General features: G+C 43.8%; 2 protein-coding genes across 5 annotated transcripts in view; both read right to left on the bottom strand.

The window, feature by feature from the left end:
• Positions 1-18,388: 18,388 nt before the first annotated feature.
• vax2 (ventral anterior homeobox 2) lies at positions 18,389-46,025 on the bottom strand. The gene is made up of 3 exons (XM_012832459.3): positions 44,852-46,025; positions 41,350-41,537; positions 18,389-20,656 (listed from the first exon to the last, which is right to left on the bottom strand). Exons 1-3 carry the CDS (start codon positions 45,102-45,104, stop codon positions 20,165-20,167), a joined length of 933 nt encoding a protein of 310 aa, XP_012687913.1. The 5' UTR covers positions 45,105-46,025; the 3' UTR covers positions 18,389-20,164.
• A 12,092-nt stretch (positions 46,026-58,117) lies between these two features.
• c18h20orf27 (chromosome 18 C20orf27 homolog) overlaps positions 58,118-67,500 on the bottom strand; it is a 27,100-nt gene continuing 17,717 nt past the window's right edge. For all 4 annotated transcript variants that reach the window (XM_042710413.1, XM_012832454.3, XM_031584846.2 and 1 more), the window contains 2 exons: positions 63,658-63,783; positions 58,118-60,737 (listed from right to left, as the gene is read on the bottom strand). In XM_042710413.1, the coding sequence (XP_042566347.1) occupies positions 60,637-60,737; positions 63,658-63,783 (227 nt within the window). In that variant the 3' untranslated portion in view covers positions 58,118-60,636. The remainder of the gene's footprint in view (positions 60,738-63,657; positions 63,784-67,500) is intronic.

The raw sequence follows: 67,500 nt of genomic DNA, 5'->3' as shown, positions 1-67,500 counted from the left end.
TAAACGCCATTCATCTGCTCTCTCTTCTGTTTCTCCCCCTTTACTTCCTCTTTCTCTTCACTCACTTTTGTTTCTGGAGAGTCTTTGAAAACAGTGTCCACTGTCCACAAGCCCTAATCCCACACACACACACACACACACACACACACACACTGTAGCCTCCCATCCTCTTCTTTCTCTCCACTTCACACTTCAGCCACCTGTGTTCTCTACATCGCTGCCAAGACTTTGGGTCACATGACCCGCATGCCCGGCGAGCACCAATCAGAGCAGGGCATGAGAGCAGGCAGCGTGTGATTGGATGACGGGGTCAGTGGACTGAGCTCTGATGCGCAGTAAGAGGAGATGAAACAACTTTGCAATAACCCAAAACAAATACCCCAACATCCCAAATAATCCCACACATTCATTAGATTAGGATTATTAGACATTAGATTATGTTGTTTACAGTACATCAGATGACAGTATAATAGATGACAGGAAAGTTATTGTCACACGATCTGAATAAATAGAGGGGAGAAGAGGGGAAATTCTAAAAAAAAATCCTGCTCTCCTTAGACCACCAAGATAATCAGGGTCAAAGATGATCACAGGACAAGATGGTCACCATATTATATTTTCATAGTAATTCCTAAACCCTACATAGTGAATGGTCATAACAGTGGAGTTTATCTGCTGTGGTGCTTGCCACTTCAAGGACTATCTGAGGCACGAGCACAGATGAAAAAACGTCTCTCACATGTCTCCATCTCTTCCAGGATAAAAAAATAAGTCTCAGTACATTGTGTAGAGAAAAAAAACAAGACATTGGACAAGAATACTTTGCTGTGGATCTCCTTGAGGCAAAAAAGAAAAAATCAAATTCAATGAAGTCTACCAGAAAACACAATGTTATTTTCATTGTCAAGTCTAAGGCCATTCAACCATCACAGAATGTTGACTGATGGCTAGATACAGTGTGGCTACACTTGAGCAAGGCCATAAACTGTCATTCTTCAAAACAGGAAGTCAAATCTCACAGTGTTCCAAGTCTAAAGTTGGCAGAACCCCTTGAGGGGGACAAGTAGCTTATTTGTCTTCCTAGCATGGAATTACATTTGATTATTAACTGAACTAGCAATGGAAACCCGTTACCACCCCCACCCCCCACCCCTCAACAAGAATGCCCCAACATGAAAATCCAATTCACCCTCATTCAACAACCACCACCACCCCCCCAACCCTGTCACCCCCAACCACCACCCCCCCTCCCCATGCTTTGCCTCAGTGTGGCAGCTCTACCGGCTGTAACTGCCAGGCCTGCCTGCCTCCCTTTGTGGCCGGGACAAAGGGGGCCGCTGGCCTCTGGCAGGCTATGTTACAGCCGCTCGCATGAGGCAGACACTCTGGACTAGGCTCTCTTTATCTGCTGTGACACTTCAGATTACTTCCACAGCCCCTGTCTGATCAGCACATCCAATTCAATTACGCCCAATTAGTCCTGCTCTCCCCTCCCCCAACCATCCCAAAACCCCCGCCTCTCTCACATTCTCTCTCCGTCATCTTTCTTTCTCTTCCTCTCTCGCTCATTCTCTCCTCTTTGACTCCTCTTGGCCCACTTTTAGCTCTCTCTCTCTCTCTCTCTCGTTCTGGTCCTGTTTGTTTGTCACCCTCCCTTCATTCTCGATACAGTTCTGTCTCTCAGAACCTCATATCTCTCTCTCTCTCTATCTCTCTCTCTCTAACTCTCTCTCTCTCTCTCTCTCTGTCTCTCTCTCTCGCTCTTCAAGTGGGGACTGGCCATGGACCAGGACGCTCCAGTGCTCCAGGATCTGGACCTCACTGTGTGAGCCCCCCCCTCCCCTCCCCTCCCCTTCCCTCCCCTCCTCTCCCAATCTCCATCCCCGATCCCAGGCCCCAGCACACCTGGCCTTCACAAATGAGAGCCCCCAACCAGCAAGCGGAAAGGGGGGGGGGGGGGGGGGGGGGGCATGTGTGTGTGTGTGTGTGTGTGTGGAAAGGGGTGGTCTTGAAGCATTCCGATGGAGCAAAAAGTTAATGATGCCCTCATTTGTGTCAAAGGAGAGGGAGAGAGAGGGAGGGAGAAAGAGAGAGAGAGAGAGAGGGAGACAGAGAGGGAGAAAGAGAGAGAGAGAAGAAGAAAAAGAGAAAAAAGGAAAGAGCGAGAATGTGCTCCAGAATAAAAAACGTCAGTTCTGATGCCAAAGACCTTGGCCACACTGAAAGATGACCTTCAACCACCTCTTCCCCCAGGAATGTTCACATCTGACTGTCTCTTCAGCCAGTGAACCAAACCTTCGTTACAGACTTCAGTCTCTATCGCTTTCTCATAGTGTCATAAACATCTGACTGTGTAGTGGAGTGCCAATCAATGAGTTAATCCTTCTCAGTCCTATTGAGTTTCCTGAGGCCTCTACATTGAAGACTTGCTGAGAGCAGGGCTACTTCCTATTGGATTTCATTTCCAGCAGTTTCACCAATTAGAATTCAAGGGACTGCTTCAGAAAGTGGATTTGGCCAAATATGTTTAGCGAAGGCAACAAGTAACTGCATCTGTCAAAGCAGCCCTCTGAAAAACAATCTTCTGCTGTGTCTTCTTCCTCTTCTTCCTCTTCTTCTTCTTTTCCCCCTTCTCTCTCTCTCTCTCTCTCGCTCTCTCTCTCTCTCTCGTGTTAGACAGTCAGGTGCTCTTTGACTGAAAATTCTGGTGAGAGAAACACACAATTAACCCCCATACCCCCCCCCCCCCCCTGCCAGCCCCCCCACCCCATCCCCCCTCGTTTCTCTCCCTTTCAGCTCCCTCAAAGGACCCTCACACCCTCCCATTCAACACCACCACCATCCCGTCCACCCCCCCTGTTGGACGGTCTCTAATCTGGGCTGACAGCTCCCCTCCGTAATTGGTCATAACACCCAACTGGACGAGGCCTTAATTTGCTGTTCCCAATATGGCCGAGGCCGCGGCGGGGAACGGGGGTGGGGGCGCTGGTTGGGGGAGCCTTGATTTGTTGGTTATGGATACAGAGGCGGTAAACACCCTGCTCTTTGGAGTGCACAGTTTCAACAGGCTTTTGTTCACACGTCCGCTCAAAAGGGAGCGGGGGCCTCCCCTCGCCTCTCCTCACTTCGGGGTCTCTCGCTCCCGCTTTCTCTCTCTCTCTCTCTCTCCTTCTCTCTCTCTCTCTCTCTCTCTCCTTCTCTCTCTCTCTCTCTCTCCTTCTCTCTCTCTCTTTCCTTCTTTCTCTCTCTCCTTCTCTCTCTCTCCCTCCTTCTTTCTCTCTCTCTCCTTCTTTCTCTCCTTTTTTCTCTCTCTCTCCTCTCTCTCTCTCTCTCCTTCTTTCTCTCTCTCTCGCCATCACTCTCTCTCGCCATCTCTCTCTCTCACTCTCGGTCTGTCCTCTTTTCTTTTTCATTCTCTGTCTGTCACTAGTTTCCTCTCTCTCTCCATCCTCTCCTCTTTTTTTCATTCTCTTTATTCAATCTTTCTCTCCTTCTTCCCTCGGTTACATCTCTCTCTCTCTCTCTCTCTCTTTATCGCTCTGTTACTCTGTCTTCTTCTCTACCTATTTATATTCTATCCATTGCTATGTTCATATCCCATTTTAGTTGGTCAATTCCTAATACCCAAAAATAACATTCTTAACTTTGTTTTTTTAAACGTGTTCTGTTTTTTCATTTGGCCACCTCTGTTTCCTGGTATATACAGGCACATGTGTGTTTGTGTGTGTGTGTGTGCGTGTGTGTGGGTACATGTGTGTAGGTGTATGTCTAAGCCTTGTGAAAATTTCTTCTTTGCTGTGTTTGATAAAAACGGCTGTTAATCAGTTATATTTCAATTAACAAATATTACACCAAAATAAACGACATGTTCTGTAACCCGCACAGCGTGTGCCCCCATGTTAGTGCATGAATTAATTCATTTTTATGCCATTAATTCATGCATTTTCATGCAAGCTCCGTTCAAAGCCCCCTTCCATACATTTGCAGCTATTTTGAGAGAAGCACTGTTTTACAGCACTGGACTGAACTGTTCTCTGCATTTCGGTTCATAATAGGTTTTTTTCCTTTTTAACCAAATTATTTCACCTCCAGTAACAACAGTAGTAGAGAGAAGACAATTAAAACCCCAGTGGCATTATCAAGAGCAGAGAAGCAAAGGCGTACGGAAACACACAGGGTGGGTAACAGAAGAAGCTGGACAGACAGCTGTGTCTCATGTGTGGTCAAAGCCTCAGGACTCATCCTAGTGTCTGGTGGGACAGACACAAAGAGGCACGGAAAGGCCCTAAACACTGCCAGCGCTAATGAGGTCGTCAGGTTGCGACCCCAGAAGAAAAGGCTGAAAAGGCGGTGGAGATGGCCCAGGATGGGTGGGCCCCAAGCCTCCATCTTCAGTCAAGAGTGTCATGGGTAAACACTTGGGTTCAGTGATGTCATAATGGGAAGATTCTAGATGCACGACATGCCTTCCAGAATGCCGATGTCTAGATAGACAGGATTATTTGGTAATCCAAAAACCTATTTTACAGGGAATGTTTAATGGAAACAGAGGGCACATTCAATGTCAAATCTATGAAAGATTTCTGGACAGTTTTTTTTGTGATAGATGTGATAGAAATCTAATTTAAATATGTTTAAATAATATCAATCCATACATTCATACATCCATACATTCAATGCAGTCATAATAGAAGACTGATTATAAGATTGATTGTTAATGATTATTAGAAGTCACAAAGGAATCTGCAGGAATCAAAGGTCTTTGACAGATTGAATGATTTACTGAAGAGAAAATAACCCATAACTAACTCAAAGCCTTACTGATAGGTGAAAATTCACCCTAGTTACCTCAGGACTCCGGAGCTGCATATAAGTATATTTATTAGACAAACAACAATTGCAATCGGGCTCACTCCCAGCACAAGGCTGAAAGTGAAGCAATGATAAACACATCGCACAAAGTTTATATAGACAGAAGTTGAGCATTCAGCAGGGAAAACCACGTGGTGGATTTCTCACGTCCGAGGCAAGGATGGAAGTTTTGCAAGGTTGGAAGAAGCACAGTTCGACCCTTCTTATCTCTTCTGGTCTAAACATGCTCTTGTACATATGCAGACTAAGTGGCACCTAATATTCTAAGTTACACACGCACACAGAAACACAGAAAAGCCATGTTTCTGTTTTCATAAGCACATGATTCATACAAGGAATTAATAATACAAGGCACTTGATTATTATATTCTTAAGTCATTAACAGTGTTTGGAAATTATCTCCATCAGTCCCTCCTTTTATCCGTTTCAATGGATAATTCAAAATCACAATCAAAATCACAATTAAAATTAAAATCAAAATCACCTTTCGTCAATTATCAATTTCAATGGATAACTTCAAAATCATCACTCTGAGCTTTATCACATGGATTTTCGGAACAGAGATCATTACTGAGCATCACTCCATATCATTATGAGTTAATCATTTAAAATGTCATCATATTTCTCATCACACATTTGTATACTTTGCATTTGTAGGCCAACATAGTGAATGTCGACTGTGTGTGTGTCATTAGCTCGCCTAGGCTTCAGATAACATTCGAACAAGGCCTCTTTGCTGTGTCCTTGAAGGCCCTGTTTCCCATCAGGCATCCTGCAGAACACATCGGCTGTTGAATATTACTGGGCAGGAAAATGTAAACAGTCTTTTTGTAGAAAGTGTGTGGGCAGTCTGGTTCACCCATTTCCACCACGGATGATCTTATAGGCCCCATCGCGGACATTTGACCAAGACCGTTGCCTGTTGTGATCAATATGTTAAAAGTCCCAAAATGTAGAGCAGTACAGTTATGATCAAAAGTTCCACACATTGTTTCATTTTCCCCTTGTAACTCCCCATGACTTCACAGAGATAGGACCGCCCCGCCCTCCCAGTATCCACTAGGCTCTTTTACCCCACTGGACAGTGTTGTTTTCTTCACCAGGTTTGAGACGAAAAATTGCCTAACGCAAAGAATCCCCTTTGTAGCTGGACTTCTGTCACAGTGGCCCGGCCTTGGAAAACTGTAGAGGAAGACAGCTCCTATCCTCTGTCTCTTTCTAAGGAAGGCTAACATTTTCAAATCAGTGTTACAATTTTCTTCTTGTTGTAGACATTTTAAACCACCTCTTATTGCTATTATCATGTGCGTCTTCTGCTTTTGATGCACTTTTTCCCATTTGTAAGTTATTTTATGTATTTCTCTTAATACCTCTAATAATAACTGCTCTTGAAACCTTTTAAATTACCTTTATCTTATTCTTCACAGTAGGGTTAGTTGTTTCTATTTTCAGACTCTCATAGTTTGTTTTTTCAGATCGCAATGCAGAGTCAACCCGAGCCCGACCAGAGGGCCCCCGTCTCACTCGTTTTGTGAGGAGGTTGAGGCCAGGGGATTTCCCTGGGGTGATCAGTCCCCTACTGGTTCCGGGTCAAGGCATCTCAGTAATGCGAAATCAGTCCTTTAATTACATAAATTATGACTATAATTATCTGTGTTTTACCCATTGTAAAAAGTTTGTCTCAATCCCACAGAAAAATAACACAGGAGTATCTCTGACTCTTGCAAATTTTTTCAGGAATATATCTAAAACAGTTAGTATCAACCCCACAGGTAACACAAGGTAAGGGGGAATGGATAGACCTTTAAGAGACTTCTCCGGAGTCGTCTAGAAATAGGTCTAGAGAGTTTGTACAGGCTTCCAGTGGCCAAGGGGATATATCTCTCATTTACCCCGAAGAGTTTGTACAGGCTTCCAGTGGCCAAGGGGATATATCTCTCATTTACCCCGAAGAGTTTGCGGAGGACCCCCTACCACGCAGGTTTATCTCTCATTCACACCCCGAGAGTTTGCGGAGGACCCCCTACCACGCAGGTTTATCTCTCATTTACACCCCTTTTTACACAGCTAGCAAATTCGTTCAACACACGAGGCAAGCAGGAATATCTCTAACAAGTTTGTAACCTTAAAGAATTCCTTCTCTACCCCGCGGAGAACAGGCAACACAGCCCCACTCGAAGACACGTGTACACAAAACCGAAACAAACAATAAACCAACAATATACTACCGTGCACTTACAACAAACAAACAATATACTCACAAACAGCTCGGAGTCCACACCCTACAGTCCAATTCTTTTCCTTCACTCTCGGCTCTCCCCGCTGGCAGGCCCTGGCCTCCTTCCAATTCAAGTTGGAGGTCTTTAGAAAAACAGAGTCTCATACTCCTCCGTATGGTTCAGGTCCTGATGATTAGCCCAGCGTGGAGAGCCGTTGAGGTTGTTGGAATCCCGGTCACGAGCCCCCAAATATGATAGGTGAAAATTCACCCTAGTTACCTCAGGACTCTGGAGCTGCATATAAGTATATTTATTAGACAAACAACAATTGCAATTGGGCTCACTCCCAGCACAAGGCTGAAAGTGAAGCAATGATAAACACATCGCACAAGGTTTATATAGACAGAAGTTGAGCATTCAGCAGGGAAAACCACGTGGTGGATTTCTCACGTCCGAGGCAAGGATGGAAGTTTTGCAAGGTTGGAAGAAGCACAGTTCGACCCTTCTTATCTCTTCTGGTCTAAACATGCTCTTGTACATATGCAGACTAAGTGGCACCTAATATTCTAAGTTACACACGCACACAGAAACACAGAAAAGCCATGTTTCTGTTTTCATAAGCACATGATTCATACAAGGAATTAATAATACAAGGCACTTGATTATTATATTCTTAAGTCATTAACAGTGTTTGGAAATTATCTCCATCACTTACCAACATACTGCCTTTGTTCAGAACCCATTTCCAAGTACAGGGTACAGCACAGTTCTACAGCCACAAATCAACCACCGACCCACTAGTTGCTCATGGAATGCAGGCACTAGCACTTGCTACATGTCAAATACACACACACACACACACACACACACACACACACACACACGCACACACACAAACACACACACAAACACACACACACACACACACACACACATAGGAAGTTTCAGGCTGGGAGTGCAAATGTTGTTGTGGTCAAGTACTGTATGACAATTCCACCTATATCACTCACCAGTTTTAATGCTAGTGCTAATTTTGTGGATGTTGAAAAAATGGGTTGGTTCTAGGAACAGCTAACAAACCTTCTTTGAAGGGAAATATGCAAACCTGAGTAGCTGGCTTTCTAGACCAAATGTTTTTATTTTACACTGTAATATTTTATCTCCAAGTTTTAAACATGACATATCAGTTGAACAAAGCTCTAGCTGCAATTCTGCAAGACCAGAAGTGCCTCTAAGTGTTCCCGCGTATGAATAAGAAACCAAAATGTGCATGTTGGTCCCTGGCATCACACACATCTGAGAGTCCCTGGACTGTAGTCCGTGTCTGTGAGAGAGAAATGATGAGTATGGTGACTGATGTGACCAGGAACCCTTAACCTATTGTGTCGCTTCCTCAGAGCCAAGGTGACAAAAGCAACGTGTTTAATACCCACCCCCACTGGCATCATTTTTTTTTTTGTACGCAACCTTCTGGCAAAGGCCTGAAGGGGTTAATTGTCTGAAAGGCCTGCAAGAATGATATGGAGGCCATTCACATGTGTCGGAGGCTCTGCTTGATTCTCAGAGGGGGGAAAAAAGAAAAGGTAACAGCGTCCTTGAGCAGACTGAGGTCACCAGGTCCAGGAGAAACGTGTATGTGTGTGTGTGTGTGTGTGTGTGTGTGTGTGTGTGTGTGTGTGTGTGTGTGTGTGTGTGTGTGTGTGTATGTGTGTGTGTGTGTGTGTGTGTGTGTGTGTGCCTAGTAGAAGCTGTCTTCGTTTATTCTATTGATGTGATTTCTTAGGGAGGCTAAGGTGGAGGCGTACAATGCACACATTTTTTCTTTCCTTTTTTTTCCATTTTTTTCTTTCTTTGTATTTTGAGTCAGTGCTAACCAATTTTGGTGCAGTGAAAAACAATTTGATTGAAAAGGTTTTTCTAAATGTATTTATTTATTTTGAAAGAAGTATGTTTCATGAAAAGAAAAATTAGTCTGCCCATCAAACTCGAAATAAAATTGAACTGGAGAGCGGCGCAATATATAAGGTTAGACTCTTTGAACTGATGACTAAATGCCAGCCCAAATGAATGATTTTGTAAAACCATCACTGCATAGGAAAGGTACACAACATATCATATGATTAGTGTGCCACTGAAGATTGACAAATAACAGAGGCGCAAGTTCAAAAAGCTATTTTGTTACAATAAAATGCTGAAGAGTAATTAAATGAGTGAACTGGAGAAGAGAAAAATATACAGTTAAGACTAGGCTAATGCATTGTGTTTGATGAATCACAATGGACAAAACCAACCCCCATGTCATGTCTATTAGTTAGAGAGATATTTGGAATCAGTTGTCTTGCCTTCGTCAAAAATTGTTGAACTGGCGAAAAGAAAAATATACAGTTTAGTCTGTGTGAGAAGTGTGGCAAACCAACCTCAAGTCATGTCTATGGCACATGGATGTAACTTTAATCAGTTGTATTGCCTTCATCCAAAATTGGTCAGAGTGCATCTACGATGAATGAATGGCCAATGGAGGCAGTCATAAAAACACAACAGCCAATCTGAGTTAGGTAAGCAAACTTCAGAAATTAGAAAATGTATTGCCCACCACCGCTGTGTGTGTGTGTGTGTTTGTGTTGGATGTGTGTGTGTGTTTGTGTGTTGTGTGTTGTCTGCGAGTGCCTTTAAAACGGGCAAAGAGCACTCTGTATTGTTGCTGAAGCGGGCTATACCCTGTGTGTTAGGTGTGAAAACAACATAATCGCCCCGACTTGAACGCGGCCGAAACACAATAATTTCCTCCGTTTCTCGTCACTGCTGAAAGGCCTGGAGAGGTTGTGTGTGCCGCCTGAAGTAAATGGACAAGAGGAGGGATGGGAGGGGGGGGGTGGTTTGGGGTGAGAAACAAGATGGTGTTAGTGCCCTTAAGAGGTCCATTCCGTGTCTAGTACCGATGGTAGCAATTCAGTGCTTCCTCCCCTTGGAAAAGAAAGAGGTCTTTGTCTCGGGCCGAGCTATCTACCTATTCTTCTGGGCGCGGTGTTGGAAAAACAGCTGCCCATTTGTGCTGAAGTGGCGTTGGCCTTTCTGCTCCCACTTCCTTGTTTTTCCACGCGGTGAAAAGACATGGTGGCTGAGGGAAGGCAGGGCAGAGGGGAGGATTGGAGAGACTTTTCTGCTTGTTAAAGAGTTCCTGGACACAACTCAATAAACGAGGCTGATCAGACTGATGCACACAAATGGTGCTTTTCCACTGTGGGGTAAAACCTTGGTGTCTGGGGGAAAAGCAGCTGACTCTTTTTGTGTCCATCTCTGAGGCTGGACTGGGGCCGTGGCCCAAATGGGCTCGGTTCAGTCCTGGAGTGGGGCTAGGCCAAATCAGAGCTGAACTAGGGACTTTAGGGAATAGAATACAACGCAACAATAAAACTGGAATTTAAAAAACAAATTGGTGGGGGGCACTGTGGTGCAAGCAGTAGCCCCGACCACATACAGGCTTGACGCCCATGGACATAGGTTTGAATTCGGCCGTTGTCGTTTTTCCTGTTCACCCCACCTCTTCTCACTCTCATTTCCTGTCCCACTCTTCATTGCACTATCGATTAAAGGCAAAAAAAAAAAAAAAAAGTCTTTACAAAAAAAAATTGATAACCTTGGTTTAGGTTGCCTAGCAATGGAGATGACTTAGCTTGTACTTGTAAAGAAAAACTATCTATGGATAAATCAAAATGTCCAAGTTTCTGGCGTTGATGTTTTCTGCTCTAACGTCCCCAATATTCCAGCACCCAATGGAAACAGAAGCCCAAGGCTGTTCAGCGGTGCTTACGCCACAGACTAGCCCCAGTCTTAAATGGAAAAAGGCCAAATGTTTACTACTTAAGAAAGCGTAACAAGGCTCAGATTTTCATCGCACACACACCATTATATTGTTAAATGGGATGTGATCCACTTACTTTACTGTTCTTCAAGTTCTCTTCAACTCGCCAAAGTTATGTTATTATGCTGCTGTTTTCCTGCCATTCTCAGCAGAGACTGTTGTGCTGGCAATCATTGTCTTGGCTAGATGTCCCTTGAATAAAAAAATAATAATTTGCTTTCTACATCAAGCACTAGATGATGGTTATTACTATGGATAAGAAGCACACAAAGGCATATAATGCATAACATTTTAGAACATTAAATATTGAACATTATCATGCATGAATGTTTGGAACAGTACATATTGAAAGTTACCATGCATGAATGTTTGGAACAGTACATATTGAACGTTACCATGCATGAATGTTTGGAACAGTACATATTGAACGTTACCATGCATAAATGTTTGGAACAGAACATATTGAACGTTATCATGCATGAATGTTTGGAAAAGTACATATTGAACGTTATCATGCATGAATCTTTGGAACATTAAATATTGAATGTTATCATGCATGAATGTTTGGAACAGCACATATTGAACGTTACTATGCCACTGGCGTACCCATAGGCCCTACTGGTTAATCCTTGTCCAGGTTTCACACAGAACATGGTGTCATTATGAATAGGGATGTCCATTCCACTGTTTCTAACTCTGTAACTGAGACGGAAGGGAGGGAGACAGTAGAGATCTTCAGCAATTATTCCCCCCACCAGTGGCTTTCCCCCCAGGGCTTTACTCACCTCAGCCCAGAGGAGGAGGCCCTCGGCTGGGAAGCGAAACACACGAGGGGTGCTCCTCTCTGGAGGAAGTCAGCGGTTTGTGTGAACCATGTCAAAACAGGCATCCATCACTCTTACTCGCTGTCTGAGGGGACAGCAGGCAGGGTAGACCCCTGGAGGTCACCCTGCAATTAACCCCTTCAGCGCCCAAATTCCCACTCCCACCCCCGCCCCCCAACAGCCCCACACAACAACCCACCCGCTAATCCAGAACCTTCACAGCTGATCTGATCCTTTGAGTGTGCTTCTTCTTCCTCCCCAAAACCTTCCAACATATACACACACACACACACACACACACACTCACACACACACACATACATATATATGTTTATGCACACCCATAAAATATGTATATATATTCACTTAAAAACATCCTCAAAGAAGCACACAAAGAATTATACACCAAGACACACTGACACAGACACATAGACACACACGCACACACACACACACACACACACACACACACCAGCCCCTCCACCCACCCCCTCCTCCTCCCCTCACCCGTGGTGGCCCCCTGACCCTGCACACCTCTTGGCACATCACATGACCAGTGCAGGTGTGGAGGGGACCCTGGCCTGGTCGACCTCCAATTAGCGACCCTAATTAGAGCCCAGGCTCCCCGCTGCGAGGCTTTGGGCAGCCCAGAAGAAGAGGTTGGGGGGGAGGACTGCTGGGGTTAAAGGGACAGTGATGCGTGGCTAAAGGAGCGGGGGGGGGGGGGGATTGGTGGGTTGGTGTGTGAAAGAGGTGGGGGGGTCAAACAAGGAGCCCACCCCACCGCAAACTGGCTGTTTAACACAAAACTGTTTAGGCTAGTACGGAGAGAGGGAGAGAGAGGGAGGGAGAGAGAGGAGGGAAAAGGAAGAAAATTGGAGGAGAAATGGTAGAGAATGCTGGTAGGGCTTTTGAGCAACAACAAACTGCATGTTTTTCCTCTCTCAGAGCATGTTTTTGAGAGTGTTTCAAAGTGTGTTGGGAGGGGGGGGGCAGTGATGATGTGCAGGGGAGGTGGGGTGGTTAAGTTGATAGGGGGGGGGGGGGGGGGTTGGTGTGGGGGCTGCACTCCTCATCTCCAAAATATTTCAAGAAGAGTTGGCCTTTTCAAAGCCACTGAGGTCAGTCAGATGGACTTTCAGACCGAGGAACACTAGCCATGAGTCTGTGTCCTTTCCAGTGACCTGAAACAATGCATATAAATCAAGGTCACTCGCATGGACAGAGAAACAACACACACACACACACACAAACACACACATACGAGTATTGTACATATCATGCTCACAGATGAACGAGACAGGGATGTAGAGGAAATATGAGAAAATGTTCAGTTTCAGTTCACTGTTGTTTGTAGAATGACAAACAAATAGGTCCAATGAAATGAGAGGCTGTTCATAACATAAACCAATCAGATGAGCCGTGAGGTGTTCATTCTCTTACTCTGAAATGTAAGTGCTAAGGTCAGTAATCTCTTTGTGTAATGTGTGTTCAGTGTGTGCTGAGTGTGTGCTAGGGTCAGTAATCTCTTTGTGTAATGTGTGTTCAGTGTGTGCTCAGGTCTGAGTGAGTGCTAAGGTCAGTAATCTCTTTGTGTAATGTGTGTTCACTGTGTGCTGAGGTCTGAGTGTGTGCTAACTGCTAAGGTCAGTAATCTCTTTGTGTAATATGTGTTCAGTGTGTGCTCAGGTCTGAGTGAGTGCTGGGCGATTAGCCTTCAGTCTCAGGCAGTTAGCAGCGCAACAGGTCCCCACCAGCTGACCTCCTCACATGACCCAAACACCTGTGGTTTCAGCCCTCCATTCCTCTCCTCCTCACAACCCCCTCCCTTTCTCTTTTCTTCAATTCTTTTTTTCTCTTCTAATCGCCTCCTTCGGCTCTATGGACAAGTTTCGCTTTGTCATTCTCTCAATTTCTGTGTATTTTTCTCTGTGGTTCAGTAGACTTGAAAACTCTCTTTCTCTCTCTTTCTCTCTCTCCTTCTCTCTCTCTCTCTCTCTCTCTCCATCTCACACACACACACACATTTTCTGACTTTTTCATTATTGCATCTATCTTAACTCGTCTTCGTGCTCCATGCTTGCATTCTCTGCCCCTACTTTGATTTCTTTCTTACTTATTTCTCTCTCTAACTCCATTTCTCTCACTCTCTGTCCCTCTCTCTCTCTCTCTTTCTCTCTCTCTCTTTCTGTATCTTCAGGGAGGGTCCAGTACACATTATCAGGCCACCCATCCGCCCCCCCCCACCCCTCCCCTCACCCCTCCGTCTCGCTCGTATCTCAAAGAAAAGACGCCAATCATTTTAATTGGCGCCCTGGAGTGGCTTGTCCCAGTGTGGTGGAGGAAAGAGAGGGAGCAGGAGAGCGAGAGAGGAGTGAGCATGTGGTTTAACATATTGTGGCCGTTTGTCCCCCTGCACCCTGCTCCCTCCCTGACACCTCCTGTCCACTCAAACCCCCCACCCCCCCACCCGCACTCTGCTCCCTCCCTGACTCCTCCTGTCCACTCCACAACCCACCCCACCTCACCCACCCTTCTTTTCCAGATGCAGATTTGAGGTCTTTTCACTGTTTGGTTGGATAGGGTGTGGTGGAGGTGGGGCTGCATTCTGTTTCTTTTTCTTCAGTGGGGAGGTGGTGGAGGTGTCTTTAGTTCCTAATTTCACAGGATGCCACTCTTGAGTCCTAGACTTATGACCACTTTAACAATGGATTGGGTAAATCCTCTAATATCACCCCATTCGCCCATCTCTCTGTTCAGGCCCTTCATGTAAGCGGGCCCTCCTCCTCCTCTTCCTCCTCTTCTTCTACTTCTTTCTCTCATTCCAAACTGAGATGCCAGCATAGACATGAGAGATCGAGGGCAAGGGCAGGCAATGATAAGGGGCAACATAGGGTCAAAGGGCATTTATGCTCTCTGCTCCTGTCCCTGCACGTGGCTGCATGCACCAAAGATAACGCCATTTCCGCCGGCGCGTGGTGCACTTTTGTGTCGTTTTGGCTGACGCATGTGCAAGATGGACAAGCTGGAGTTATAACCCTTCAGTGCAGGAGCATAAGGATTCCCAGATGGCACAGAACTCACGTTGGCACAGAAACAATCGTACTCGTTTGTGTGGTTTACTAACATTACAGTCTTGCCTGATGAAAACTTGAGGGTCAAAAGTTTGCATTTAGGCTGTGCCAAAACATCTTTTCCTGAAGAAAATCGCTAGAGAAAAGAACTAGCAATAAAACGAACCAGAAACTTTTAAGACCCATCCAGTTTGATCCACAAATGAATAAAAGTGATTCAGTTTATCGGTCATGTCAAATAGCCTAGGTTATTTCAACGTGCCATATTACTTATTATTGTTGCGTCCAGCAGTTAATCCACAAAAGAATACTGGTGAAACAGTTAACTGTCATGAATATTTCACTGTGCTCTAATTCATCATCCAACCCATTACTTTCCTCCTAGACGGTATTTGTCTTGGCAGCGGCATCTATCATTTAGGAGGAGATTGCATTGAGTTGTATAGCCTTTTTTCACTCTGGCAGGGGGACTGCCAATGGAAACTAGCCTTTTGGCTATAATTGGGTGCATTTACATTTTAATGTTCATGAATGTACACTGTCCTTCTTGATCAAATACATAAATTGATTGATTGATTGATTGAGTCACAGTGAGCTTGAGCATAAACGTTTTGGCGCTGTGTTGACGTCACCAACGACACCTAACATTGGGAATCACCCATTAACTGTTAACAGTAAAGCAAGACGTTATTTAACTAAAGCATTGCAATGACAGAAACAAAGCATTTCTGTGCGATTTTAATTTTAAATGGTTAGCTATTACTATGTCATTCGTATCCTATGTTGTCATTCGTATTAGCTCACTAGGTTACTTGCCACATGACGGTTGCTAAGGATTGCTAAGGATGGTTGCTAAAGTCATATTTTTAACCCACAGCACCATAAAAGTTCGCTCATACTACTGAAGACGGTACAAATACGAGCATTTGGAAGACATTTCTATGGACCTACGCTCAAGAAATAGAGCCGTGTTTTAAATGTAGAAGTTGCTGCGTGCCAGGTCTGGCGTAGGCCTTCAGAAGCAATGAATGGTTTAAAACACACACCAATGAAAGACAAAGTTAAACAGGTCAAATTACATAGACATATATTTATATGCATATGAATAAAAATACATATACATATTATACAATATCTTGGCCTCCATGTCCAGGGCCTACAAACATCTTGTTCACTCATAACACAAAGAAACTTGTTTTTTTTAAATAAGTGCAAATTGTTAATGAGACAAAAAAAATGTAAAGCATATATAAAGTTGTTTTTTCTCTTTCTTTCTTTCTTTCATCTTTTCTTTCTTCCTTCTGATTTTTTTTTCTTTTTTCTTCAATTGTTTTGTTCTGTACAGATCACGTAATAGTCACATAAATTGTGCAAAAAGACTTCATCCACGAAAATATTTACACAACCTTACATCTTTCCTTCTGTAGCTGGTGCCGGTTAAACACAGTTAAAATGGTTTACACATGATTCTTTTTTTCTTTATTTTTTTTTGAGCGGCCAAGAGAGGAGTTATGGCTTACGTTGCGTAATCTTGGCTGTGTGTATGAGTGTTTAGAACAGAAAGAAAAGACACATACACACTCGTCCAACACACACAAACACACACACATACACCTACAGTAATGAGTGTCAGAATAGGTTATAACCCATCCCCACAGTGTTTTTTTACTTTACTCATGGACTGTAGATTTTTTGCTTTACGACATGTAAAAAAAACCTGTACATGAACGAAGGACACCCCTTTCAAAAATATTAGTTGATTTTAACATGTGCAGCTATAAGGAAGCAAAACAGATCAGAGATGGGGAGAGAAGGGAATAGCCACTTCAGAACCGATTTTAGGTTAGCTTGTGTGTGTGTGAGTGAGTGAGTGAGTGAGTGAGTGAGTGTGTGTGTGTGTGTGTGTGTGTGTGTGTGTGTGTGTGTGTGTGTGTGTGTGTGTGTGTGTGTGTGTGTGTGTGTGTGTGTGTGTGTGTGTGTGTGTGTGTGTGTGTGTGTGTGTGTGTGTGTGTGTGTGTGAGTGAGTGAGTGAGTGTGTGTGTGTGTGTGTGTGTGTGTGTGTGTGCATGATGTCACCAGTGGTGAATTTGCAGTGTGTGAAGAATGCAATGTGCCAAAGCCATACTGCTGACACAATGAACAAGCAGAGCATCAGACTACACACACACATATACTTAGGGAGATGTGACTAGTGGGTGTGTGTGTGTGTGTGTGTGTGTGTGTGTGTGTGTCTGTGTGTGTGTGTGTGTGTGTGTGTCTGTGTGTGTGTGTGTGTGTGTGTGTGTGTGTGTGCGTGTGTGTGTGTGTCTGTGTGTGTGTGTGTGTATTTGCTCTTTCTACACAACAGATAGGTAAGAAGCGCATAGCAAGAGGCAATTTCAAATAAAAAAAACAGTAACTCATAAATATTTTTTTTTGTGCCATAGACAAACTACGATCTGTATGCGGCAGCAGAGAAATAATAAGAACCTGAAGTAAACACTCTTTTTATCTGTGCGCTTAATTTGTGTGGGGAGGTCCTCAAAAAAAAAAAAAAAAGATAACGCATCGACCACTTCAACATTCACACTGACCCCCCCTCAACACAGTACACATGCTGCAGTGACCACAGACACAAACACACACACACACACACACACACACACACACACACACACACATTATAGTGCCATCACCTCACTGCAAGCCTTCCTCTGTCTATCTCTTTCTCACTCTCTCGTTCTCACTACCTCTCTCTCTCTCTCTGTTCACACCTGACATTAACATCCGTCTTTGTTGATCCAAATCACAAGTGGACAGCTCTATGTACAGGTGTGAATGCACCCAAGACGCATTGAGATCCGATCGCTCAGACCACATCTGGGAGGTGACCCGATCACAAGTGGTCCCTCGAGAAGAACGTGGATAGGCATTCTAATGCCAGGTGTGAACTGACGTATGTAGAGCTGTCTGCTTGTGATCGGATCACCCATGGCGCATGTTAATGCCAGTTGTGAACAGCTTCTCTCTTTCTCTGAGGAATGAGGGACTCATTAAGAGTAATACCTGTTCTGTGTTCTGAGACCACTGACAGTGTTTGGCAGGGGCAGGGGCAGGGGCAGGGGCAGGGAACCGGGGAGATCCTCAGCCGGAACTTTCTTTTGCACAATAAGAGCCCTAATTAACCAGAGCTTTTTTTTTTTTTTTTTGTAGCACCAGGTAAGGGACAAAAGAGCCCCCCCCCCCAATCACACACACACACACACACCTCTCTCTCTCCCCTCGCCTCGGGCGGCCCTCATACAGACAGCGTGTTAACAGACTGCCCACTGCACTCAGAAGTTTTCCACAGCCACGAACAAGAGCTGGGGCTAAATGCCATCAAAGCTGTCGATCAGCCCATCTGTATGCATGGAACATACTTCATACCCTCTGTCTGTCTGTCTGTCTGTCTGTCTGTCTGTCTGTCTGTCTGTCTGTCTGTCTGTCTGTCTGTCTGTCTGTCTGTCTGTCTGTCTGTCTGTCTGTCTGTCTGTCTGTCTGTCTGTCTGTGTCTGTCTGTGTCTGTCTGTCTGTCTGTCTGTCTGTCTGTCTGTCTGCGTGTCTGTCTTTCAAAAGACTCCGCGCAATCCTCCAAAAGAGTGCCACATTGGTACAGAGTCCCTCATACTGGGGAGATTATAAAAGGAGATGGCCTCCGTGATTGGATCTAAGCACACGTCTTTCTATAATGTGCCACGCAGCCTTTCTCCGGCGAGGAGAGATTATGAGGAATGGCCAGGCCCAGCCTAGCCCTCTCTCCCACTCCGTGCCCTTTGTGTCAATTACATCGGCAAACAGCTCATTAGTCAGCTATCATGTCCACCAGGGCAACAGCGCTGTGTGGCTGGGCCAATGATATGGACCCTCGGGTGCAGCGAAGCCATCATCGGTGAATTAAACTTACAAGTAGCAGATGAGGACAGACAGGCCAAGACAAAAAGGAGAGATATGCGCTGAGGGGAGAGCGTGTGCACAACAGTGTTGAGACTAAATGGTCCCTGACCTTTTCCGGATCATTCCGCACTGTATACAAGCCATTGATGCAGGTGCCTGTGAAAAGCCAGGTTCAGCTTCAGGGTAGTTTTCTCATAGCATCTCATAACCCGGCGTGTACACATTCACACACACTTCCACACAGACACACACACACACACACACATATACACACAAACACACATATTTATGTTGTGATGAGCCATTTTACAGTGAGCGACCTGGACTGTAAGCAATGTCCTCTTTCTTCTCAGTGAAGTTTCTCGCCTTTTCAAGTGTAACTCTTATTGACTAAACACATCTCTCTGTCTCTAAAACACACAGACACACACACACACACATAATGGTTAAATGCTCGTCACAGAGACCCGATAAATCATCTCCTTTAGAGCAGCAGAGAAAATAAAAATCACAACTCAGAACCATTTAGTCGCATGGTTCTGATTTTCCTTTTCCTATTTATTCTCTTTGTTTGTTTTCTTTTTTCTCTTCCTTGTCTGCATTCCTGGGGTAGAGAATTTTGATCATTTACACATTTTTACACACAAGCAGTTACCAGTCTCACTCTCGATCACCTATAAGCATAGTCTCACTCTCAATCAGCCATAGTCACAGTCTCACTTTCAATCACCCATAAGCATAGTCTCACTCTCGATCAGCCATAATCACAGTCTCACTCTCAATCACAGTCTCACTCTCAGTCAGCCATAATCACAGTCTCACTCTCAATCACAGTCTCCTTTCAATCACCCATAATCAACACAAAGGCTACACACAGCAACACACACTGGTAAAAGGGTTAGCTAAGTTAACTTAAGAGGAAGCACTCTCCTCTCCACACACACACACACACACACACACACACACACACACACACACACACACGTGAAAACACACATTCACATACATTATCTTTTATCATAGATCCATTTAGTCCAGGATTAGTCCCCGTAGCTGGCGAGGTACAGCAGCAGTAGAAAAAGGATGAGATGTGGGGAGCAGAGGGGAGCAGAATTTGCCGGCAGAAACTCTCATCCTTTCTCTCATCTTTTCTCCCTCCCTCCTGCAAACTCGTTCCCACTCTCTCTCCTCCTCTCTCCTACTCTCTCCTCCTCTCCTCCTCCCCCATGTTCTCCTTCAGTCCCTCACTCAGCTGAAAGAGTGGAGCGAGTGATGAAACAGGACAGGAGAGAGTGTGTGTGTGTGTGTGTTGGGGGGTGTGTGTGTGCGTGTGTGTGTGTGTGTGTGTGTGTGTGTGTGTGTGTGTGTGTGTGTGTGGAGCGGCGTTGCAAAGCAGTCTTAGGAGACGCTCTTCTTGCCCCCCATGTCAGGCTCCTTGCGTTCCAGGCGCGTGTAGGGCTCGAAGGCCGAGGAGCCGCAGCCGTAGCCGATGGGCAGCTCGTGGTGGCCTCCGGCCAGCAGCGGCATGGCGAAGCACAGTGACGGCGGTGGCGGCATGCCCAGCCGGGGCGAGGGCGGGGCGCCGCCCAGCGAGGACAGTGACAGGCCGAAGGAGGCGGACGGGGGCGTGGACGTGTTGATGCCAGGCGGCGAGGACGAGGAGGAGACGGGGCTGCCCAGCAGGGAGCCGTTGCCGTGGTGATGGTGAGCGGCGCTTAGCAGCGCGTTGGGCGGAGGCGGCGCCGGCACGGAGAGAAGGCGGCCCTGCTCCAGCAGGCGCAGGATGTTGCAGGTGGCCAGAGACTCGGAGGACGAGCCCGAGCGCTTGTCCGTGTCCTTGGTTTGGTCCTTCTTCTGCTTCGTGCGCCGGTTTTGGAACCACACCTTCACCTGTGGGAAAAGAGGGGGGAACCGCAGAGAGAGAGAGAGAAAGAGATGGAGGGAGAGATAGAGGAAAAGAGGAGAGGAAAAGAAAATTGTCAGTTGCTGGAGAAAACCCAAGTCAATTAGACAACAGCATTAGGAATTATAAGGTCAAGCTGATCCAAAAAAGAAAATGTCAAGTTAGTTTGGGGTCTACATATTTTTGTGATTCTCTACATACCTACACATTGAGACCCATAAAATGAAACGAGACACAAGTTCAACACATTTAACAGAAACTGGGGTTTTTGCATATGAGTTTAAATTGTGTGGTATTTGTTATCTACAGGAGTCTATGAAGCATGTATCTGTTTTCTCCATGTCTTTGGCTCCACACTCCTCCTCCACTCATTTTAATTTGTTCTCATAAGCAGAATGCCTGCCTGCACAAGGAGCGTGCGTGCCAAAGAGCCTCCCCATAATCTGCTGCTCAGATACCATTTAGATCTGTTTAAAAATAATACAGCGTGAGCAGAGCTAAATCTCTCAAATCCTGAACACACACACACACACACACACACACACACACACAGCGTGCCAGGGCAGTGGTGCCCTCATTACTTCCATATCTCTCGCTGTCGTTCGAATTTGCCGTCTCGGCCAAAACAAAACAAGAATAGCGATAAACAAAAACACAGGCAATCGGATCGACATGGAGTGCGCTAAAAGCGAGCATGTTTGTCAGCTTTCAATAGCTTTGCCATGATGCCACAATAAACGTGAACGCCGACAGCCAACTGAACCTGAAACAGATGTGCGGTTAGCATAGAGTCAGAGTTGATATAACAATATGACATGCCAGCAACTTTCTAAGCAACCTTCTGGGTTACGGAGGCCGCGTCTATCGGAGGCATCCATCGGACCATGTGAGCGTATCTCACAGGGTTTACCACAACCTTTGGTAGGGTCTCAATTTCACATCCCATAGGATCTCATAGGGCAATCTCAGGATTCCCTGGGAAAGCAAGACTGAAGAAGTGATGCATAAGATGGCTACCTTTGTGACTCTGAAGAAAGAGTTCACTTCAATTCACTATGATAGTCAGCAGTAAACTCATGTAAAAGCAGACATACTACCAAATATAGGCATAGGTGTTTACAAATACTCTTTATCTGATGTAATTATAAATAGAACCATTCCATATTCTACTTGGGAGATGCGCTAAAGAAAGCCTCAGTGTTCTAGATTGCACCCTTTTGACTGCAGAACCTTCATCTGACTGCCCCACATGTCTCTATCCATCTCCTCTCCTCTCTCTCTCTCTCTCTCTCTCTCTCTCTCTCTCTCTGTGTGTTGGGGGGGGGGCGGGGGGGCAGAGCTTTAGCAGAGAAAGCGCACTGAACTCTGCCTGTCCTTGTTCGGCATGTTTAATTGATGTGCGGGTGCCTTAATGTATAGTGTATGCCAGTGCAGTCACTGGGCAGTGTGTGTGTGTGTGTGTGTGTGTGTGTGTGTGTGTGTGTGTGTGTGTGTGTGTGTGTGTGTGTTTGTGTGTGTGGGCTGTGGCTGGGCCATGCGTGTGTTGCCATGACGGAGCCAGAGGATCAAACTATCTCGCAAACAGAGTAGAATCTGGCCCATGAAATATGCAAGCCCTCATCTATCATGGCCGAGTTCCTCAAAGACAACACACACACTCGCATACACACTTGATCTGCACTTGATCTGGGCAGAGATCAAGCTAAAGCAAACTCACTCTCTGTAGATGTTTTACTCACTCTTGCTCTCTCTCTCTAACACACACACACACACACACTCACACACACACACACACACACACACACACACACTCACACACACTAACACAAACACTCTCACACTCACACACACACACACACACACACACACACAATGAGCTATGTGGCTTCTTCCAGGATGGCCCTCCTGTGACACGTAAAATGTTAGTCAGTGATGTAAAACTGATTTGAAAAGTGAGTTATCTCTATATCCAACCCTGGCACACACACACACACACACACACACACACACACACACACACAAACACACACACACTTACACACACTGGTGCACACCACTCTCTTCATGCATTGCTTCGCCTGAATTTGACCTCAAGCTGTTGAGGACCTCACACACAGGTTAAAAGGCATAAACACATACACACACACATAAATTCACACATGTAAGTATACACAAAAATGCGCACGCACACACACACACACACACAAGTGTGTACACACATTCCTATGTCATTTTTCCAGACCTTGACAAACTGTATAGGACAACTTAAGACAGGATTTTGCACATACGTCTGTTCATGGATTTAAAATGTGACTATGCCACTGTACTAATTCTTACTGGCGCACACACACACACACACACACACACACACACACACACACACTTCATAACCCCGGTGAGATTTACAAGATTAATGCATGACGTGCTATCCTGTGCACTAACTGCTAAACTATTACAAGAGTGAAAACATCACACACAAGCGGTAACTACACACGCCAAATGAATCAACATCACAATGCCAGCCTGACCTGCCTATGCCCTCACACACTCAGTCACGACCAGGGCACATGCCCCCGTCTCTCTCTCTCTCTCACACACACACACACAATCTCTCCTTGTCTTAAACTCTGTCACATGACCTCGGCAAAGAGTAGTCATCTGTGAAGGTAAAACTATGCAAGGCCGACACAGGAGCAGCAAGCTTCAAAGTAAAAGTCTCTTCTGACCTGTTTGTCGGAAGGTTAGTTATTCTGAACACCAGCCGCAATATTTGGTCATGATTTTCACAAGATAATTTCACTATATTGTAGCAAACTGCTTTTAGCACCATTGGTAAGTGTAAAGAGGTGGTTGGATACTGGTTGGGCTCGTTACTATGGAGTAGTGACTGTGACTGTGGGCTGGTTACTATGGAGTAGTGACTGAGCTTATGGTTGGATACTGGTTGGGCTGGTTGGTATGGAGTGACTGTGGGCTAGTTACTATGGAATAGTGACTGTGGGCTGTTTGCTATGGGGTAGTGACTGTGGGCTGGTTGCTATGGAGTAGTGACTGTGGGCTGGTTGGTATGAGGCAGCTGAATGAGAGTAGCTGGCAAAATAGAGTGCAGTGAGATGATGGCCTCCCCAGCACCATTAGGACACAGATAATGAGATTGTTGAGTGATCGCCCACAGCTCAGAGACACTGATGGCACACAAGTTAATCTACAGAGTTGCACACACGCACATCTTCACCTCGCACACGTGTGCATTTGTGTGTGTGTGCGTGAGTGTATGGGGAAATGTAGGTGTGAATGTGTGTGTGTGTATGTGTGTGTGTGCGTGGTGTGTGTGTGTGTGTGTGTTTAAATACGTGTGTGTGTTTTAATATGTGTGTGTTCAGACACGCATGCACTCACGTGTGTTTATATGACAGGGGAATGCATGTGAATTGAATGCGTCTGCGTGGGTTCATAGATGCATACATGCCCATTCATGCATCTAGAGTCTCCGTGTGTGGGTGAGTATATGGGTTGCTATACGTGTGTTGCGTGTCTGTCTATCTTTTAATCTCACTGTTCTCCCCATTCTCCTCATGCAGTCCATCTCTCCCTCCGGCTGCATATGTCTATTCCCTCTCTCCACTCATCCCCTGCCCAGTGCACCTCTAACCTTTGCGCCCCTTGGGGCCGGCAGCTCCACCCCTCCATCCGCCAATCATATGCTGACAGCCTGCTGTATGGACGTGGCTCAGACGTATATGATGTGTGTGTGTGTGTGTGTGTGTGTGTGTGTGTGTGTGTGTGTGTGTGTGTGTGTGTGTGTGTGTGTGTGTGTGTGTGTGTGTAAGTGTGTGTAGGTGTGTGTGTGTGTGTGTGTGTGTGTGTGTGTGTGTGTGTGAGAGAGTTGTGGGCTTTGGAGGACTTTGCAGGTCTAAATGATGACCAGAGAAGGAGGTAGTGGAAAGTAAATCTCAGAGCCCGGCGTACATCTACACTATTGAAATTAAATCCCCTTTAAAAGGATCCCAGGGTTCAACGCTGGGGCAGAGATTACCAGAGGGCAGAGAGGGAGGGCAGAGAGAGAGGGGGGGAGGGAGAGAGAGAGAGGGAGAGAGAGAGAGAGGGAGGGGGAGAGAGGAAGAGAGAGAGAGAGAGAGAGGGAGGGAGGGGGAGAGAGAGAGATGGAGGGAGAGGGAGAGAGAGGGGGGGAGGGAGAGAGAGAGGGAGAGAGAGAGAGAGAGGGAGGGGGAGAGAGAGAGGGAACGAGGGAGAGATGGAGGGAGAGGGAGAGAGAGGGGGAGGGAGAGAGAGAGGGAGAGAGAGAGAGAGAGAGGGAGGGGGAGAGAGAGAGATGGAGGGAGAGGGAGATCTGCATGACCTGGATTTGCACTCTTGACTACTCCATTCCCCTTTTCTGATCCGGTCTTTTCTCCGCATTTCTTTCCTTTTGTTCTCTTATCAGCTTCTCACCTCTCTTTCCTTTTCAACTCCCACTCTCTTTTTTTCTTACCTTCTGTCTGCTTACCCTCTCCTGCCCAGTGTCCCCTTGCCTTTCCTCCTCTCCTTCCTCCCTCCCTCCCTCCCTCCTCTCCTCTCCTCCCTCCTCTCCTCTCCTCTCCTCCCTCCCTCCAGTGCATCTCTCCTCTCCTTTCTCTCTAAGCCTCCCTCTCCTTGCCTCCCTCTCCTTGCCTCCCATTCCTGCCTCCTCTCCCCTCTCTCCTCCTCCCTTCCCTCCTCTCTCATCTCTCCTCTCAATCCATCTTTCTGCTTTGCTCCATTCTGGCCCGCACTCAGTGTTATGGATCTGAGTGGACCAAAGACAAGACAGAGGCAGATCTAGCAATGAGGAGGAACATGGCCGCTGTTCTTTTTTTTTTTAATGAACAAGGACAATCCTGCTCGAGGAACCCATCACTACACTTCTAATACACACAAACAGTGGACAGAGAACATGAGGAACATGGCCACTGTTTGCCTGTGTTACACACCATGCATCACGTTCGAAAATGGTTCTCTTTTAAAGGAACAAGGACAATCCTGCTTGAGGAACCCATCACTACACCTCTAATACACACAAACAGAGAACACGAGGAACATGGCCACCGTTTGCCCGTGCTTGTTGCACATCACACATCATAGGGAGGGAATAGTTTTCTTTTAGTTCTCAGGAAGAAGTTTTTTAAAGGACAAGGACAATCCTGACCCCCCCCACCCCCCCACCCCCAACCCCGCTCCCCCACGCCCCCACCAGATTCTGACAGGCAGGAGATGACAAAAGGGGAGCTTAACTAAAGCCCTTTGAGCGTACAAGGCGGGCAGGATTTTGCTCTCCGCCCTCCTCTCAAGGTCTCCAAAGTGGTCCGCTCAAGGCTCGACTTCCACTTTTTTTATCAGGAAGGGAATCCTCCCTTGCTGATGTCATCGTCATTGTAAGCTGGTTGGTCGAGTGTGCATGGCAGGACAGATTCAAACTTGGCCTGTCTTTCTATGAAATCCCCGAGTCTTATGTGAGGCGGTATGAGTTTCAGTATGAGATGCATTTTAAGAACAAGAGAAAATCACGTTTTTTGCAAGCATAAAGCCTTGCATCGCATTGCGGGATAAATCAGAGCTGTCTGGCAGCCTTGCAGAGTCTCACACACAAACACACACACACACACACACACACACCAACAGAAATCTGCCCAGAGCTGAGAACTGGAGCCGTGATAATCTTTTAAAGTGACCTGATGGAGGTCGCCCATGCCTGCTGGTTATCTATCTGACACTTTCCATGACCCCTGTGGCATTAAAGCGTCTGCGTGCGGGCACACACACACATTTCACATTGAATGGGCTCATGCAATGTACACATAAGGGTACTAGAGGCTCATTTGTCATCAACAAATATGCAGTAGGCACACACACACACACACACACACACACACACACACGTATCTCTGCTGAGGTTAGAGGTCGTGTGTGCTCATGCACAGCATAAATCCGTCCTCTCCACTTCACTATGAGCCCTGATTATAATCCATCCATTTTCAAATTGCAGACGGGTAATGATTAATAACTTCATCGCACTTCAGAAATATATAAACAACTGTTGCACGAATTGTTATGAAAACAACATCCACTTACTAACTCTTACAACATCCACTTACTAACATGGTTTCCAGTTATTCATCATCGTCACAGCTCCTTGTCATTATGTTGTCATGGATACACCACACATGTATAAGGGTAACAAGGTATTAGCTGCTAGCTCTTTTGTTGTAGCTTCTTTTTTGACTGCAGACAAGGAATTTACAAAAGATAATTAAAAAAAATGATGCTCTCCACCACATCAGCAGTCAGTATCGCTTGAATCAATCTAAAAAAAAAAAGAAAAAGATCAGATTCTACCTTGTGGCATCTCATTCTCGTGGAACAGAAATGCCCTTTTCTTGATATGCCAACACATCACAGCTACATACATCAGACACACGATAAAGAAAGCAGTGCTGTTAACTGTTAGAACGCTGTTAGGTTTGTCTGTGTGTGAGTGTGTGTGTGTGTGTGTGTGTGTGTGTGTGTGTATAAATGTGTGTGTATAAATGTGTATTTTTTTAGATTGTGTGTGTGTGTGCGCCTAATGATCAGATGGTGGTGTGCAACATTCACTACTTTTCCACATTCCGTCAGTCCCCTAAATTTGTAGCACTACTGCCTGAGTTCAGCCTTGATGCGCGATTACACTGTTAGCATCAGTGGAACAGAGCTGGATCAGCAGGTCTCCAATCAGCTGACACGGGCCCACATCACTGCCCCTCTAGTCCAGGCGCAGTGCAGGTCCAACAACTCGAGCAACTCTCTAATCTCCGACTCGCCAATCACCTTACCTTTAACACTGTCCACCTGACCTCTTGAACTCTAATATAACCTTTTGAGGAATTAAATTGCCCCCCCCCCCTCAATGTTTCTCTGGGGACACTCTTTCTCTATCTCTCTCGATCAGTCTATAAGTGTTCCCCAACCTACCCACCATCTCTCTCTTCATATCTCTCATCATCTTCTTCCTCCTCTTCCTCACCCACACACACACACACACACACACACACACACACACACACACACACACCAAGCACGCTCTCGTGGTCTGGTGCCTGGCCCGGTCCCCGCCCTCGCATTACTGAAACACATGTCGGGCCGAGTTCAGCCAAGGGTCAACCCTGTCTTAGTGCCATACGCGCAGATATGGCTCCCTAATCCTCCTTAGCGCAAAAGCACTTTGACTATTATTAGTCCCACACACACACACACACCCACACACACACATCCACACCACACAGGTCCTCCGTCTTGCCCTGTCCACTGTGGGGCAGGATGGGCGGCCTCTGACTCACTTGTTAAAGTTTGTTTCTTCCTTTCTTTCGTCTCTTAACCAGCACCCTTTGTATAGCTTTTACTATCTCTCTCTTTCTCTCCATCTCCGTCTTTCTTCCGTTCCATCTTCATCTACCTCTTTTGCCTTCATCAGTGGCTACATCTATCCATCTATCTATTTATCTATCCCAATCACTACACATACACATTATTTCTCTATCAGTCTCTTTCTCTCTCTATCTCTAATTCTCTGTCTCTCTACCCAGGAGATTAACTACATGGCCGCTTGGCCACAGCATCCCTAGCGGGGCATTCCCGACAGAGCAGCCGGCTCTAATTCCAGATTATATCCCAACACGACACTGTATGACAACAATGTAGTCTGAGACACTAGCATAGCTGTGCGAATCCGATATTAAGTTATTGCATCTTTAAGTCTTTCGGCTGCAGTATTTGAACACAAGGAGGTTAGTAAGCAATAAGAAAGTTGTTTAGCATGGATCTAATCTAGCCGAAAGTGCATTCGGAAATCAGTCTCAGTAATCCCAGTCCCAGGACATGCGTGCTTGATGCATGCATGTGTGTTTAAGGTCTAGACGAGGGTCTGCAAATGACAGCTTATGCGCGTCATAAACATGATCCATATAATCTGCATAAGAGAAGGGCTGTGTATGTGTCAGAGAGACAAAGGACATCAAAGAGGGAGGGGCCACGCACTTACACATTGCTGTATAGTCATTCGGTGGTTGTGTGTGTGTGTGTGTGTGTGTGGGTGTGTGTGTGTGTGTGTGTGTGTGTGTGTGTGTGTGTGTGTGTGTGTGTGTGTGTGTGTGAGGGTGTGTGTGTGAGGGTGTGTGTGTGTGTGTGTGTGTATGTGTATGTGTGTGTGTGTGTGTGTGTGTGTGTGAGGGTGTGTGTGTGTGTGTGTGTGTGTGTGTGTGTGTGTGTGTGTGGGGGTGTGTAGGTAGCTGTAGGTGGTGTGCATTAGCACTGATAAGGGGATTGCAGTGTTGAGAGACTATCCTCTGGATGTTGCAGGGTTCTGTTCAAGCTGATCCAATCAGCTAATTGCATTAGGCACTGCCCGGAGAATGACACGAAAGCCTGACAAGCATGCACGCGCACGCACACGCACACACACACACACATTTACACATTTACACAAATACATACACTCTTATACACACACACACAAACATAGAACACAAGTGAATTAACCATAAGTGAGAGACATGTCTCTCATACATTCACACATACACACTCACCACACAGCCTCACACACAGAGACACAAATCCCACCCACACACACACGCACGCACACATACACACACCTACACAAATACACACACACACACCACACACCTCCCCCCCTGCGGAGTTGAACTTTTGCCCCCTGTGTGACACGGTAAGCCACCTGCTTAATGCTACTCAGTGGCACTAGTACTCAAGAAGATCGGTCTGGAGCTTCACCTGTGCCTCTTGCAAATGAAGGGCCTTTATCCCACACACCTCATGACCCCCGCGACCCCCTCTAATACACCTGTGTGAGGCCAGCGATACAGGAGTGGGCACGCTAAATGCTTACGATGGAGAAAAACTAGAAACAGAGAGTGTGTTCAACCTGTGTTAAGGACCAGGTGCTGGGCACGGGTAATTGGAAGGAAACTGGGAGAATGAATGGATGAATGAATGAATGAATTCATTACTTAATTAATTAATGGATGAATGGATGAATGTCCACAGACTGCATTGTTTCCGCCTCAAAAACATTTAATAGGCAATATTTCAAGCAGGTCTTCATCGGTCAAATGATTCTCACCACAAATAGAATACATAAATAAATATATACTGTATATAAAATCAGACTTTAGGCTTTTTTCTGCCTCACTTTTTCCAGTTTATTAAACTCTTTTAAAAGAGTGTGGTAACTGAGTCATTTCTATCCACAGCCCCCATACAGGAAAGTATTACCCAAAACACAACACAAGATAGACTATTGTGAGTTGTGTAGGATAACCACGGGGTTCACAAAGGCGGTTTTTCAATCATCTTTCACCTTGGGCTTTGGGCCTTGATTCTTCAGCTTCACACAGAACTGAATTGAACACTTCTGATATGACTGACACTGGAACCTCAATGCCCACAATGCATCTCTCTCACACAAAGGACCAGGTCACATCCAAGGGACAGTGTAGCACAACACCAGAGTGAACCGAGACATCGGAGGCCTGGCAAGGCTGAGAGCTCTTTTGTAATGAAGTGGTACGTTTTCACCCAGCTGTTAGAGAAAACATTTTTCAAGGCCTTGCAACTTCTCTACCACTCACTCTTGATTCATAGTGGCTCTAAGCAAGCGGCGGACATCTACTCTGTGTGGGTGTGAGCGTGTGTATGTGCTTCTGTGTGTGTTCGTTTGTGTGTGTATATACAATATGTGTGTGTCTGTGTGTGTGGGGGGGTGGGTGTTTTTGAGTCCATGATGCTGGCACAATCATCTCTTGTTCCTGACCCTGCCTTCTCTTCTCTCCAGACATGACGTGAGATACTGTCTGGACGTTACTGAGAACAATACACAGCCAAGGCTTTCACAGCACAGTCAGTCACCAACCACATCACACCACAACACACACACACACACACACACACACACACACTCCTGTTTCATTTACATATGCATATCTAATATATGCATGTACATCCACAGACACACTTATTCACAAACACATGCAGTCTTTCGTATCCATGCTCATGTGCACCTAAAGCTATATTAAAACTAGAAGGGCACTCAGCGAGCGCAGACCTCCATCTCGCAATGTAAACACATCATTGGGGGACCTTCACTGTGATTTGGATCCGCTCAAAAATGTAAAGGGTTCTTCCTTGGCCCACACCACACCCCTCCACCAAGGTTCATGAAAATCGGCCCAGTAGTTTTTGTGTTTGCTAGTATAGACAAACCTGCAATAGACAAATAGACAAACTTTTCCCCCTAAAAACATATCGTCCTTGGCGGAGGTAAAAAAGAACACAGAGAAAGCGAAAGATTTAGAAGGCAAGAAAAAGATACACGTGTACACTGCGGCCCATATTGCTTGAAGGCTGGTTGGTCAAAAACAGATGCAAACTTGACATTATCCCCACAACAAATGTCTTGTATGGCTTTCTGCCACATGTTGGCTATGCCAGACAATCTGTTTCAGTCCTAATTAGTTACTGATATCGAGTACGCACCCACAAACCTTATGTAAATCAGAGCCGTTGTCACCGGCCTTGTGAAACACGATGAGAAATTAAATTAAACCCAACACAGCAGCACGTCCCAACCCAGTGAGAACACAACCCAGTGAGAACACAACCCAGTGAGAACAGAACCCAGTGAGAACAGAACCCAGTGAGAGCCGAAGCCAGTGAGAACAGAACCGTAGCGCTGAATGGCAGTGATTCCCATGCGCTGGAGAGGTGATGATTTGATATATTTTCCGGCTCCAGAGCTGATGCTAACGCTGACCACACTTTACTCCCATTACCCTGCAGCTGAGATTACGGCCCACTCACAGCTCACGGATTGGGGCTGAGTCCAGAAATCCCAATTTGTGGGATTCTGACTGCGCAAGTGTGTATGTGTGTGTGTGTGTGTGTGTGTGTGTGTGGTGTGTGTGTGAAGAGAGCATGTGTGCGTGTCTGTCCGTGTGTGTGTGTGTCCATATGCGCGCGTGTGTGTGCGTGTGTTAGTCCAAGATGTGTGTAGATGTGCGCGTGTCCATGTGTGTGTGTATATGTGTGTGCGTGCGTCTATGTGTGTGTACACAACACAGAGTAACCCCCACCCTTAGCCCCTTGCATTAGCATCTTTGAGGGCATTGCTGAGCCCAGCAGCCGCTACGCTAACAGCAGGAGGTCAGCACACTGCGCATTAGTCTGCTGCAATAAGCTGATGTTTCAAAACATCCATCTTCATAATGTGCCATCCATCCACCGGTGGCAGTTGTCAAGATTAGGACTGTATCATTCTGCATCATGGGCTGGGCAAACGCCATCCCCTCTACCCCGCTCTCAATAAGAGGCTTTCTCTTGGCAAGACCCCCTGCCTGTGTGTGTTTGGGGGTCTCAGTGTTTCATTAGGCCAGCATTAAATGTGTGTACATGGTGCAATGTGGGGTGCGTGTGTGTCTGTTTGTGTGTGTGGGCGGAGGGGCAGGAAGTGTTGAAGATGTGTGGGTGCACTCAGTGTGTGTGTGTGTGTGTGTGTGTGTGTGTGTGTGTGTGTGTGTGTGTGTGTGTGTGTGTGTGTGTGCACTGTATGTGTGTGTTTGTGTGTGCACTGTATGTGTGTGTTTCTGTGTCCTTCCCTGGGGTTGAGCCTAGTCCTGATATCAATTGTGATGGAATCCCTTCTCTCATTCCCAATTTTCCACATTAGACACACTCACACTCACACTCACACTCACTCACAGTCACACTCACACTCACACACACACGCATAGGCGTAGGGGGAGGTAACACATGTGTGCGCAAATGTGTGTGTGTGTGTCTGTGAGTTTGTGTATGTGTGTGTGTGTGTGTGTGTGTGTGTGTGTGTGTGTGTATGTGTGCGTGTGTGCAACCACATACAGCCTTACACACATGCAAAGCCAGGGTCAATCCCACTCAGACGACCCCCAGGACCCATGTAATTATGCAGTTCTGCATGCACACACACACACACACACACACACACACACACACACACACACACACAGACACACACAGACACACACATATCCAGCATAGCACACACACAAACAAAGTATGCACACAGAGCAAACCAAACCAAAAAAAAAACACAAATGTAATGTAAGAGTATAGTGACCCACATTCTCACACATGGACTAACTGTATGCTCATGCATCCATACACAGACACACACATTTAATCAGACAGTGTGAAATCCCAAACATATCCAACTCTGTGAGTATGGACGTGGACTACAGACAACCCCATACAGTCTGGTCTGTAAGGAATTCATCAAATGATCCACTAACATTGGCAAGCCATCCCTGGAGACCTGGCCCAGAAAACCACCAGCAAACACGCACCAGTCCAAAACTTCCTACATCCCTCTGTTCACATCCATACCCATATTCACCCGCTTCCTACAATCAGTAAAACCATTCATAGACTGAAGAACGGAATGAGTGAGTCGGTCTGTGTGTGTGTGTGTGTGTGTGTGTGTGTGTGTGTCTGTGTGTGTGTGTTCCATAATTCATGTGTGAGTGTGTATGAATTAATGAGTTTGTATGTGTGTTTAAGCATGAGCTTGTACATGTCTGTGCGTGCATTTTGTGCATTTGTGGGCATTTGAGTGTGTGTGTGTGTGTGTGTGTGTGTGTGTGTGTGTGTGTGTGTGTTTGTGTGTTTGTGTGTGGGTGTGTGTGTGTGTGTGTGTGTGTGAAGGATTGATGAGTCGTGACATACAGTAGTTCTATCAGTCTGCTGAATGTCTTCCTCATTGTTAAGGGAACAGGGCAACAGAGCTTGTTTTCTCCGGGTGACACACCACACACAGTGGCCAGAGGAGAAAACCACTCTCTGAGATTGTCACAGCAGCTAAATTGAAGATGTATATTTTTTTTGTATTTGAAAAGATTACATGGGGATTTTGTGGATGTGTTCAAAATTGTATGAGGTATTAGGGGAGGTTCACCCCAAACACAGTCACCCTCTAAGCCCTCTTGTAAGGATAGGACACAGCCCGAGTGTATGTATGTGTGTGTGTGTGTGTGTGTGTGTGTGTGTGTGTGTGTGTGTGTGTGTATGTGTGTGTGTTTGTGTGTGTGTGGGTGGGGTGGGTGACAAGAACCGGCAAAGCAGCAACAGATGCAAAACAAAATAAAACAAAAAAACACTGCTATTATAATAACGTGAACAGAAGCAATAATCTCATGAGCTACTGAGGCAGCAGTGGATGGTGATGTGTGGTATGCGATGTGATGCCAACACTGTGGCAGCTCGGGACCAGCTCAGGACAGTTGGGGAGAAGGGTTAAGACCGTCACGCACAGTCACAATAACAACGCCCATGATCAGCCCCACTATCCCCTTAAATTATACTTCATGTCTGGTCGTCATTTTGAAATTGAAATTTCATTCAGAGTCAAGGTTCCATTTTCCCGGTCTGCCTTTACAAGGGCTATTTGATCAAGGTGTGACCCATGTTAAGTCCATTCAGACCAAGCCAGTCGGTTATACCCAGACGCTGGCCATTCAGACTGGACCTGGGTTGCAACCTGGGATAGCATTACATACGGTCTGTATATGTAATTTTTAGGCTTTGAATCCTTCATATGTTAATAAATATGTCATGTTAGTTAAGTTTCTTGTGTTTCCGACCTTGGACTGTACCTCGACTATTCTCCTGCCTATGCCCTGTTTGGATTTGTTTGCTTACTCGTGTTTCCGACCTTGGATTGTACCTCGACTATTCTCCTGCATATGCCCTGTTCGGATTATGTTTGCTTGCTGTTGGACTGCCTACCTGTGTACCGTATCTTGCAAGTAAACTTTATATTATACACTCCACTGCTGAGTTCTGAGTCGTGCATTTGAGTTCAGCACATCACCTACAATTCGTAACAATAGTTGTTTGCAAACCATTATCAAACCCAGGTAGAGCCGTGGGACAAGAAGCCGAGTTAAATAACCCCGGGTCGCCCCTTTCACGCGCTGATATGAGAGGGGTATGCACGGTACACCCAGCACCAAGTCCTGTAGCAAATCCTTCAAAACACCACACCAAGTTTTCACCAAATCCTGATCTTTCGTGGACCAGTGGCAACAAACATTGTTACAGACTGCTACATGACACCCAACCCCCCCCCCCCCCCCCCCCCCCCCCCCCCCCCCCACCCCTCTTATTTGGTCTCGCTGGACCAGTCCTGCCAAGCAGTCCCAGGGCCCAGGTCCATTTTTTATTGAGTCGTTTAGCTTCTCATCCAACCCGCCTGGGGAAGTTAATCTGCTCTAAAAGACCACTGGTGTGGACCCAGGCTCTCAACAGTGACAAGCTTTGGCCTTTGTGATGGCCTAAATCTCTGTCAAATGGTAGGAAAGCCCTTACTCTGTGTGAATGAAGGGGGTGACCTGACTTGGATATACTACTTAAGGAATCCTTTGTTAACAGGCCTGGGAGCTCGAGGGTGTGCAGAATTATGAATAAGGAGCTGTGTTAAGAACTCCTATACCGGGGTAATGAACGGTCCGGGGTGAGATTTTCTACTGAACTATGACTCTTGGGCTTTTTTCTTTCTTTTTTTTTTCACTGGTAGATGCAACGCTATGTTTGAACAGGCTCAAAAGGCCATTTATAGGATTAACATTTTAGAGAGGAAGCATTCCTGTTTGTTGATAGTTTTAATCAGCTAGGTGTTAATGTTGTCCAATAATTTATCATGGTACTATGACAGGTCGTTCAAATATAGCCAACTAGAATTGCTTTAAAAGCAAATAATATCAGATAATACCTTGCCTGCGCAAACGACTATATCTAATGTTTTGTTGGCTTTAAAAGGGTTTACAATACATTTTACGGCACCTAACCCTCAAGTTATGCCTTTCTGGGATCTGGTTAATGCCTTTGCCCATGGGCTACGCCACTGAGGAATCCTTGTGAATATCTTGACTCGGAGGGGGGGCAGAGACCGGGTCTCCCCCGCTGTGATCGGCGGGAGCGGGGAGCCACCTGCTGGGGATGACTACCGAGGAAAGTCGGGGTGCTCCAGGACACTTTAGTCCTGTTCGTCGCTAAAATACAACAGATAACCAAACAAATTACGACTTACTATTTATATATATATATATATAACAAGTTGTATTGTATATGAACATGCCCAGTCAGTATGTCAGTGCCGAATATCTTGAGAAACTGGTGTAGAACTATTGGTTGGCCTACGGACGGCAGTCTGATCATTGTTATACAAAACATTCTAAGGTAGCAACCATGCGTTTTTAACAAGCAAGGTTCGAAATAAATCACTATATTTGGAAATAATAATTCATTATATTTTTCTGGCTTGATATCGTAATTATATCCTGGCTTGCATCTATAACTGTGGAACACCAAGGTCATTTATCCGAAATCAGTCCCTGTTCAAATAGGTTACAGTGTCAAACGTTTTATAACGCATTCATTGCGACTCTTGTGCAATCAGATGAATTAGATATTTGTTTGGAAACATTTACTCATTCCAAAATCCCCTTTAAGCTTAGTCACTAGTCCTTTGCCATTAATCTGTAATCACGGTTACATATTCCATATGGCACCGGTGGGATGCCAAAACTAATGGATCTCCCTGAGCCCTCACAGACCTGATTCAGGAATACACTTTGAAGTGAAGAAGGTTATGTGCGGCACATTTGCGCTGTTCAAAGTAATGCCTTTGTGTGTTCTGTGTTTCATTGAAAGTTGAACATCCAGTTGCAGTCTACACAAGTACACACACATACGACATGACGGTTTGTGTGAGATGTTAGACACAGTTCGGAGTGATTTTTTAAATTTCCTTCCATGTGTAAAGCCCTACTGGAACAGCCATGAGCAGGATTCAACCCGCCACATACAGCAAAGCTCAGTCCCGTAATCTTGAATTTTGTATGTCTTCCAGATGTCTCGCGAGCGGAACCGAGGCGCGAACTCTCCTGCGGGCCATGCTGCTCCGGCAAGATGGATGTGCGCCTGCGCGCCTGACACCTGGTATTAAAGTATATATGCCCGCACCCTGCAAGTCAGCGTTAAAAGTTCATGAGCGTCCCTACATAACTCACTGTCGTCACGAAAAGCGTCAGTCGACAAGTTTCGAACTCACTCCAGCAGAGGTAGTGGGTAGTGTGGGCCACAGAGGATTAGGGTGGGGCAGGTGGGAGGTGTGTAATGTCAATCTTGAAACTAGTTTGGTTGACTTATAGATGCTTAAATGTATCTTACAAACCCAAGGAGGGGGATTTGTGATACCCGTTTACAATTTTAACAAAACAGGCAACGAACACACTTTTCAAATTGGGCAATAGGCTATAGATATAATTATTAAATATTGAAAATAATTGGATGGATTTATTATTGTCATATATTGGTACAAATCCTATGAAAATATCTTCGATTAAAACATAGACTTAAATATATTTATCTACCAAACTTATATGCAATTATTTACTTCAAACAACCTTTTAAAACACCCCGAAATCGTTCACTGTGCAGGTGTTGTGTCGTCCAAAACACAATTCGCTTGTGCTTTAAACACCTTTCTGTAATTCATATTTTGTAGGGGCCAATTTAGCCCACCTTGGTCTATAGTCAATGTATTTTTGTGTAAAATGGTTTTGTTTTTTATGTCTAGGTTGTTTACAAGACATATAATGTCCGGGAAACGAATTTATAAGTACTCCTATATCCAACTTTTTTCCTGAGCGGACATTGTACGAGATGCATTTGTTCACATTTCCTCATTGTGGGACAATTTAAATCGTTTATTTACGTTTAATGACAGTTAAATAACTATTTAAATGTATTTGTTCCCTTCAGCACATTGCAGCAGGCTACCTCCACTCTCTAATAATTGTAATGGATATAGGCGTTGTTTTACTTTCCTGTGCTAAGACATTATGAGATGATATTCGATTTAAGTGATGACTTTGACAATATCTGACATTATTTTCGTTCCCAAACTTTAAATATCAAAAATCCCATAATGCAAGCTACCGCAAATAATTTCGGGAAAGAAAATAATAAAATTGTGCGTTCGGTAATATCAAGCAATAAGACACCAACACGTTGTACCCTCAGGTAGTGAATTGATCTGAGATATTATGTGGAGACAGCTTTATATTAATGTGTAGCCTGAATTACTCTCAAGGGGAAAGGAACGTAGAGCCTATTCGTGCAGATGCTGTATATTCAAATATGCGCAAATGCAGGTAAGGTAACATATAGGCCATCACCAGTTTTTTTCTCCACCATATCTCCAAAATATAGCTTTTACTGTACAGTATACAGGAGGGTGCAGGAGAAACAGATCTGAGAGCATTTCATGACTTAATTGTTTGAAAACACTAGGCTATCTCATGAAGTTTAAAAGCGGCTGACTGAAGAGTTTCGATGAACTCTCTTTAAATAGTTCATTGATGTCACACTTACATCACTTGGAGAGACAGACCTCTGCATTCTAAGAATAACAGTGGCAGACATTTTGAATGACAGAAAGACGGCAATCAAACACCCTTACATTTCCAATAATAGTCGTTCTGAATTGGCGACAGGTCTATTGGAAACTTATTGGAATATTATGATGCAGTTGTTTCAACTACACAGGCAGCAGTTTCGGGAAAGCGGCACTTGAGGAAAAATTCCAGAGTGAACTCTATAAATCAGTGTTAGACAGCACGTGTCATATTTTCTTGATAGCTAGATTTACAGCAATGCACAAACTCCACGGATAATAACACACTACCTAGAAGTAAGCCTGAGAAACCGGGTAAATATTAAAGGATGAAATAGCGGGCGTCAAACATCAGGAATGAGAGTCAAGTTAAAACACTAGCACCCTGCTTCAAACATCCATGGACGAAAATGCAACCCAAAACGTAAAACCTCCACATTCTCCTTCCTCTTTCTGTGTTCACCGTGATGTTTAGCAATCCATTATGCAGAACAACTTTTCAGGCTGGCGAAATTGGGAGAAAGTAGCTTTAGCGAGGAGTGGGTGATGACCAGTGAATATCAATGAGGCTTGTTAAAGCCACTCAAAAAGTCATATGATAGTTTTTCATGCAAAAGGTGAGGTTTAAAAGCATGTTGTTGAATTGGGAATGCAAATGTATTTATTTTTATTGAAGAGGCGGCAGGCATTCGCTGTGCACTGACAAGGGAGTCCAAAAGATGTAATTCCATCACTTAAGACGGCCTGACTTCAAGGCGCACACTGAAAGCAACAAGAGCCTTCCTAATTCCATCTCAATGTCCTTGGTTTGTTATGGATTACTCCAAGGCTGAACTAATTCGAGCCAAGAGAAATGCAGGAGAAACTGTGCACTTGGTTTAGTCTTATGGGCTATTTGTTTTACGTTGATCTCTCAGCGAAATACAAAGATATGGGATTTCACTGGGCCCTCTCTCAAGAGGAGATGTCCAGTCAGCCTTTGGACATGTATGCAATTGTTTGTAAAATATTCTATGTCTAATATATCTAAAATATTTGGTCTATAGCTATATGGTATTCTTGTCAACCTCCGCTAGACTACACTTATGAAACAGTTACAGGAGACCCGAGCAGCTCGGCATAGGTATCTCCGGAGCACCTCTTTCATTTAAAAGAGAAAAAAACAAAAACATTCTGCCAGAGCCGAACTCACTTGAAACAGGTTATCAGACACAGAATAAGACACCTTGAGGTCGATTTTACTATCAAACAAATAATGGGCTAAATATGGTACAACCTATAATTCTGGTAATGACAAAAGTTCCCCTCTATTCAAACCAATGAAAGCCAGGCCGAGTTGCTTTTCACCACACTACGCACTACTTTTCTAAACACACTGCTTTATCAAGCGAGAACTGTTTACCAAAATATGCTATTCCGTGTAAGCAAAGGCATGTGGCATTTTGGACCATACAATTTAGTTTTGGTTATTCTTCTATGCAATAATTATTTTTACTGGCAAACCTGGCAATTAAAACAACACTTTAAGGCTGTACTTTGAAACATGAACGCGCTCAGCGATCAGTTTGGACATAGACTGAAATAGGGACATTTTTTTCTATAAAAGAAAAAAAGGTGTCCGCTGTCACTGCATTCGAAGGGGCAGGTAATGGGCTGACGTCAGTCACACAGCTCTTAGGTGTGAGCTGGGGCGGGCAGTGGGGCCCAGCCTCTGGCAGGACCCCAAAACTCTCCACTTCTCCGGAAACAAAGACAGACCCCGCCCACTAACGCCCACTGTGCGAATACTAATTGCGCGTATTGTGAAGATGACAATGCGCGCAGGCAAACAGCCTCGGCAGACAGACGATTGGCTGCCCACTCGCACCATTAGGCTACCTCTCCTCGGTCTCGCAGCTCTATTAGACCAATTGAAACATTAGTCTCTAATGTAGCCTAATGAGGGTCAGGATAGCAAGCTTGCCAACTACAGGAGCGCTACTGTTGCAATCATCTATATACCCCGCCACCTTTGCTCTGATGGTTCTGAAAGAGTGATGTAGACCCGTGCAATCCTCCAACTGAGCATTTTCTGTCAAGCTCCTAGCTTTAGACATCCGAGGCTCCTCGTTGTCCGATATCCAAGGCTCCTGGTTCTCAAAACATAGGCTATTTTAACTGCAGCGTCGCTGAAACTGGTATCATGTTTGTATATATACTGTATATATTTTTTGCTTTCACTTATGACTGAAAAAAGCGATGTGCTAATGTACAGCCATGGTCTGTTATACGTGTACACTACATACAATACAGCTATTGTCATCATGTCTACCAAAATAAAACAAAAACAGTATTTAGAAAAATAATCTTGATATTTCATGATCAATCTGAACATCAATTAAGGCTTTTTTTTTTAACCTATTGGCCTACAGAGCAATAATATGCATACAACTATCTCTATGGCGATGCCTCGCTCATAAAGAAACCTCTAACATATTTCTGGGTTTGTCGTTGGGCCAAATCCACGCGTTGATATAAATAGGCTACTGACTGTGAGGCTAGTGTGAATTCTCGCATGAAAAAGTAGCAAGAGTCTGCGTGCGCAGACAATCTATTACATCATTTACAGACGGGGAGTAACAATAGGACTATATCATAGCAGTGGCCAAACAGAACGCACACTTTAATACATGGGATTTCGCGTATTTTTTATATATTGTAAATTGTTTCAAGTGTGCAATAAGCAGTCAGCCACTTTTAAGAGTATGATTAGTGTTCATTTTATAATCTTTTTTTTTTATTTATTTTTTCGCAATGAGGCTACTGCCATTTTGTTCAAAGACCTACTAATAAATAATTTAAGGATGCCTAATTTAAGTCAGAGGGCTTACAGCACAAAATGCGACTGCTATTATCACTTTTAAACTAAATTGATGTAAAATGCCTCCTCCTGTTGCACAATGCACATGTAGCCAACATTTCAACGCCTTTATGTTAAGCAATGTCTAAATGTACCAGGACAAAACAAAGGTTTGGGATGAGAAACCAATGCCCACCAACGGCAAAAAATAATACAACTCTGCACTGTCTCAGCAATGACGCCTTGGCATGATTATGGAACATTCCGATCTTGCCCTCATTGGGTATTCTCAGGTGATGGTGGAGCTCACGGGTTTCCCCTACCTGAGTTTCGGAGAGGTTTAACTGGCGCGCCAGTTCGGTGCGCTCGCGGCCCACCACGTACTGACAGCGCTGGAACTCCAGCTCGAGTCGATACAGCTGCTCCGCGGTGAAGGAGGTGCGCGTGCGTTTGGGCCTGTCGAGGTCGAGGCCTTTTGGCAGCACGATCTCCCGGATGGTGCCTTTGGCATCTGTGGAAGGCGAAATAAGTGTAAGGAGACCATACTGCGCAATCAGAACTCAGCATGTGCCATAACATAATGACCTTCGTAATTATAGGCCTGATATATGAGCAGGCCACAGCCTTACCCAAGGCCCAAATACTTTCTCTACAGCATTACCTCATATGTGGCTCATTTGGCCTTTTCAAACACATACAGTCGGGGAGAGGAATACATTTTTCAAATAGCTTTGTGACCCAATATGCATTCTGTTCTGTCTTCTGTTTTAGATAGCTAACGCTGTAACCTGTTATATAGCAGTCCAAAAACACTGTTATAAGTGAACTAGGAGTGCATTTGACAATACAAAATAAAGGAAAATATGCATCTTACTGTGGGAAATGTACCTCTCTAAGTTTGATTTATATAGTTTAGGGGTGACCAAGAGATGAAAAAGCAGATATCTTAAAAGTTACTTTCTCAGAAACACATAGCCCAAATATGTTAGTTGTTCGCATTGAAAATAAATGAACAATATAAATGTTCCTATTATTGTTATTGCTACTGTTATTATTATTATTGAAACTGATCGTTCGTTAAGGTTTTAATAATTCGATTAGGCCTGTTCAAGTTGACTGTCTATGACCCAAGAACCCCTCCATGACACCCAGCAGCAATATAGTACGAGTCAAACAGCCCTATGCAGTAATATTGCAAAAGCGCCTGTAGACCTCTTTGCACTGTAGAATGGCAATAACTGCTTATGGCCCCAGATTCATTCAGCCATGACTACGGCAGCTTTTACCAACACCGTACATGTGTGTAGACTTTCCTGTGGGAGATACCATTGCTGTCGGTATGAACCCATTTCTAAATTCCCTCCACGAGCTACTGAGCAAATTGCATTCATGCGGCGACATAGCTCCACCTTACTGTCTGTCTGCCTGGCAACCGCGCCTGTGCGGGCCAGATCCTTGTCGTTATGATATATTTCTTCTCATACGGTATACATAAACTCAGGCAAAACTAGCATCATAGTGGACAAAAGTTCTCCTTTTACTTTCTTACATATAATGTTTAAGCCCCTACCACGAAAGGGCCCGCAGACCTGCTGACCTTTCGCTGACCCCGGGTTCTCACGAGGTATCCAGCGCATTCAACCATCAGCTTCAAAAACAAATAGTGACACTAGGGATTGCAGGCTTAACGCGGCCGGCTCTGCCAGAAGCGCTCGTATCCCCCTCAGAACACCCCATCAGCCTGGCTGTGCGTGCTCAACCCTACACCCCTACACCTCACCCCTACATTGCGACCACTGTCTAGTCCCCATTTCGTAGCTGGGCCCGCTACCACTACTTTTAAGTAAAATAGTTTACAGTTTATGCCTGTGTAGAAACTAAAAATAAGGTGGGGCTAGTCAGGCAGGTGTAATGTTATGCTAGCATAAATGTTTTTTTTTTTTCAGATATATTTTTGCATTGTATTTAGGAAAACAATTGCATTGTATATAAGAAAAGGGCCATATAAGTATTTGAAAGCTGTTTGAAATCTAATACCTTGATGACGATTATAACAGCAAAAAAAAGAAAATATTTAGTTATAGAGCGAGATTTAAAATGTTCAAACCTTTATAATTAAATGAATTAGGCTGCTTGCATTTAGTAATAACTTATTTGCTATTTTTGCTGCATAGCATATGTTTATTTATTTATTTAGGTGAACTTGCGTGACAGTCCATGTCTTTTAATTGACTGCAATGACCAATACTCCCACCACAATGTATTACATTAACAAATGAAATGGTGGACTAAAATATGCGTGGAAGGTGTTGTTAAATACTTTCAGATGTGTTGAACATACAGATCAAAATATTTTTTCAGAATGCATAATATTTCCAGTCTGTCGCCTTTGCATGTATAGGGTAGAACTGTAGAGGTTAGGCGTCAACAGGGGGGAATTAATCAAATACAAAATAAGATACCCATACAATAGGATATAAGAGGTTTTTCGATGGCAGGATTTTATAATTTCGTATGTTTATTTTTAATGGCAGCCCAAATTCAGAAAGACTGTACATTAATTAGAAACTAACTAAATCAAAGTGTTATAGCATTTCAGCGGTTAGCCTACATGGAATTCTTCAAGATGTGTATAGTTTTTTCTTGTTCAATGATGTCGTCTTTACAATACAAATCAATAGTTATCTGAAACTTTATCTGCAATTTAAAAAAAAAAAAGTAAAAAAGGACTATTGTCCTGGATAAGTAATGAAATCCAGAAAATAATCACCTCTGTGCTATTCATATTTGTAGTCTATATACAGGAATTACAATCAGTCACAAAAAGCAAGCTTCAAACACACTCCAGTGTGGGCACCATCGCGCGTGCACACACACACATTCACACACACACACACACACACAAAGCTTGTGTTTTGTTTGCCAACATGCTTGTGGTAGCCTAGTCCTGCGCTGTTTATCCCTCCAGACCGTAAACAATTCTAACCCGATACCGCCTCAATTTCCTCTTTTCATTGTTATATTCATATCCCATATTCTTTTGTTGACATAATGACTACTAGTAGGTCTATTTAATAGATAAAGAAATTGTGGCAACGTGAAATTTTCTCTCAACACATGGGGTGAATTATCGAAATGTTACCATAATTTTACGGCTTGTCATTCTTGCTACAGGCATCTTCTGCGACAGTTTTCACATTTTTGTATGTATTATGTGAGTCCTCACCAGCTAATAATAATATAAAATGTTCAGGCCTACAGCTACAGTGGTGAAAATGAGAATACTAGTTGTAGTAATTGTGAGCTAGTTTTTTTTACTAAATCACTGAACACCAACAAGAATAATAATATTTAAAGGAGCATGAATAAAATAAGAGTTAAAATAAGAATGAGAGTAGGCTAATAGAAGTAATAATATAATGTGGCCAAGTGAAAAGATAGGCGCCAACATGATCCCTGTACGTACCAACCATGCAAACACTAACACAAATACATGCATTATGAAATTATTTCTTTCTACTACGACTCAATTGATTCAATAGATTCAATATGTCTATTATTATTATTAGTTGTAGTAGTATTACTAGTAATAGTAATAGTAGTAGTAGTAGTAGTAGTAGTATTACTAGACTGTCCGCAGACTAAACTTGCTGAAAGACATTTGTTACATCATGAACCTTGTATTTCGTGCTGAATAAGTGAAAGCAATATTTACTCCCTTTAAGATTCGTTTTCATTTATGTGTTTTGTTCTTTCCAATTATGGTAATAAAGACAGTAAACATATTTAACCACGATGATCCACAAGAATAGTCCAGCAGCCTACCTCTTACTAAAATTCGCCTGCAGTAGTCCGGGTCCACTCCTAAAAGTTTGTCCTGCCCGTCTTCGCTTGAGGAGGTCGGTGTAGACGCGGATGTCCCCGGGGTATCGGTAGTGCTTTGCACCGGAGATCGACTCCCCAAATCAGTCCGGTTTTTGGAGTCTCTTGCCCGGTCACGGCACAGCAAGTTTGTGCCACAGTGGTGGTTTCTCTCCTCGGCGACCCCATCGCCCATGCTCGTGGCCTGATCGAACATTGAATTTTCGTTAAATTGTTTTTAAATGTGCAATTAGCTGTGTATTTCGTTCCCCTTGTTGGTGTAATGCCACTCAGTTACTCTTCTTTTACTTCTTTACGACGCATTTAGGAATAGGGCCATCATACTCCCCAAAATACATCCACTTAAGAAGCAGCCACCAGGTCCAGCAAGTTTCTCGCCAAATGTCTGGGCATGATCGGGCACAATCCGGCGTCCAGTGAGTGAGCTGAAAACCAAGGGGGCCCGTTGGACAAGGCGAGGGACCCTCTTCAGCTACAGGACGGCGTTAGACCTGTAATGCATATTGTATATGTGGAGGGGGACTTTACTTCAGAGTCTGTGCGGCGGGGAGGTGCCTTTCCGCTTAACCACGTATGAGTAGATTGAAAGACGGCGCACTAGCAGCGATGACAACTCCACGGCGGCGAAATCACCAAATCCACGCAAATAAAATAAAAAGTTTCAATCTTTTGCTGCACTGCTCCGTCGCGTTACTCTGCAAAGGCTCGACTCTTGCAGCGGTGATCTTATAGCATGTCCGTACCCCTGGAACTGGAGGTGCACGGCTCTTCGGCTAGGGCAGTGTACGTTTTCTCATTTAACAACCTTGGAGATCACACGGAGGAGGGGTGAATTAACCGAGGAAATTGTTGTATTCAGCACCGAAGAACCAACAGTGTGACTGGAACATGCAGCATGCACAAAACAGCCTCAAAATACTGCCCCGTTGAGCCAAGAGTGTGTTGGTGGTGTCTATTAGACTGCAGTACTTTTGTGTGGACATAATCTTGATTGCAGGATACATTTTTAAATTGACTGTCAGCGATGACGCAATTTCCTCTCGACGCTATGTAGCATATGATTGGTAAACAAAGTAGCAGAGGTCCCCGGTTGACCAGAGAGAGCAGTAGAGTGGGTGACCGGTGTAACCTAGCGGCCAGAGGAACAAAAATCAACCCATTTCCTTTTCTGTTAGCAAATTCAGGAAAAAAAACATACATGAATTACACGTGTGGTCTGTGTGTGATTAGGATACAAATTGGCGTTTTGCGACCAAGCAAATCGCTTTTAGAATACTGAACTTTTCACAGTTGATCAGATGCTTCACTTATTTCAAAATAATTATCTGAATGATGTTTATTCGCGTATGGGACGAGGAGTATAATTAAACTGTAATAAACTTGGTTTGCTTGTGCGCATCTGTGTGTGTGTGTGTGTTTGTTCAAACTCTCTGTAAAAGTTTTGTGCAATAGCGACTAAAAGAGCCATGGTTATTGTGATACCAAAGCACCAGGGCAGGGTTTCCCAAAGCCTTCTTAACGGGACACATGTTAGTTAACGTACCTTAACGTTTTCGATGAGTTTCCCACGTCCTTAGCTATAAAATATACCATCGTAAGGCTCGTGTGGACTATTCTACCAAAACAGTTTTCGAAACGTTTTCGAGCAAAACATGTTAGGGTCTGGACGTGTGCACTGACTGCGATGTAGACCACGATATGTGATGCATTACATTACAAAAAACGTAAGTATAATTTAATTAGCCGTTCATTTTAATCCAGCGTGAATGCCCTAAAAGTAGCAACAGGCCTACAGCCGTCTTTATTGTGGAAGTTTTTTATTTGGACCGTGCATAGTATTTAGTAGGCCCAGGGGCGGCGCCAGGGGGGGGGCTAGGGGGTGCTCTAGCTCCCCCTGGATTAGCCATAGCACCCCCATAGCACCCCCAAGAAAATAATGGTTTATTTATTATTGTTATTTAATTTAATTCTGCGTTATTTATTGTGTGATAATAATATTTAACTCACAAAAGAAAATAATAACAGATTTAAATTGTTTTAGACACAGAGCAATCATTCTGTCATAGCCTATGACCCAACTTTCACGTCGCACGCTTGAATGTTGACGTTACTGGACGGTTGAAGGAGAAAGCGAACTAGTGCGTGGTAGTTTCAAGTGAATATCAACAATGCATCGGTTTTTGCTACCTAAATGGCCATGTTTGGAAGAACGATTAAGAAACAAGAGTGACGTAGAAGAAGAAGAAATGCCAGGGGTATCTGGTGTGGATTTTTAAGGAGAGGAACGTTGTGGTCAAGGAGGTCAACCCTCCACCACTACTGAGGGTGCTAACCATGGTGCTAACAGCATCAGTGACATTAGCATGAACGCTCAGGATGGTCCGAGAAGACCAAAACTCCAGAAATATCCACCTTGCATGTTTGGAGTCCAACAAAGGAGTTTTTGTAAAAGCTGGTTGGGACAGTTTGCGTTGTTGGAGTACAATGCAACTAAGGTATTGTTAGCTGTGTAACATTAATGAAAGCTGTCTGATCATGCATTGATTGCCCTGTGTCGCTGAAGACTCGTTTCGGTTGATTAGCAACGAAGATGCCCTTTTTTGCCGAAGATTTTAACTTTTTGCCTTTTCCTCTTTTTTGGATTCTTTTGGAGACGCCTTTAAAAAAATCAGAGACTCTTTAGCCTAAGACAAGCAGCCTGTCTGTGTGCTAGGTATGCTATACATAAGGTTCTATGTGATTACTGTTGATTGTAAACTGAAATAATATATACCTTTTTAACGCATTTCTGACTCTTTGACTGTTTTAGTTAATTCTATCTGCTATTCCAAGATTAATTTCACTCTATCTGACATGGTAGTGGTCACCTGTCGCCCAACTTTAATCCTCACAACCACAAGTGTTTTAAAGTAAATTAGGTATTTGGGATTGCGGACTCTATAACATGCTGTATGCCTTTTGTCAGTGACCGTCGCAGATGTGCGCGTCTGTCGGAAGAAGCCTAGATAATAATAATACAATCGGTTTGATAGGCGCTTTTCAAGGACCCCAAAGACGCTTCAGAGAGCAAACATGTAAGGTTGTTGTAGTAGAGAACCATGTAACACATAGGCTATCATCCTAATTTCATAGCACCCTCACTAAAATGCCGAGCTCCCCCATAGCACCTGCAGAAAAAAATGTCTGGCGCCGTCACTGAGTAGGCCTATTTGTGTTAATGTTCTTTCTAATAACGATCACCTGCGCTCAAATCTGATTCGTGCCCAACATACTCATCTCACGCAAGCACAAACCTACGTGAATGACAATAATCGATGCCAGAAACATGGATTCAGCCTACTAAGTTATAAGTTATGTAGGAAGGTTTATCTTTGCAGAACTCTTAAGAAATGGTTTGGAAAACACGAGTAGAAAAGTAAACAACTTTAGTAAGGTATAGGCTACCTTTCAGGTCTTATTAAAACACTAAGACACAGTTATCAGGAAACCCAGACCAGACTTTTAACCAAATTTCACGTCCACCCACTTGTGTGGGAGGTGTCTGGCCGCAAGAGGGACAATGTGGGCTCACCCTAACGCACCCCATCTAATATGTCTAGGGTGCGCCTGCCCAAATCATGTTCTCAATTATTCATGCGTAGCCGTCTGTCTATCAGCTCTCACGCAGTATGACTGACTGGTGTACGGCTTTACGGCCTGCTAGCGCATTGCTGCAGCCCCTTGCCTCAGCGTGACATTTCCATAGACTTTAATGAATGGCGTCGACTTTATTGTTGATGGTTGTGTCAGTGCTGTTGGAAATTTTGGCATCGCTAATGGCTAATGGTGGGCGCATTGGCTGAAAAAGGAAACAAATAAATAAATAAAAGGAAAGAAAATGTGGAATGGAAGTATTAGCTGCTTAATTCCATACAATAATATCGTGCCAGCAGGGCACTCATTGTTGTCAAATTATTAAATTCTTGTTTTTGAAGCTTGTGAGACAAAGGGACCACAGGTGATGGTGTCTTTTGTGCCAGGCTGTCCACTGGAAATTCAAATTCCCATTCAGAAAAGGCCCAATCCAGTCCCTGCGAATGCAATGACATAATTACAGTTTTACCTCGCGCGGCGTGGTGTTTGTCATTCACTACTGAAATGACCCATTATTCAATTCAGACGATTGCGCCAGTTAAACCGTGAATGCCGTGAATAGGACTGTCAGTGAATGCGGTACTGTCAACGAATGCGGTACTTCCATCCCCTTACCCGCACCTACTTAGAATCTCCGTCCCTCATCTCACGAATCCTGCATCCTCGGTTCGCCTCCATATCACTAAAATGTCAGAAATATAGCCTACACATCATACATACATACATACATACATACAGGCATCAGGAGGCCTGTAGAAAAAAGGGTGTTGGGCCACTGCTCTTTTACCATTGTCACATAGTCTAAGTAACACGGGGGATTTTTTTAGCTCAGAAAGAGACAAATTTGCTTTCTGGTCGCACATTTGATTAGACTTCTATCTGATTACTAATAATTTGATTTGACCGAATAATAATTACATACAGAAGCAAATAACCACGTGTACACTGTTTATGTTTATCACAAAGAGGACATCTTTATCTTTATTAATTCAGTAAAATTCAGAAAATAGACTTGTGACACATGCATGTGTCTGTGTAGGTCTAGTCTGGATAATGTTTGTGTGTATATGTTGCACTCGCAGATATTTAATTGTTTACATCCCTGCACATCTCTACGTCATGGATAGAGATTGATTAACAATGTTTTCTGCTCAAGTGTTTATGCATTTTCCGCAGGATATTTGTTTTGGGGTTTCTGAAGGTCACGGTGGCGCATTTTTAAGTAATTTAATCCTTGAGCCCACAGCATAACCTCTTGTTGATTTTTTTTAAGCCGTATGTCAGACAAAATCAGATGTAGCCTACGGAACGTTGTTTCCCAAAAAGGTTAAGAATTTTAAAAACATTTGAAAGACAACCAAATAATAATAACAATAATGAAAAATAACAACAATAATCATCACATTAGCCTATATATTATTATATTTAATAATAATAATAATAATAACAATTGCTGTCGTTATTGTTGTCGTCGTAGTCACAAGCTCCTTAAATACTGTAACAGAACCAACATATTGGTTTGTAGCCTACGCTCTGTCTCAATGTTTTAACTGGTGACAGTTACATTGCATAATATGGACCGGGTCGGAGTGGCGAAGGCCATTCGGGTTTGCGTGGCAGTGGCTGTCAAACACGTTTAGAACGGGCCTCTCACGAGAGCTGCAAGGATCAAACATTCACAGTTGCGCCACTGTGCAAAACTCACAGGGCATAATTCTATTCGTTTCACATGTATTAAAATTAATGAGTGTGTGTGTGCGCGTGCGTGCGTGTGTGTGTTTGTGTGTGTGTTTGGTTGTGTGTGTGATAGAGAGAGGGAGAGAAAGAGAGAGAGCTGAGGGGGTTACAAGGAAAATCAAACATCTCACCCCCGCTGACATTTATCAAATTACACGAGAACTCCATCATATCCGACGTGTCTCAACTGTAAAAACCCACAATATCCAGCATATGACAAGTCGCCGATAGATAGTCAGAGTGAAAATATTTAGATGTTTCCTCTAAGCCTCTGGTAGCTCGTTAGCGTCTCGCCAGTGAAATTCTGGGCCTCGGTGAACCCTCAAATCATGGGCTTCACAGAAGGAAAATAGAGGGAGTGCAAGCCACAGAAGGGTCAAGTCCTGTTGAAGTAGTATATATCCTGGGCACAGCTGTGGCCTCTGACGTAACCCGTGGGAAGTGTAGGCTACTGATCTTGACTATTCCTGAAAGGCTCGAATTTTTAAGAATGTTTTTTTCTGTCTTCCATTTAGATCGATTCGCAAACTAATTTCTTCATGTAGTAGGCATGTTTCGTAAACTATTTTGATTCGAAATTGTTATTTTAGCAAGAGGAGAGAACGTAGCCTACTCATAGGCAGGGGCGGAGATCCCATTTCATTGTAGGGGGGGACAATACATGGTCAAATTTCAGAGTGTAATTCCGGGGGGGGGACATGAAAAAATTGCTTTCACGAGAGGTAAATCTGCTTTCTAAAGAGGTAAATCTCTTTACATATCGTGTATCATAGCGGCAGCGACAGGGGACAGAGGAGGAAACAGTCTGACAATCTGACCATGTAGGCTACTGGGCTGATTAACTGAAACACGGAGCTGCCGGTAGCCCTGCCCGTTGGAAACAGCATGTGAACCAAACCACTTTGAGGAATAGGGGGAACATGATTTTTCAACACTTAAAAAACACATTTTTTTTACGTCTATAATTAGCGCCGCTTGTGTCGTCGTATTTTTATTTAAAAAAAAAAATCAAATTTTTTTTTTTTTTTTAAGTTTTCAATGATTGTTGGGGGGGGACAACTTTATGGTAGGGGGGGACACGTCCCCCCCGGGATCTCCGCCTATGCTCATATAAAAATAAAATAAAAATACGACGACACAAGCGACGACACAAAATCATGTTCCCCCTATTCCTCAAAGTGGTTTGGTTCACATGCTGTTTCCAACGGGCAGGGCTACCGGCAGCTCCGTGTTTCAGTTAATCAGCCCAGTAGCCTACATGGTCAGATTGTCAGACTGTTTCCTCCTCTGTCCCCTGTCGCTGCAGCTATGATACACGATATGTAAAGAGAGTTACCTCTTTCTCGAACGCAGTAAGAACATGCAAAGAAGAAGTTTTTTTCTAAACTCCATTTACGAAGTTCCAATCGATATGCACAAGTATACATAAGTTTATTAATGGATTGGCATGACAACGTGAACGTTTGCCGATAACACACGCATGCCGGTAATTAACACAGTTAAGATAGCTAGCTAGACAGTCTAGGACACTGTCCTGTCAGGGGCAGGTTCATGCTAGTTAATAAACGTAGGTCTACATCTCAGTGCCTCTCCAAATTTGTTAAATTATCTGAAGTTTAATTAATGTCATCTTTTTCTGCGGTCCATTAACTATGCTGGTATTGTAATATGGAGTGACAGTGGCGTAAGAGGGAGAGAAGTCGTATTGTAATCAAAAGGTTGCTAGTTCGATTCCCTGTTGAGCTGATTTATAACTTATTTTGAGCATCAAGTTCTCTTGAACTTTGGACATTATTTGTCTGTGAATAGATATTTCGTGTTAGTACATTTAATGCTGTTTAGATAATTCTAAAATGACTTCGAATTTCTGTTTGTAAATGTGATAAGAGAATTCGGTATTTAGCAGTTTATGCTAGCTCTCGTGAAAGCAATTTTTTCATGTCCCCCCCCGGAATTACACTCTGAAATTTGACCATGTATTGTCCCCCCCTACAATGAAATGGGATCTCCGCCCCTGACCGTACTATAACAAAAAAAACTCCTTTAATAAACAATATATCGAGCATATGAAAACAAGTTTTTTTTCCATTGGTGAACTGTATAAGTATTTAAGGGTATGCTGTAACAAGGAGCCTTTTTAATTATAACATGTCAGACAGTTCTAGGCTACCTAAAATTCATAACTTGTTGTAGCATGACCTTAAATAAGAGAAGAAACTTCCCTATTGAAAAGATTTTTTCCCTTTATGGGGCTTCCGTTACACCATGCTCAGTGCACGGGCTACTCTCCGTTATTTAAGCGAAAGTGATCTGAACCCGTGCGTTTAACGGAAAACAAACCAAGTAACTTTAATGGAAGTGACTGAGCAGATTCGCATAATTGTGCATGGTTTTACATTTAACCACACCAGTGTCTTGGGTCATGAAAGTTTGAGACATTACGATTAGATGATCGAAATGTATTTTATTTTAAGCTTACTTAGGGCACAAACACGAAATCTTTCCACAGATTTGGTTTAGTTTTGGGCAGTTTATTGAGGACGAATGATGCATAAATAAACGCATCAGCTGTTTGTTAAAATATATTAATTTTAATGACTCCAGGATATGGTACGTTACACAAGAAAACACAAGAATCAATTATCAAAATGTGGGTATTTGCCAGAATAAACATTATGATAATAATAATCAAGATGCTTTCAGGCATTTTTTAAGCCAGACATTATCATGATGCTTACTGATGTGCTATGCAATGTTGCAATAGCTTATCAGTTGTAAGAACAGTAAGGGATTCAAGTGCATTCTTAAATTATTAGAACAAGTCCACAGAGAATTGATCTACTCTAGACCACGTGTTCCCATTTGGAAATGACCTCTGTCAGAATAGAGAACTTGTTGGAATGTTGTGTCTCCAACACAGTCTAAATCTGATCTCTCTCTCTCTCTCTCTCTCTCTCTCTTTCTCTCTCTCTCTTTCTCTCTCTCTCTCACACACACACACACACACACACACACACACACACACACACACACACACACACACACACACACACACACACACACACACACACACACTCTATGTCAAGTGTACTGAGAGCAGGATCAGTGTCAGCAGAGAGAACTAACTGCTGGTTTAGAATTCTGACAACTATTCATTTATTTGAAACTACTTAAATCTCCTATACCAAGACCCTGGGTTTGATCCCCATTCCCAGACAACGCACATTGGCTACTGAAGAAGCGTAAAAATAGCGGAGAGATCAAATGCCCTGCACCAGGGAGAAAGGTCCTGTATTTAAATGTTGATTTACATCCTCTCCTTAAACTGACAACACCTGCAAACACTCCTCCCCAGGCTCCAAGGCAAGAACATTTTAAATATAACAACATAACAATTGAAAAATAAAATAAAATGAAACGTTCAACACAGACCTGTCAACCCTATGCCAGACAAGCAGGGCTTGATGCATGTCTTTCTCTCTCTCTCCTCTCTCAATCTCTCCATCCCTCTCTCTCTCTCCCCCCCCCCCCCTCTCTCTCAATCTCTCCCTATGTAATGGATGTTGTCATTGCTTGGGTTGGTCATTCCTTTATGTGCTGTTATTATGGGAAGGAATGTTTGGAAAGTTATTTTTTAGCTTATGAAGTTCACATTCAAGGTCGCTGTACTAGCATGCTGTGCAATCTCTTACTGACTGAGATTGAGAGAAAGAGGGAGAGCGAGAGAGAGAGAGAGAGAGAGGGGGGGGAGAGAGAGAGGGAGAGAGAGAGAGGGAGAGAGAGGAATCTCTTTCTAAATGTGCTGTCAAGAGATGTTTTCACAGCTCGAACTTGAACGCACAACAAGGGCCCCTCAGATTTCAGACTCTAGAAGGCCGTCAACGTCCCGTGGACGCCGGGGGAAACCAGGGGTGTTTGTAAAAAAAATGTACACCTTCCTTCATAACCCACTGTCTACTTGAAACACATTAGTCAAGAACCATATGTATGTGCACTTAGTCAGTAAGAGATTGCACAGCATGCTAGTACAGCGACCTTGAATGTTTTTGAATGCATTTCATTGTATACAACACACTATTTGATACCAAAAAAGTATGTTTATTGATGAGCTGCTACATATGCTGTCACACATTTTAACACACCCTTTTAAATTCAAATTCAAATTTTGTGAAACATGTTCATTCTCTAACAGAAAAGTAACAAGGTACCTATGTAATTGTAATTGCCCCTGAGTCTCCATGTCTGAATGTTACAATTGCCCCCGATATTGCAGCCATTATCAAATTCATGAATATTAGCTTCAAAATCAGTTTTCTTCTACCAAGGTGAAATCACGCAGCACCTTTTTCACAGGCAATCCAGAGGAAGTGTCATCACTCTTGCTAGCTTCTGATTGGAGATTTGCCCCCAGTTTCCCCCCTTTTCTTTCATTCCTTCACCTGTTGTCTCCTCTTCCCTTGTTTTTCTATTCTAGCCCCTGTGTTAGTTGGCTGTCTGTGCTCTGCCAGTAACTTGTTTATGACGAGAATAGACCTGTCTGCCATACAGTTCTGTATTAGTATTTCCTTCTTGTTGTGTGTGTCTTCATTAAACAGCCCATCTTTAGAAAAACCTAGTTCTGATGATTTAATTCGCTGGACAGTATAGTGGTGTGAGGAGTGGGATACAGGGGTGTGAGGAGTGGGATACAGGGGTGACCACACTGGAGGACATTGAACACCCAATCGGCCAGCTAAAAGGCAGGCAGTTAACGCCAACATTAGACACGCACACACACACACACACACACACACACACACACGCAGGCAGTTAGCGCCGACATAACATAGCTAGCCTAATCTATGTAACCCATGTGCCTTAATAGGGCTAAACCCAGCCATGTTCCCACTGCGCTAAGGCAAGAAGAAGCTCCTGGCATGGAGCCAGGTTGCTGATTCCTCCACCGCGCCAGGACCCGGGGATGATGCCACTACTCAGCCAGGTAAAACCATGTTGCTGGTACAGCGCCCCCCGACCTGTCCTGGCTGCCCGACATCCAGGGCCCATGCATCATCATCGGGCTGGACCTGTTGGCCAGGTTTAGGAGCCTTGATGGATGTGTACGAAGCCAGGCTTATTCTGGGCACTGAAGCTGTGGCACTCCACACCACTGGCATGAGGGGGACCGTCGGCCAGGAGGCTCTCTAAGCCTCCGCATCAACAGAGTCATCGCAAACCGAGGGGAGATGCTGCTGTGCCAGCGACAGCCCATTGGTGTCCCACAACTGCTGGTTCCAGAGCCCTCCTGCCCCGGAGATGCGTCCCCAAGAGTCAACAATGTCTCCGCCTCTAGTGGCCGGTGACTGACACACCGAAATGCCTCATACACGGCTCAGAGGGGTCCGACCCGGCGCTCTCAACATCAGGGGCAGCCTCCCCAGCACTTACGGGACAACTGACCTGTCAGGTGGGGCTGTGTAGCGCAGTTCTATGTGTGTGTGTGTGTGAGTGTGATGTAGAGCAGTGGTATAGCTCAAATGTAAGGGAATGTATATCACGAGAAGACAAATGATGAGACCTTATGATTTGTGTTGTTTGTGTTTCCTCCAGCATAATTAGAAACATGCAATGAGGCTCCTAAGTGCATTCGCTCCCATGCAGACATAGTGTTGATTTCTATGGCAAAATAAAAAACCATGGTAATAAAGAGAAAACCGCACTCTCAAGCAAATACGCTTAACTGGAGTCGAGCGCACCTGCTCCCCTGTAAAAAAACAAACGATGACAGTTTGCCCTGTGCTTCATAACCAGTTTACACGATCACAGTAAAGTCGGGATGGAAAAGTTGTATTCCCCTACTTCTGTTAAGCGAAAGGACTCGAATGACTAGATGGTAACGAATGACAAGATGATTTGAAGTATTTCAATGCGTGTCAGAAAGACACATGTATGCCCTGAGGAGGACAGAGGACATAAATGAGGGTTAGTCTAAAGCCCCAGGGAGCTACTTGGTGAGATTCTGCTCAAAAAAGCAGCTCTAAAAGTGTACGTCTTGACTACAACCAAGAAAGAGCACGCGTCAGATGCACACATCAGAGTGGAGACTAATAACCCTAATTCTCCAGGCGTGTAATCTTCTCTTTCACTGTGTGAGACAAATTAAGTCCATCAGTTAGCACTGACATCCTGCTACTGTGTGTATATATGTGTGTGTGTGTGTGTTAGGGCTATTCACAACAGAAATTAACAAGTTCTTCTGAAGCTGTTATCAACACTCTTCAGAGTTATTATTAAATATTCCAGGACTATTCATGTGTTGATAAATTAAAGCGTACCACCTACTCTTTCTGGATTGATGTGTTGTACTGAGTCGTGTGGGCAAGTAATAACTTCTCTATGTAGGGTGGAATACTAGTGTGAGGAAGCGAGAGGGAGACCAGTGTTGTACTGAGTCTACTGAATTCATCTGACTGTTGAAACATCAATCTGAATTAGGTTTAAGTTCAGAACAGATCCCGACCAATCGCACAAGGGTTTACATATGAACAACGCTGGCAGAGATACACCTTGGAGAATAAAGGGGTTTTGAAATGTACTCTTTTATGACCGAAGATTCATGTCATCAAGGGTTTTGAAATGCGCGCTGTACCCTTTTATGATCGAAGATTCATGTCATCAAGGTCATCAAGCTTCCTCCTAACCTTGAACCTCACCTCTGGGAGAAAAGTTAACTTGCCAGAAAAAGTACTTATAAATAAATAATAATAAGTAAATAAATGCGGATTTAAAATGCTTCGGGAAGCGTGTGTCTGCTATAACTTCGGTCCTGTCTGTCCTGGAAAAGTCTCACACCTCATGGCTCAAAGCCATCCCCTGAATTCAGTACGCATCTAGAGCTCCTTTCTCTTCAGAAAAAAACCCACTGAATACTTCAAATTGTTGAATTTGTCATTTCTGCTGCATGACTGAAAGATGTATAGAACGTAGAACACAGTTAAAAGCCTGTAAAATATATTCTCTAGTGTGTGTGGAACGTTAACTGGTTGTGTTCTAGAAATGATAGCTTAGACAAAAGTTCTACTAGGAAGACTCATAGTCTACGCCATCTATTCGTCCATTACTTCTAACCAAATAGAGGCTCCCTTGTTGCAATGGTCCTCTTTTTAATTTAAATGTAATTTGTTGTTTGATAGCTTTAGCTAGAACCTGGCCACCCGTTTCAATGGTGAGAAATATCTCACCATAACTAGAATTTATCTTTGTCATTTGGACCCAAAAGTTCCAGTGACGTTACAGAGATCAGCCCACTGCTGCTGAAAATGATTGCTAACACTTTAAGCAAAACAGCTCTGGAGCTCGTGTCAACCAACAAATAACATAGCCAAACTTCACAATTCACAGTCCATGGAAGCTATGACCTTTTGTTTTACAGACTAAATAACTAAATACAAGTTTCAAATATCTATCTAAAGTCACCTCATCACTTGACGTATTACGGCTACTCAATGTGGTCGTAGGCGATGACATCATTTCGGAAGTACCTACCGACATCGGACGCGTACATTGCTCACTCCTACACGACTGGACAAAAAGGGCTGAGGGAGGGGAATTCAGTTGGTTGCAATCTGCATCACTAGATGCAACTAAATCCTACACACCTCACCTTTAAGGGTTACACAATGGGGACCAACACACTGCACCTTCAAGGGTTACACAATGGGGACCAACACACTGCACCTTTAAGGGTTACACAATGGGGACCAACACACTGCACCTTTAAGGGTTACACAATGGGGACCAACACACTGCACCTTTAAGGATTATACAATGAGGACAAACATTCGGATTCATGGACACAAGTTTGAACAGGCAACCATCAACTTTATTTGATTAAAAGGGAGAACATTCTCAGAAAAGCAGAGAGAGAGAAACACACAGGCAAAAAACCATGGCAACACGCCACAGACGGACAAAAACACGGCGTGCATTCACACAGAGCGGCCATAAAAGTTCAAACAAACATTCGTTTAATGTCCAACTAGACCTTTCGAGTAAAATAAATATCATACACCTCTTGTTAGCAGACATCCTCAGCTGATTTAACAGAACACAGAACTTCAGAGGACCCTAAATGGCAACATCACCTCAGTATACAGACATAGACAATAGGGACAATAGAAAATTACATACATGTCTACAGCTATGCCGTTTAAAAAGTAAGGCTCGTAACAGTACATTATATGGTGGCAGATTGACCTCTCTTTGAGGTGGTGTCCTCAAAGCACTGAGAGAAAAACAGAAAACAACAGAAAAAGAGACAGACAGAAAAAAATATAGAGAGAAAAGAGACAAAGAGAAATACAAGACAAATTGAGAGTTTGGGAGACAATGACCATAAGATTTCGGTGTACTGAATAGTACAGAATAGAAAATGTACCGCTTGGCATTAGATGACTGAAAATGCTCCAGGGAAACAGAGCACATCATCCATTAGTCTGAGATCAGTTCCTCTGTCATTACTGATGGCAAACTGACGGGATGGGCTTTAGAGGGAACTGATCTCACACCAGTAAATAAGGGCAGTGGGGTCAGCAGATTCAACTTTAGCTAAGGTTTAGTTTTAACCTGGGTTTCCTTGGCTGTACATTGCCAATGGAAAACATGGAATTTGGCAGCTAGCAGAGAATACTGAATCCCTGGCCTAACTGGTATAAAGATGACTGCAATGATGGCTGTAAAACAGAGAATACTGAACCTCTGGCCTAACTGGTATAAAGATGACGGCAATGATGGCTGTAAAACAATAAAGATGGGCAAAGGCACTTGTGATGATTAAAAAAAATGTCATGATAAAAAAAAAAAAAAAGACCAAAAAACCCCCCCAAATAAATCTTCAGCTCCTCAGTAGCCCAGTCAAGGAACTCCCTTTGTGGAGAGCAGCAATGCATTCTGGGATAATCACCAGTCCCTTTTGGTGATTGCAATTATTAAAGGATGCGATTGTCTCGTGGCGAGTATCACTCCTTGGTCTCTCGGGCCTTAAATCACGTGGTGGGCTGGAACACTTGTTTATTTTTTTCTTGCTCACTGGACAGGCTCTGCTTACACACACACACACACACACACACACACACACACACACACACACACACACACACACACACACACACACACACAACACTGTTCCCTGGACAGGCTCTGCTCATGCAGAGAAGCTCTGACGGAACGGATATCTTGGGCGGTTATGGACCAATAGTTTCTGCTCTAACTGAACCGATATCTCCAGCGGTAACGGACCAATCAAAATGGAAATTAAATGGTGCCAGAGTTCTCTCTGCGGCCAGAAACCAGAGAGAAAGAGCCCCACAGAGTACAACTCAAGCCGACTGACCACAGAAGATCATCGGCCTCGTCCAAAATCCACCCTAGGTTCCAAAGATATCCAGTGTAACTGACAAGTTGGACAAGGCTTAACCCTGCCAGGGACCAGAAATGGTGGTGATTTCATGCTACAGTGTATTCATTTGGGAGCAAAGCGGTTCTGATGACCTACACGATTTCACTTCATAATGGAAATTACCAGTATAATATCACAGTCCTTATTTGACCATACATTGGTCAAGAAACACTATCTTTCAATAAGAAATTGTCTAGGATGTCACAAAGTAAGAAGCTGAAGCAAGCACATACCCTAGTAGAAAAAAAAAACATTTTAAGAGCTATGCTGACCCCTACTGGCAAAGAAATAAAGTGAAGCGCCAATGACACCTGACTTGAATACGTGGTGTCTGGTGCCCCCTGGTGGGCAGTTGGTAAAAATATCAAGACGCTGAAGGACTTATCAGTTGATTGTGTGTCTTTCCAAAGCACCGGAGGGAGCGGGAGGCAGTTGATTTTATATATATATATAATATTTCTTCATTGGATAATCAATACATATTGAGAATTTTTAATAAAACCAAATAAAAAAGCCAGTCATTACAGATTGAAGATTGAAGCAGGGGAACAACCCTTAGCTGAACTCAGAGATCAGTGTTCTTATTGCCCTCCGTCCTCCCAGCGCAGGGCTGTGTGAACAGTACAAAGTCACAGGATAGCAAGTAACTCATTATGAGAAGCACAGAGAAAGAGTTTGCCCAGTACTGATGTGGCAGAATGTATGGCACTGGTGTGTGTGGGTATGTGAGTGAGTGTGTCTGTGTGTGTGTGTGTGTGTGTGTGTGTGTGTGTGTGTGTGTGTGTGTTTGTTAGTACGTGAGGGGAAGTGTAACTGTGCAGGTGTTAGTTAAACACTGTGTTTGATTGAGAGAGAACAGGTCTCTGAGTGTCTTCGTGCATGTGTGTGTGTGTGTGTGTGTGTGTGTGCGTGCGCGCATGTTTTAGTCAAACCCTTGCCAGTCACTCTGCTCAGAGTCGTACTCTAGTTCAGCCCCTACACATCTCACTCCTTCCAACAGCATCGGGGTGCCATGGTGACGATCTGGAAGGAAGGAAACGAGGGAGGCAGGGAGTGAGAGAAAACAAATGAGAAAAAAACAGAAGGGGGGGGGGGGGGGTTCAGTGAACAAAATTCAACTCAGTAACACTTTTAAAAACATGAAGGAAACAACATATTTCTTTCTTTTGTCTTAATTCCCCTAATTTTCTACCACAAGAAAATTTGGCTCAATTGTGTTTCAATATTTCTGATGTTCTCCAATTACATATTCTGACCACAAGAGGGCGCAAGAAGACAATACAATATTTCACAGCACTAACAATTCCTTCTTTGCAGACAATACAATTGATTGCATCCTAAGGTATGGGTTCCTCAAACCTTCCAAGCCGGGCCCCCAAGCTGTTCTACAGTACTTGGACGTAACTAATTCACGTCCCTTGCATTTTGCGAGTGAGAGGTCAGTGGCCACACCCCCCACTTGCGAGGTCGTGTGCCCCTTAAGGGTCTTTTATACTCGGTTTTTACGCATAAACGTAACACGTAAGTTACACGTAAGTTACATAAACGCAGTTGTTTTGATTTATAGTTCCTTTAGGTTCCCCAAGGGTTGTGCGTGTTGCAAAGCGATTCAACGCCAGAACAGTAGGTGGAGTAACGTTTTTTTGCCTACCCCATGAAGCGAATGGACACGATGAACGGGAGATTTTTCTGTTGAAAATGCCTTACTTTATAGACAATAACGATCATACACCCCCATTGCACTAAACAACACTCAAACAAATAAATATTGGATTGTTAGTCTATTAAGTATTGTATTTTATTAATTAGCCTGTTGTTAACCTTTCCTGCTAATCGTAGTCTGAGATTACAGGGGAGACTTTTGTTTACTGCTCCAGAGCCGAAGTGATCTATATTCTTAACTCCGGGGTTATCTCCCTTTCCCTTCTGAATGTTGAGTGAAGTAAGCGTATTTATTGCAGCGGGACAAAGGAAAATGAATACATTTGTTACACGAAATACAAAGGTTGGCAATTCAGTACCAGTGGCGAAAAAGACAGATCACATGATGCAGAAGTTCGTTTATTGACACATCTTTTAAGGACGGGCACAGCGCTTTAAAACGACGTGTTTATAAGTTACATTATTCAAAGATGAAAGATAGAAGGCGAGATAATCTCTCATCATGAGTGAATGTCAGTGCTTGTAATACAATGGTGTTGGCCGCAAATTAACTCCACTTCACGTTAATGAGCAGACCGGGCTCAGCTTGCCTCACGTGTGCAATAACATATGCCGTTTAATCATATTTGGTAGAATGAAGGACAAATTAGTTGTGAATACTATCACCGAGTTTGAAAGGTAGGCTATTGGTCAGGTAATAGCCGAGTGACAGCTGATTTTCTTTCTGATTTGACAGTAGCCTACATCTGTGTGTTTTAAGCAAATACAATGTGAAATAGGCTATTTACCAACGGGCACCTGCTATCACAGTTAAAGTTGTATTAGTATTGATTGATTCACATCGATATGAATGGATGACATGACTAACAAGTGGCGAAAAATGAATATAAAAGTACCAGTACCAGTGGCGAAAAAAGACAGATCACATGATGCAGAAGTTCGTTTATTGATACATATTTTAATGACGGACACAGCGCTTTAAAACGCTGTGTTTATAAGTTACATTATTCAAAGATGAAAGATAGAAGGCGAGAGAATCGCCATGTGTACCTTCTCATCATGAGTGAATGTCAGTGCTTGTAATACAATGGTGTTGGCCGCAAATTAACTCCACTTCACGTTAATGTTAACTTTTGCATTTGAGCAGACCAGGCTCCATTCTATCGCTTGCCTCAGGGGTGAAATTGATTGATTCACATCAATATGAATGGATGACATGGCTAACAAGTGGTGGAAAATGAATATGAAAGTATTTGTTCGGTGAATTAGCGCGTTCTTTCCAAACAATCGCAGTCAACGGTTTTTAAATGTCAACACAGTATAGCCTATCACCTAACGATCATCTGAAATATGACGGGATGTCAAAACAAACCTTTGATCTAAACAGAATATTCAGTATGGAATAGGAATATATCAGAGCAGTATCTTCTATCGCGTTTGACAAATATGCTCAGATTGCTGTTTCTGATTTCTCCTGTGAGAATGGGATAGTAGCCTATTCTCTCCATGAATTTGCGGTCATTTGAGCGTCCTTATAAGTGTTTAAAGAGGGTTTGTAAAGATGCTCATATCTTCGGACCTCTTCTGTTATGTTTGTTCATAATCAACAAGAAGAGGCTTGTGAGACAGTCTGCAGGCTATTCATGATTCAAAAACATTCTAGTCTTGCCTTGGCCTTTAAAAATGGCGGTATTATGCTATGAAACCGGAAATGTGAGACTCCTGAAAGGATGGGGTTAGCAGCCTATCAGAGTCTTTGCGGGCTGCGTGGGAACGCCGTGGTTTTTGTTGCATAGTGAGACATTTTGGCGGACGCACTTACGTGTTACGTGACTGCTTAAAGGGGCTTACAACAGCGTTTATGTAACTTAAATGTTACGTTTATGTGTTAAAACCGAGTATAAATCTGCCTTTAGACTATGCATAATACGCAAGTTAGCCGTCCGCGACCACACACTCGAGGTCCTTGCACGCCCCCCACTTTGAGAACCACTGTCCTAAGGGCATGGTAGAACACACAATACTGTCTATTCTGAGAATTGAAAAAGGACACACACACACACACACACACACACATATATGTGTGTATTAACACATAAGTAACACAATATTAACCAAATTCACAGACTCATAAACAAACTACACAGACACACATGCGCGCGCACACACACACACACACACACACACACACACAGACACACAGACACACAGACACACAGACAGACAGACAGACAGACAGAGAGAGAGAGAGAGAGAGAGAGAGAGAGAGAGAGGCACTCACCCATAACGCGGGCCTGCACTTTGATGCGCACATGAGCGTCCTCCTTGCTTTCGCTCACCAGGGTCAGCTCTTCACACAGCACCCCCTCCTGGTGGGGCATGTACTCACAGCGCACCTTCACACCACCTAATAGGGTCAGACAGAGAGACAGAGAGAGAGAGAGAGACACACAGAGAGAGACAGAGAGCAAGAGAGAGCAGAGAGAGAGAGAGAGAGAGAGAAGGAGGGATGGATAGACAGAGAATGAGAGAATGACAGAGGAAGATGAGAAAAGTAGAGAGGGGCAGAGAGAGAGAAAATAAAAAGTGGAGAATGAGAGGTAGAGAAAGAGAGAGAGAGGTGGAGGAGAGGAGGGAGGAAGGAGAGGGGAGATGGAAGAGGAAGTTGGGGAGAAGTTGAAGGGGAGAGCACATCAGAGAGAGTGAGCATGACAGAAAGGCAGATGGAAGAAAACAAACATGATTACCAGTGACTTTCATGATTTCTTATGAAAGGCCACAGCTGAGCCTCACTGGGACAGTCACGTAACCCAGGTTACAAACAAAGACAATCTCTTGCAGTGTCAGACTACTCTACTCCTGCGGGAATGGGATTAGAGTGTGGAAATCTCTAGATGACGAGGGATGGGGAGGCTAGTGCACAGACAAACACAGACACACACACACACAGTGAATTTGGGGAACATTTGTTTTGGGGTTCGTTAGTCCTATCTTCACAGTTACATCACATTTCAGAAGTTCAGAGGCATCTTCTTTTTTGACAAAAAAAAACTATTAAGTACATTTTTAAATAAAACCGTACAAAGTGAAGAATTTTGAGCTACAATCATTTGTGGATGCTCTTTTGAGACGCAGGGAATAGCTGTGGTCTGAGTCATGTTGCTTATAAATACTGAACAGGGACAGTGTGGTTGGCCTGGGAGACAAGGACGGACACAAACACAGACTGACACACACACACACACACACATACAAACACAGACTAACACACACACACCAAACGTCCACAGACATCTGTCACTCAGAGGGTGGAAAACATCCCAGGGTCAAAGACATAAACCATTTAACACACACACACACACACACACACACACACACACACACACACACACACACACCACACCACACCACACCACACCACACACAGTGTGATGGAAAAACAAAAGGCTTGCCCGTTGTGAAGTTCAAAGCCCTGTCAAATACAGTGTCAGTTTTCTCTGTGTAGCTAATTGCTTAATCAAAGTCGTAAACAAGATCACACAGAGACATTGACGAGCTCAATTAGAACAAGGAGGTGGGCTCCTTCTGTCTCCTGTCAAAGCCTATGTCAATGACACACACACACACACACACACACACACACACACACACACACACACACACACACACACACACACACACACACACACACACACACACACACACGATCAGAATCCATAATCAGAACCCCCTTAATTTACACCTTAAATTATCTTTAATCTGTACATAAATAGTTATCAAAGTATGTACATGATCACTAGTGTGTTTTTGTCTCTACTTCAACTTTTTGTTTTTACTTTTACTGTTACTAACCTACTAATACATAGCGACTGTGTGGAACTGTTTACAAACAGACAAAGAGACAGACTCTTATCTCAACAGTTCACAGCTCCTATTTTAATTGTTTGTACAAGCGAGACACACAAAACAAAACATTGCTATTTTTAAAGCCGCAGTAAGGGGTTTTGGTCTAAGTCTAAGTTAGTTTACTACTTATAGGCAATGTACAAAAACCCTGCAAATACCTCCAACATCTGAGCTGGCACTGACAAAAGCATGCTAACGTGCTAACTGGTGTGTTTTAGTGGTACAGTTGGAAATGTCATTGTCTGGCACGGTGGCTCAGTTGCTTGCACTGCTTGCATTGCTGCCTCACAGCAAGAAGGTCATGGGTTCGATTCCCACATGGGGCGCTGTTCACTTCACTTGGTCCCCGGGCGCTACAAGCCGCCCACTGCTCCTGGGGGGTCCTTGAGGAAGGACAGTCCATGATGGGAAAAAGCAGAAAATAAATTCACCGCGACATCAGGCTTACCTGCGTGTGTGTGTGTGTGTGTGTGTGTGTGTGTGTGTGTCCTGTGTCGCCTCCATATATGCACGTGTGTGTTCCAGTGTGTCGTGTGTGCCATTAAAAACCTGACAAAGGTCTTGATTATTATGAAAGCGTGCATTTTAAAATACATCAATTTCCAACAATACTCTTGCTCTAGTGTTCACTCGTATGCTTGTATATGTATACAAAGGGTTCCCACTAAGTACACTATACATAGTGTATACACATATACATACATAGATCTTTTGAGTAGGGCCTTGAAAGATACTTTGAACCTATAAGATATCGGTCATTGGATAGGATCATTATAAGACTTAGTCTTCAATCTGTAAACATCAACTCCTTAATAATCCCTTGAATTTCGATGAACTCAGGAAAAGATCTGAATCATGACTTGTATCACATATCTTCATGACATTTCTTTAAAGGAGCAAGTAAGGGCGTGGTTAAATTAAATTAAATTAAAGGTATGTCTGAGGGCTGTCAGGCACCTTTGAGGTAGTTTGACACTTTTACCCTACTGATATTTACCCTCTCTGCCCCGACACAACAGACTGATAGCCTACTGATATTTACCCTCTCTGCCCCGACACAACAGACTGATAGCCTCCTGATTTTTACTGCACCGATACAAAATGTTGATAAACCCCAAAATCTTTTGGGAGTCTACTTAGAATGACTCTGTAAGATAATAAGCAAAGCACCTGTTATAAATGGAGATATACTGTGATGACAAGTTATAAATGGGGATATACTGGGGATATACCGTGATGACAATTAGGAAAGAGAGATAAAAACATGCGTGTAGAAAATGAGTGTCCGATACAGCTGACTGCAATATGATGTCCACCAACAGAGGGTTTCTTTATATACTGACTGAGAAGACAGACTGCCATAGTTGACAAAGCTACAACTATTCTACTGCTATAAATTATTACACAATAATTTCTTCGCCACTTAATTTTCACCCAACTTCCACTGCCCTTTATATTTCACTATATTTCACCAACTCTCTTTTCGGCACAGAAAATCAGGCAATCTCCTCAGGTTCTCTTGCTCATGTTGAAGCTGTACATAGTATTTAATCTGAGTAAAATGAAGGAGACTCCTGAACGGAGTGCCTTCAGTGAGCACGGTCACAAGAAGAGCTATGCTATGCTAGCTATCTAAAGACAAAGGAACTGGATGTCTGCCAAACGAATCCTATTGGCATTGTAAATATGAATACACTCAAGACCTTTATTATAAGTGCCCCACAAGGTAGGTTTATGTAAGCAAGCAACAAGTCTGCTAGCTAGTGCCGATTTGTGCTATTTTAATTGATTTGAATGATCCACGACCAATAATCCAACACAAAACACAAGAAACACAGAGGTTTCTGTTTATGACAAGTAAGTGTGATTTGTTAACTCACAAACATTGTGGTGACTAGTTCTGCCAGTGGCTGACGCTACGCTGCTACGATGTTGATATGCCAACAGCCAATTGATCATCCTGTCATCACATGAATAGCTCTCTTTGCTAATGGGTGGGTCTGTTTTTTGGCCCAGAGACTGAAATGTGCATTCTTTTCCCCTCACAAAGCTGTAAAAATACATTTGGTTTTCGACCTATATATATTTGAATAGTAGATAATTCAAGGTTTTTAGGGGTGTTAATTTGATGTTTCTAAGACAAAGACTTGCAGTTCTGAAGTGGTTTATTGTGTAATAGTGTTTTATTCGACGACCCCTGAGAGTTAAAGATCATCTC

This window comes from Clupea harengus, chromosome 18 (genome assembly GCF_900700415.2).
Source record: "Clupea harengus chromosome 18, Ch_v2.0.2, whole genome shotgun sequence".
Lineage (NCBI taxonomy): Eukaryota > Metazoa > Chordata > Actinopteri > Clupeiformes > Clupeidae > Clupea > Clupea harengus.
The sequence above is the reverse complement of the archived record's forward strand: the minus strand, read 5'-3'. Positions and strand labels throughout refer to the sequence as shown.

Coding starts and splice junctions, on each gene's coding strand:
- vax2 (XM_012832459.3), bottom strand. CDS start 45,104: ATGTTCGATCAGGCCACGAGCATGGGCGATGGGGTCGCCGAGGAGAGA. Junction 41,538..44,851: donor CAGGCGAATTTTAGTAAGAG/GTAGGCTGCTGG, acceptor CGCCTTCCACAG/ATGCCAAAGGCACCATCCGG. Junction 20,657..41,349: donor TAAACCTCTCCGAAACTCAG/GTAGGGGAAACC, acceptor CTTTTCCCACAG/GTGAAGGTGTGGTTCCAAAA.